The sequence below is a fragment of the Cyprinodon tularosa genome, unplaced genomic scaffold (assembly GCF_016077235.1).
Source record: "Cyprinodon tularosa strain WSP-4 unplaced genomic scaffold, ASM1607723v1 ctg164, whole genome shotgun sequence".
Lineage (NCBI taxonomy): Eukaryota > Metazoa > Chordata > Actinopteri > Cyprinodontiformes > Cyprinodontidae > Cyprinodon > Cyprinodon tularosa.
The window spans coordinates 1,080,215-1,152,303 of NW_024038475.1; the positions used below are offsets into that span (position 1 = coordinate 1,080,215).

At 40.2% G+C, this 72,089-nt stretch overlaps 3 protein-coding genes and 2 pseudogenes across 4 annotated transcripts in view; 4 read left to right on the forward strand and 1 right to left on the reverse strand.

The window, feature by feature from the left end:
* Positions 1 to 19,383: 19,383 nt before the first annotated feature.
* LOC119780676 lies at positions 19,384 to 34,518 on the forward strand (annotated as a pseudogene).
* Positions 34,519 to 35,316: 798 nt separating this feature from the next.
* Positions 35,317 to 50,489, forward strand: LOC119780648 (annotated as a pseudogene).
* A 2,760-nt stretch (positions 50,490 to 53,249) lies between these two features.
* LOC119780652 (mast cell protease 1A-like) lies at positions 53,250 to 56,030 on the forward strand. 2 transcript variants are annotated; one of them, XM_038280755.1, is made up of 5 exons: positions 53,250 to 53,378; positions 53,481 to 53,634; positions 55,035 to 55,164; positions 55,286 to 55,540; positions 55,620 to 56,030. In XM_038280755.1, the coding sequence occupies exons 1-5, from the start codon at positions 53,336 to 53,338 to the stop codon at positions 55,770 to 55,772; spliced, it is 735 nt and encodes a 244-aa protein (XP_038136683.1). In that variant the 5' UTR covers positions 53,250 to 53,335; the 3' UTR covers positions 55,773 to 56,030. The 2 variants fall into 2 exon arrangements, with proteins under 2 accessions (XP_038136683.1, XP_038136684.1); XM_038280756.1 differs by having other exon boundaries at positions 53,268 to 53,378; positions 53,484 to 53,634.
* A 3,264-nt stretch (positions 56,031 to 59,294) lies between these two features.
* Positions 59,295 to 69,432, forward strand: LOC119780666 (spindlin-1-like). Its single transcript, XM_038280785.1, has 5 exons — positions 59,295 to 59,447; positions 60,212 to 60,252; positions 63,272 to 63,519; positions 63,601 to 63,834; positions 67,725 to 69,432. The coding sequence occupies exons 2-5, from the start codon at positions 60,233 to 60,235 to the stop codon at positions 67,928 to 67,930; spliced, it is 708 nt and encodes a 235-aa protein (XP_038136713.1). The 5' UTR covers positions 59,295 to 59,447; positions 60,212 to 60,232; the 3' UTR covers positions 67,931 to 69,432.
* Positions 69,433 to 69,490: 58 nt separating this feature from the next.
* Positions 69,491 to 72,089, reverse strand: part of micos13 (mitochondrial contact site and cristae organizing system subunit 13) — a 2,850-nt gene continuing 251 nt past the window's right edge. Inside the window, exons 2-4 of the mRNA XM_038280786.1 lie at positions 71,638 to 71,794; positions 70,103 to 70,160; positions 69,491 to 69,944 (exon numbers count right to left, since the gene is read on the reverse strand). Of these exons, the coding sequence (XP_038136714.1) occupies positions 69,847 to 69,944; positions 70,103 to 70,160; positions 71,638 to 71,794 (313 nt within the window). The 3' untranslated portion in view covers positions 69,491 to 69,846. The remainder of the gene's footprint in view (positions 69,945 to 70,102; positions 70,161 to 71,637; positions 71,795 to 72,089) is intronic.

Below are 72,089 nucleotides of genomic sequence, written 5' to 3' on the forward strand. Positions count from 1 at the left end.
ACAGTTCAGAACAGGACCGTTCTGAGATCCAGGAATCCGTAGCCCAACCAGGGGTTTCGATCCATGCAGGAACAGAAAAATCCAGGGTTCCAGGAATCGACAGAGTGCCCAGGCAGGTTCAGGTCCAGCAACGAGCTCAGACAGACATGCTGAGATGGAAACAGGCAGGCCCAGTGGTTGAGAGGAACAGAGACAAGACATGGTACCAGGAGAAACTGAGGAACTTTAAACTGGCTCCATCCAGGAGCCAAGATCATGGGACTTAAAACTGACTCGCCCCAACAAATAGAACCGAATGGGCTCCGTGGAGAAGAGCCAGAACCCAAGCTTCCCCCGCATGCTGAGAAGAGCTGGGACACGCGGAGAAGAGCATGGACACGACCAGGAGACAGGAGACAAACACCAACACCATTTTTACACACTGGCCCCCGAGAGCAGGGACATGAAATATGGACATAGCTCAAACAGAAACTAACAAAAGAAAACAACAACAAACAGGAATAGCTAATGATCTGGCCCCTATAGCTGGACTGAATTGTATATAAAGCAGAACGAACAGGTGGATGAGATGAATGATAATTAGAGAGGGGGAAGGGTATGGCAGATGATTGAAGTGAGTAATTGGTTAGCGGGGCCGCGATTATGACACTATCTATATTTTAAATGGGGGAAGTGGGGTGGGAAGTGACATTGAGAGCAATTAAATTGTTTTGGTTTTTTTTTTGTTTTTTTTTTACCTTGGACATGAATGGGAAAAGTGCGATGGATGGTGACCTTTCCAGGGTGTTCCCCGCCTCTCGCACATTGATGGCTGGAGATAGGCACCAGCACACATCGCGACCCCACTTGGGATTAAGCGTGTAAGAAGATAGATGGATGGATGGATGGATGGATGGATGAGTGGAAATTTAGGATTATGTTATGCAGATCTTACTGCCTAATTATTTATGAAATCTAATACTTTTTCAGTAGCTAAAAAGTTGAAGTATCAACTTGACCTCTTTACTCAAGTAAAAGTGAAAAAGTATGTGCTCCAAAACTACTTAAAATTATAAAGTAACCTTTAAAAAAAATTGCCAGATGCCACTATATGAATTGAAAGCTAAACTTTTCGACTATTTCGAAAAATTCTTTGAGATAGGGCCAAGACTGAGGGAGGTCTTGTTGGTCTCTGTCTCCATCTCCCGATACCCTCCTGCCTGTGTCCGACCTTTCAGACATTTCATTATCTTTTTCTGAATCAGACATTGTAGCATGGCATAGACAATTTGCGTTTGAAGAACACCTGCTTGCTTCTGACGATTTCCTTTGGCGTCAGCACAAATTTGATGAATAGCTAACCAATGAGTGTTTGTGTTATATGACTCATCCAATTACACTAGTTTCACTAGATGTGGTTGGCGCCAATCATCTGCATTGGATGGCACACATGACGTGAAATAAATATTTATAAAGGCTGCTGCACCAAACCAATCATGACTATTCTTTATGTCAACCAAGTTCACATACGGTTAATTTTATAGTTGATTCAAAATAATTTCCAAAACTGAATGTAGTAATTATTACAATATGATCATTTGTGATCACAGTTCAGTTATTATCCATCTCAAACAACATCTTCCAAAGCAAACTTATGGCTAGCACTTGAATCCTATGTTGCTTGCTGATGCACCATTTAACATACTGTGAAAACGGAGCCGTTTTCCCCCTCTGTTATTAAAGTATAACCGCCGTCTATCACATACAGCGTCGCATCCTTCACTACATTTCCCAGCATGCACCACAGACCGGCCATCATGGCGGCGGCCGATCCAAACATTTCACCCGGTAATTTACACTAGTTCTGCAATTACAACGTCACCTTTCATTTAACATTTTACTTACTCACCAACATAGCGAACTCTGAAAGTATCCACTGCGTCAGCATCAGTATACATTCCGTAGTCGGCAATAAAACTTCCCAGTCAAGTTACACTTTCTCTTCCCTTAGTCCGTCAGAATACTGGTCCGTGTGGAAACACGTACCGCATCGGAGCCAGTCTCTTATTCATTGTCCCAGGGCATTGGAAAAGACTATTAGGGGGCAGGGGTGTTAAGTGGGATTTCAGTGTGTCTGATAATTGTTTGCATGATAATAAGTAGGTGAAATGGTAATGTTTGTATGGTTAAATTATTTCATAAATATGTATGTTTTTGTATGAATGATGATATTGTCTGTATTTATTTTTCTATAATGTTAACTGTGGTTTATTTGGGATTTGCCTTCCTGTTCAGTTGGGCTGTCCCAATTGGTTAATTATTGGTGGGTCTATTTAAGGGGCATACTCACAATGTCTTGAGAGGGCTGCTTAGAGGTCTGCTTAGAGGGCTGCTTGAGAGGTCTGCTTAGAGGGCTGCTTGGAGGGCTGGTTGGAGAAACTCCTTTGGAAGGTCTTCTTTAAAAAACTTTATTTAATGTCAGCTTGCTGTGAGGCTGTCAGTTTTTTGTATTGCCTGCAATGGCCGGTTTTGTTTTCTTTATTTGAAAGTATTTTGTTTGTTTTGTTTTTTTTGTCTTCACCATCGCCAGTAAATAAATTGCTACACGCTTTTTAACTGGAATTTTGTCGTCCGCTGGTTCTTACCATTTAATTTTTGCAAGTCATCTGCTTACTCCTCCTCTGACGTGAGACGAGAGCTGGCGAGCCGTTTTTCTCACATGTGGTGTCAGAAGTGGGATCGTGGCGCCGAAGAAGTCTACGAAAAGGAGAGGAGGAGGAAGGCTGCAGTCAAGGTCTGCGATGTCAGTGGTCAGGCGGACCAAAGCTGACTCAATGGAGCTTCCTTGTGATGAGGAGGACTTGGTGGAAGAAGAGGGAGTCCAGCGCTCAGCTGATGATGCTGAGGGTGGAGCCACAGGAGGAGCAGCTGAAGTGTCCGGGGAGCTTGACCTGCGTTCACTGTACAACCTGCTACAGACTGCTATCAAGACCCAAGAGCATGAGTCCTACAAGCATGAACAGAGGTGGCGTAGCGTTCAGGTCCAGTTGAACAATGTGTGGGATGAGTTGGACTCTGGGCGAGAGGGGCCTCAGCGACCTGTGTTTGAAGCCGCTGTACCAGCACTGCCAGTCAGGCCACCAGTGCCATCTCCAGAAGCCCAGCGGAGTCCGGCAGCCACACCACCAGTGTCACAGCATCCAACGGTGCCACCTGAAGTTCTGCTGAATCCGGTGGTGGCGTCGGCCGCACCATTTCCTGTGCCAGTTCCAGCAGCCTCACTGTATCCAGCAATCGACCCAGCAGCGCCGTCCCCAGTGGCCTGGACCAGAGCAGCAGTGCCAAAGCTGGAAGAGGGGGACGACATTGAACAGTACCTCACAACCTTTGAACGACTTGCTGTCGCCTATAGGTGGCCGAGAGCCAACTGGGCTGTGTACCTGGTGCCATATCTTACCGGCCGAGCCAGGGCAGCTTATGTGGCAATGGACAGTTTTGATGCCACGGACTATGATAAAGTGAAAGACGCTATTCTCACCAAGTTCGAGATAAATGAAGAAGTCTACAGGCAGCGTTTCCGTGATCCAGAGGTCAGGACAGGGGAGACTCCACGGGAGCTGTACAACCGCCTGATGGACCTCTACAGGAAGTGGATTAAGCCATCCGGGAAGTCGGTGGAGGAAGTAGGAGAAATTCTGGTCCTGGAACAGTACCTGCGTACCCTAGCTCCAGAGGTGCGTGTCTGGGTGAAGGAGCACCGCCCAGCTACAGGCCAGCAAGCTGCAGAGCTGGTGGAAGCCTTCCTTGCTGCTCGTCAGGGGCCAAAGATTTTCCGGGTTCAGACCTTCAGCCGACCAGCTATTGGAGGTAAGTCTGGGGGATTCGGTGGTGGAGTTGGTCCTAGGGGGTCCGTACAGAGTAGGATACCAGATAAACAGGCCTACCCTTTTCCTTCTACTTCACAGCCTAGACAGGCCCCAGCCACCTCACAGCCTAGACAGGCCCCAGCACCCACAGCTACACAGAACAGGACTTTTGTTATCTGTCATTACTGCAGCCAACCTGGTCACATGATTCGGGATTGCCCCGTTAGGAAAGCTAAAAACCTGTGTAGCCTGTCAGGGCCTGGAACTGGAGTTGTTGCCAGATTACAGACTACACCGGTCAAAGTAAATGGCAAAACTACAGTTGCTCTCTTAGACTCCGGTAGCATTCACACCTTAGTCCAGCCCCATCTGGTAAAGCAGCCAGTTGAGTTGGGGAAAGGTCAGCTCAGGGTTTGCTGTGTGAATGGAGATGAGCATGTTTACCCGGTAGCAGACATTTGTCTGGAGGTCAAAGGTCAGATATTTTCATTGGACGTGGGAGTGGTTAAAGGACTGAGCTATCCTGTAGTGTTGGGGCAGGATGTGTTAATTCTACCTGAGCTTATTCAGTCTTCTGAGCCAGTTAGCCTGGTTGTAACCCGCTCTCAGGCCAAGGCTCAGCAGAAAGAGTTTCTAGAAGAGGTTACTGCCCGAGCCCTGATAGAAACTATGCCTTTTAGCCACACTGACATAGACTTCCCTGAGCATGAGTAGTTACACAAAAGCCGCAGACAAAGAAGAAGGGAAAAGCTATTGGGATCAGTTCAGAAAATGGCAGAGCAGTTGCCAGTTCCAGAAGTTGATAAAGCCGACATGTGGGAGCCCCCAAGTAACATTAGGGATCTGCAGAAAGAAGATGAGTCATTAAAGGAGCTTTTCAGTAAAGCAACAGAAACTGAAGGGGAAAAGAATGGGATAGCCACTGCTTTGTATGGGGAGGATTATTTTATCCGGGATGGTTTGCTTTTTCATCAACTTGAGGGGGGCAGTATTGAGCAGGTGGTAGTGCCACAGTGTCTGAGGGGAAAAGTGTTGGCCCTAGGTCATGATGTTCCCTTAGCAGGACATTTGGGTAATGTCAAGACCTTTGAGAGGATAGCACGGCGATTCTACTGGCCAGGGTTATATTCTGATGTCCTGAAGTATTGCAAGTCATGTCCCATCTGTCAACTGACCAGTAGCCATAAAGTTAGGCCTTCTCCACTTAAGTCTCTCCCCATTATTGGTGTCCCATTCCATAGAATAGGGATGGATATCGTTGGTCCCCTGGAGAGAACAAGGTCAGGTCACCGGTTCATCCTTGTTGTATGTGATTATGCTACCCGCTACCCAGAAGCCTTCCCCTTGCGCAAAATCACAGCCGTTGCTGTTGCCCGTGCCGTACTCCAGCTGATCTCTAGGGTAGGCATACCTCAGGAGATAATTACAGATCAGGGCACTGCATTTCTGTCTAAGACACTCAAACAGGTCTATAGCTTACTGGGGATAAAGGGGATACGGACTACTCCCTACCAGCCCCAGACTGATGGGTTGGTTGAGAGATACAACCGCACACTGAAGAGCATGCTCAAAAAGTTTGTTGCTCTGAATGGCAAAGACTGGGACCAGTGGTTGCCGTACCTGCTTTTTGCCTACAGGGAGGTTCCCCAGGCCTCCACGGGGTTCTCGCCTTTTGAACTGTTGTACAGGCGCCATGTCCGGGGCCCTCTGGATTTATTGCGAGATGCCTGGGTGGCACCTCAACCGGAAGCAGCAGACAGCGTCCTCTCCTATGTCCTTAGGATGCGGGACAAGCTGGAGGAGATGACCTCCTTGGTGGAGGAGAATATGCAGCAGGCGCAGGAGACCCAAGCACGGTGGTATGACAAGTCTGCACGCCAGAGAACTTTTTCACCGGGGCAGCAGGTCCTGTTGCTGTTGCCGACAACGGAGAACAAGCTCCTTGCCCGTTGGCAAGGGCCGTACAGGATTACACGTCAGCTGGGCCCAGTGACTTACGAGTTGGAGATGCCGGGGAGGCGGAAGACTCGACAGGCCTACCATGTCAACCTTCTCAAAGAGTGGCACGGACGGGAGCCACCTGTCAGCCAACAGCTGATGGTACAAGCAGTGCAGGAGGATGAGGATCCACCAGAGCAGTTCTTTCCAGCTGCTGTTTCCCCCACTGAACCAGACCTTTCACACCTGACTGCTCAGCAGGCCAAGGAAGTGCAGGCTGTCATACCTGCAGGTCTGTTTTCCGAGCAGCCGGGGCATACTTCATTGGTGGACCATGACATCCCGCTGAAAGACTCCACTCCGGTGAGGCAGCGGATGTATCGTATCCCTGAGCGCTTGTTGCCGGCCCTCCAGCAGGAGCTGGAGGACATGAAGCAGCTTGGGGTCATCGAGCGTTCCAGCAGTGGTTGGAGTAGTCCCATTGTGCTCGTGCCGAAGAAGGATGGGAGCATCCGTTTTTGCATTGACTTCAGGCAAGTTAATGCTCAGTCTCACTTCGATGCATACCCAATGCCGAGGCTGGAGGACCTTATCGAGCGCCTTGGGAGGGCGCAGTTCATCACAACCCTTGATCTCTGTAAGGGGTACTGGCAGGTACCGTTGGCGGAGGGAGCCAGACCATACACGGCCTTCTGTACCCCTCAAGGTCTTTATCAATTTACTGTTATGCCTTTTGGCCTACAGGGAGCACCAGCCACTTTCCAACGGCTGATGGACCAAGTCTTGGAGGGCACTGGAGCCTATGCTGCAGCCTATTTGGACGATGTGGTGATTTACAGTGCCACCTGGCAAGACCATATTCAACACCTGGCCGAGATTCTGAAGCGCATTCACGCAGCTGGACTGACGATCCAGCCAAAGAAATGTGCCCTAGCCCAGACGGAGGTCCGGTATCTGGGACACATCATCGGCAGTGGGGTAATCAAACCTCAAAAGGACAAGTTGGAGGCTATCCGAGACTGCCCACAACCCCAGACCAAAAAGGAGATACGGTCTTTCTTGGGGCTGGCTGGGTGGTACCGGAGATTTGTCCCGAACTTTGCTACCCGGGCTGCACCTCTCTCTGACCTGACCCGGAAGTCGGGGTCAGTAAGGGTGAAGTGGGAGGAGGTGCATGAACAGGCTTTCCAAGACTTGAAGGCAGCATTACTCTGTGAGCCGGTGCTGCAGAGTCCAGACTTTGAGAAACCTTTTGTTGTGCAGACTGATGCCTCTGGAGTTGGGCTGGGGGCGGTCCTTCTCCAGGGGGAGGATGAACAGCAGAAGCCTGTGGCTTATATCAGCCGCAAACTATTTCCTCGGGAGACCAGGTATTCTGTGGTGGAGCTAGAGTGCCTAGCTGTGAAATGGGCTCTTGAGTCTTTCAGATATTACCTGTTAGGAAGAGACTTTCTGCTTGAGACTGACCATAGGGCACTCCAATGGTTGGGGAAAATGAAAGACTCCAATGCTCGCATTACAAGATGGTTTTTGTCTTTACAGCCATTTCGGTTTAAAATTCAGTACAGGGCGGGGAAGCTGAACCCTGTAGCGGATTTCCTGTCTCGCCACCCCTGTGTCAAGACTTCAGAAGGGGGAGGAAATGTGAAAACGGAGCCGTTTTCCCCCTCTGTTATTAAAGTATAACCGCCGTCTATCACATACAGCGTCGCATCCTTCACTACATTTCCCAGCATGCACCACAGACCGGCCATCATGGCGGCGGCCGATCCAAACATTTCACCCGGTAATTTACACTAGTTCTGCAATTACAACGTCACCTTTCATTTAACATTTTACTTACTCACCAACATAGCGAACTCTGAAAGTATCCACTGCGTCAGCATCAGTATACATTCCGTAGTCGGCAATAAAACTTCCCAGTCAAGTTACACTTTCTCTTCCCTTAGTCCGTCAGAATACTGGTCCGTGTGGAAACACGTACCGCATCGGAGCCAGTCTCTTATTCATTGTCCCAGGGCATTGGAAAAGACTATTAGGGGGCAGGGGTGTTAAGTGGGATTTCAGTGTGTCTGATAATTGTTTGCATGATAATAAGTAGGTGAAATGGTAATGTTTGTATGGTTAAATTATTTCATAAATATGTATGTTTTTGTATGAATGATGATATTGTCTGTATTTATTTTTCTATAATGTTAACTGTGGTTTATTTGGGATTTGCCTTCCTGTTCAGTTGGGCTGTCCCAATTGGTTAATTATTGGTGGGTCTATTTAAGGGGCATACTCACAATGTCTTGGGAGGGCTGCTTAGAGGGCTGCTTAGAGGGCTGCTTGAGAGGTCTGCTTAGAGGGCTGCTTGGAGGGCTGGTTGGAGAAACTCCTTTGGAAGGTCTTCTTTAAAAAACTTTATTTAATGTCAGCTTGCTGTGAGGCTGTCAGTTTTTTGTATTGCCTGCAATGGCCGGTTTTGTTTTCTTTATTTGAAAGTATTTTGTTTGTTTTGTTTTTTTTGTCTTCACCATCGCCAGTAAATAAATTGCTACACGCTTTTTAACTGGAATTTTGTCGTCCGCTGGTTCTTACCATTTAATTTTTGCAAGTCATCTGCTTACTCCTCCTCTGACGTGAGACGAGAGCTGGCGAACCGTTTTTCTCACACATACATATCAGGAGTCATTGACAAATTTTTTTTATTGCAAAACTATATGTACATATAATGGGGAAAATAAATTATAGACAAATAATAGCCAAGTGTGATGGATTAGACTGAATTAGGGAGGATGAAAAAATCTGCTGATGGAATTTATCAAAATTCTAAACTGTTTGTAATCTACAGTATGAACATAATACTATATTTGTAAGATTAATTTAACATTAAAAATACTTTTTGAACTTGATGAAAATCCTTAGAATCTGTTTTTGCAAGGTAACAAAATGGTGAACAGAAGAAGTGTTCCAATTATAAAGTTATATCTAGGTTGGTTTTGGATTAATGGTGAAGGATTTGCTAGATAATAATGTGTTTTCCAGACTTTTATTCTTCTTAAATAAATTATCCTTAAGAAGAGATTTCTCTTTTTTATGTTGTTGCCTTGTGCATATTCATTTTTTTGGAAAAGAAGTCTCCTAATTGCTCCCAACTGATTAATAATAGTTAGGCAAATGGAAATTAATTTGAAACAACAGTAATCTAAGGTGGATGAATGGATAGTTCTATCTGAGGATGAGGATCTTGACCACCAGGGGGGGTAAGGGGATTAGAGAATGGTAAGTGGCTGATGTTTTAAGGGTGGATTCCAGGTGGAGATCCTGAGAGAGTTGGAGCAGATGGCTGGAGCGACTGACTATTCACTTAGAATGATGGCCAGGCCGACCATGCAGGGGACTTCAGGAAGGAGCAGTTACCAGTTGTGGAAACTTGACCAGATGCACCTACATAGATGCCGCAGGTTTGGAACGGAGTAATCAGCCTGTCCAGCCTTTTCAGTAAACAGTCAGTCGCTGAACAAACACCCTGAACAAACAGGGTTTCTCCCTGATATATACTATTTTTGCATTATTTATGTAATTCAACAATTTATATGAAGATATAAGAAATGTTGATGGTTGTATTCTTTATTTAGACTCAGACAAAGCTTTTAATACTATTAAATAGCTGTCCCTTTTTAGGGATCTTGATACTGTAATTTCGTTCTGAGTTATACTGTCATTGACTAGGATTTTCATTTTCTTATTCTTATAAAAACTTTTCAATTCTTATGAATGGAAAGCAGACTTAACAATTCAGTTTTGAGAGAGATGAGCTCCCATGCTTTATCATCTCTACTATTTAACATTACATTAGAAGCACTAGCTATTAGAAACCCTAGCTATAGGATGTACTGGTCTTTAGGAAACTGCTGTAACCCCGTATTCTGGGATCATTTATGGCTGAAGGTCAGAAGATATGACAGAGTCGAATCATCAACATCCAGCCTAGAGTAAGGAGGTCCTGGTGCCAAGTGAACCAATGGACCACATAGCCAAGTGGCCTGGCTCGGATTGGAAAAAGTCGGATCTGTGTTGTTCAGACTGTCATGAAAAGATCAGATACAGGTCACATATGGGCCAAAAAATCGGATTTGGGTCACTTCAGGCCGCAGTGTTAATGTAGCCTTAGTCAGAATAACTGATTGTCATGATCTCAGCACTGATGCTGGTCTGATTCCTCACAAGACACACCTGTATGAGAGAATTATCGTGCCATAATGCAAGAGCACATAATTTCAATTTGAGAAAAGAATTTCATCTTCTTGCACTCAAAACTTATAATGCTCACACCCAAAACATGCGCTCTCTCTCAAATATTTTCTCTTCTCTCTCAAATCTTTGTTTCTTCTCTCAGATTTAATGCTTCTTGCACAGATATTTTCTCCTCTCGCTTGCCTCCTTCTCTTCGCGCACAAACCGCCCTCTGCTCGAGTCTCAGATACGCTCGCAAACCCGTAGACTCTGCTTGCGGATTTTTTTTGCTCTCTCTCAGACTGCAGTTGGATCGTCGCCTAGCAACCTTTCCAGCCAATAGAACGACAGCCTCAGAAAGGGTGCACTTGTTTAACCCTACTGAGTGTGCCTGTGCTACTACGCCACTTATAAGAGCGTCAGCTGAAACTGCTATTTACAGTAGTTTTGTGGCTCGATTCAGCAAAGTTCAGTACTTATGGATAACCCAAAATTGTGAAGTAAGTAATTTTAAACAATTAGTGGTTTGTTATGTACAAAAGCAAAGAACCGACATATTAAATTATTATCTTGAAATACTTTGTTAGTATAATGGCAAATCTTTACGTTTTAACCAGTCAGTGAGTTATGGATGTTTTAAAATGTTGTATGAGTGGACAATTGGTCTGAAAGAGTAGTCCAATCGCAGCTCAAGTAGGACATTAAAAGAAAAGGAGACTTATGTCTTCTTAAAGCCACCGCTGTTTTCACCTCAAAGGAGCTTTTCATTGGACTTACTATGCGGTTTGTTGGCTATATCAGCAGGTTAATAAATAATAAGTACTGTATTATGATATTAAAATAGGTATTTATTTATTAAAATTGTATTATCATGTTTAATCAGACCTCAAATTTTATATTTAGTTAAGAGTGAGATCGTTAATTTTCGGAGGCGCGGATGACTTGACCCTGGAAGAGAAATCTTTTTCTCCTGACTTCTATAAGAAAATCAAAGTCAGGATTTTCTCTGACTGACAGCCCTGTGGCTGCAAGGCTATCAGTCAGAGGTGGCAGTCTGCAGCACTGGGGCCTCCAGGCCACCGTCCTGTCTCCATTTCTCTTCACCTTCTACACCTTCACCTTGTGGGCTGTGTGTCTGAGGGGAATGAGCTGGAGTACCGGTCAGTCATCATTGACTTTGTGGACTGTTGTGAGAAAAAACACCTGTGTTTAAACACCAGTTAGACCAAGGCAATGGTGATCGACTTCAGGAGACGACCCCTGTGTGAACATTCAGGGGCAGGACATAGAAACTGTGGAGAGTTTCAAATACCTGAGAGTTCACATCAATAAGAAAGCTGACTGGACACATAACACCATAATAATAATTGGAAATAACTATCCAACATTTTAACTTTTTGTAAAAAATTTATTTTTCCCCTACATTTTGAAATCAATACTTGTTTCTACTTCTCCAAAATTATACTTCAGTATGAATCACCCTTGATTATTTCCTTTTTTTATTTTCCTGATTGTTGTTGTTTTGCAGCTTCTTATTTTAATAGCTTTTAAATTAAAAAGCCATTTTATTGTCGGTAAGGTTTATCACAGACACACTCAGTAGAGTTAGACAAGTGCACCCTTTCTGAGGCTGTCGTTCTATTGGCTGGAAAGGTTGCTAGGCGACGATCCGACTGCAATCTGAGAGAGAGACTACAGAGCCTATGGGTTTGCGAGCGTATCTGAGACTCAAGCAGAGCGCGGTTTGTGCGCGTAGAGAAGGAGGCAAGAGAGAGGAGAAAATATCTGTGCAAGAAGCATTAAATCTGAGAGAAGAAACAAAGATTTGAGAGAGAAGAGAAAATATTTGAGAGAGAGCGCATGTTTTGAGTGTGAGCATTATACTATTTGAGTGCAAGAAGATTAAATTCTTTTCTCAAATTGAAATTATGTGCTCTTGCATTATGGCAGGATAATTCTCCCATAATGGTACAACGACTTAAACATAAACTTTCACGGCTTTAATGGCTTAAACAGTTGAGCACAATCATAGCTATACGCAGACTACCAGTGACTGGTCACTATGTTTTCTGAAGCAAGGGAAATATCATGTATATGTAATGCTGCCTCTAAAAATAGTAATAATCATCATTACTTTTTTGTATATCTCAATAGATGTCCCAGAAGGCTTTATCCCTGACCACATCCAGACTGGTTCACTGGAGCTGAGAAGGAGCTGGGTGCATGAAGTTGTGTCCCAAGTTGTGGACAGATTTGTTGTGTTTCCAAACACTGATGACATTTTAACTGGAGCCAGAGATGCTGCTAGTGACCAGCCTCTAAAGGAACGGGAACTCCCATGCCGCATGCCAGGTTGCAAGGCGGTCTATAAGTACAGAACAGCAAGGGAGAACCATGAGCGAAAAACAACATGGCTTTGCTGCAGCTTCAGTGTCTGTGTCAGATACAACCAGGCCAGGTTCAAGGGACCACAAAAAAGAACATACCAAAGCAAGACTCTGCTTTGGCTTATTTTTGTCAAACATACAGGATGCAGTGAAGGAAGGAGATGGAAAGAGGCTGTTGAGGTTGTACACTGTAGCACTGTTGTTTTATAAGGCCTACGGACATACACAATACGCCTGCAGTACACTCTTACTGACCCTGCAGGTCAACGCCATGCTCTCCGCATAGCCTCACCTGGAACAGTTTTTGGAATGGGAAGGGAGGGGTGGGAAAGAACATTTCCCTTGACTTACACCTCGAACACCTCAATAACTTTTTAAAGTCCTTCTTGAGGCGCATGGGCCCCAACATGACTGAACAAGCCGCAGACAGGATCAGCAGGTCCATTGGGGTTCTGAATGACATGATGGACAACACCGACAAGGAGCTGGAGGTGTCAAAGTCCAGTGGCATCCACCATGCAGCTTGCTAGAATCAGGACATCCTGATCCTGGTTGAAGTTATCAGAGAAGCCAAACTGTTTAAAGACCAACCAGGCAGAGAGTTCACAGCCTTCCCAAAGTTTGACAGAGACATTCTCTCAAAACTTAAGTACAGTGAGTTGCGGGGTTGGATGAGGTCCAAATTGAAAGAGTGGAGGAACTTACCCATTTGAAAACTTTGTAAATAAAACTGTAAATATTTGCTTAATTGCACTTGCATGTTTACTAGCTGTCACTTTTGAAACTTAAATTAAAGTCAAACAAAGGTACCATGTGTCATTGTTTTATTATCACACAGTGACAAATGCCAAACTTTTTCACAATGATGCAAGTATCATTAATCAATCTTTTTTAACAAGTGAAAAGAAACAGTTTTGAGCAACAGTGACATTCAACTTTATAACCAATTGCATTGGTTCAAGAAATTGTACATGGCAAAGTAATTTCAATTCTTAACAAAATACAAAACACTAATGACCTGCACCTGAATGGTGGTGATAGTCTGAGTCTATGCTGCTATATTGGGTTCCCATCTCACTTAAGTCCTCATCTTCGTCATTGAAATAACCTGTGTAATCAATGTCTGGCTCCGTGAAGCTGTCCTCGTGGGAAGTAGGCTTTATGTCCAACTCAATATCACCAAAAACCTCACTTATTACTATTAGAATTTATCTTGCATGGCATGCTCTGAATACTGGAAGGTTGTTAATAATGTAAGCCAAGTCAAATATGTGTTTGCTGTGTTATACTACTGCCTCTATAAGTTCAGCGCTAAATCCTGTACAGGCTGACCTGCTAGTGAAGAGACGGGCTGTGTCTTTAACTAAAGAGCTCCCGTACTCCTCCAACAGATCCCTGACTAAGGTTCTACCATCATCTGTTACCGATCTACATTTCAAATCAATGCAAACATCTGGTTCTAACAACTCATATTTAGAAATAGGCTCTCCACAAACACCAGATGCACATGAACATACAGAGTGGCAATGGGTACAGCACAGATGTCCTTGCTCGACACTTGTGGTGTGCTCCTCAAAATGGCAGAATAAAGCTTTTCTAAAGCAGCTGTGTGTGCCTGTGGCAATCACTCCTTTAACTACTTTATCAACCTTGACAGACTGTTTGATAACATACAAAATTGCATGTGATTGCAACCCATTTCTGCCGGCCCGTCCAACCTGTTGAACAATATCCTCTATGTCGTCTGGTGATCCATACATGACAACATGAGAAACATTCGGGAAATTCAAGCCCATCCCGAGAGCTGTTGTTGCTACAACAACTCTGCAGCTCCCCTCTCCATTAAACGATGCCAGCTCTCGATCTTTATACTGTGTGAGTGTTTTACTGTGTAACATTCCTATCAGAAGGTGTTCAGCCTTACGATCCTTGTCCCTGTCAATCCAAGCGTCTTCACCAAGTTCTGCTTTAAGATAGCTGAACACCTTCCCTACTGATTTCAATGATTTGCAATAAATAATAATGGGGGACATAGACAGTGCCTTATTTTTGACCTCCTTCACTACCCAGTCCATGCATTCATTGGAAGGAACCTGTGTCAGTCCAAGCCTGATGTTTGTCCTGTTTTGGCTCACAATTACTTCAGTTGCATTTTCCAATCGCAGCAGCTTGGTCACACGGCATCTGTTCTTGGTATCAGCAGATGCTGTCAGCGCTAACACAAGTGTACCTGAAAGACAAAAAGGCAAACACACTAGGGATGCACGATATTGGGATTTTGGCCGATATCCGATATGCCGATATTTTAAAACTCATGTAGCCGATAACCTATATAGATACCGATGTTAAAGCTGGACAAAAATAAGTAGTCATTGAAAATAGCAGTTTTGTTATCCATTTCTGACACTTTGAAAAATAATATACTCAAATATATTTTCATATGCTGATATCAAATTGATTTTTAAAAACGCGGTATCGATCTATTTTACTTTCAAAATCTCGTGAAATTTCATCATTCTTTTACAAACTCTCGTGATATTTTGCAAATTCTTGTGAGATTTTGTTAGTAAAATAGATTGATACCGCGTCAATATATCAACATATAAAAATATGGCAAAATTTCGTGAATTTTCGGGGGAATTTCGTAGCATAACGATGACATATAGCAATATTTCATTAGTAAAAGAGATTGATATGGTGTTTTTAAATGGCAATATATCAGCATATGAAGATATTGTGATATTTTAATGTATCAATATTTTTTCTCTCGTCTTTAGAAGTTTTTAAGTCTGTAAAAAAGACGTTTTTGAGAAAGAAGAAGAAGTAGTATTTTTTTTTTTTTTTTAGACTTTAGAAACTCAGAAGCGGATCAAATATAGGGTTAAATATCGGTGGGGTGGCCGATGTCCGATATTCAGTTTTAAGGCCGATACAGGCCGATACCGATAGGGGGCCGATTATATCATGCATCCCTAAAACACACATAATAAGAAAAGGTATAAACACGATGGATGATTACAGAGCTTCACTGCTTTGGCCCCCAATAACCATTTTAAGTACCTAAACTTCTTTGGCAAGGGATCTGAGTTCTCCCAGTCTGGCAAAGCTCTCACTGAAAGCAGCCTCCCCTTTTACACCCTCTCCCCTGATCGACACAAAACAGAGAAACAGAGATCCAAGAATGAGTCTTACTGAGTAAAGGTTGATAACATGCATAGGAGCATTTACAGCCAGGGCAATGTTAACTTAGTTAACGCTAGCTAGCTCATCACTCTGTATAGGTTGTTTGGTGTTCACATACATTATAAATATAGACGTGTATATCCATCCATCCCTCCATCCATTTTCTTTACACGCTTGTCCCAAGTGGGGTCGCGAGGGGTGCTGGTGCCTATCTCCAGCAGTCTAGACGTGTATATAAGATACAAAAAACATTTTAATCTTCATCCTTTATGACTGAGCCAACGTTGCTTATGAACAAATTGCTAGTGCTTGTTGTTAGGTATTGTTGTTAGCTATCGTTTGTTTGACTTCAAGGACCTAATGACATTGTTTAACATACAATTAAGTTAGGTAACGTAACTAACGTTAACGTTTTTAAACTTACCATTTATATGTGACATGCACCTCATCAACGATAATCTCCTCCAAGTCTTCACCGTATACTTCGGAGGAAAGCATATCCCTCCATTTTTCATTGAGTAACCAAGACTCAGGGCTACCAAACACCAACTGTATTCGGCCATGGAGGATGTCTGTATCGTTGATTCCTCCGAGCTGCATGGCAGAGATTCCTAGCTTCCCAGCCTCTCTGATCTGATCTTCCATCAGGGCAACCAACGGAGATACTACCACTATTATGGGATTTTTCACCTTTCCCATTTTCTTCACGACAAGAGGAGCCAATTGATAGATCAAACTCTTGCCGAAACCAGTCGGGAGAGCAAAAACATCTTTTCCACTGAGAAAAGCCTCCAAAGCAGTGTTTTGCTCTTCTTTCAGTGAAGAAATACTCTATAATTTCCGATAAAACTTGCTCGATAGCCACGCTAATGCTAGTTTCATCGGCTGAAGCCGCCATGTTCTGTAGACTGAACTGTCGCGCTTCTCGTTGCGTCACACCTCAACCCGCCTCAAAGCCAACGCTGATTGGACGTTCGTTTGGTGAACTGCTCCAAATTTTCTTTGACGGAAATTAGCCAGACTGATCTGCGAGTGAAACCTTGAAAGCTCGCGAGATCAGGATGGTCTCACAAGCTATTGAATCCCCTGCTCAGTTTGAAACTCAGATGATCCTTCCAGAGGGAAAAGGTCCAAAACATCCAGTTTGCCGGATGACTTCCTGCCAAGAGGCAAAGACAAAAACAACAAAGTTAAGACTCAGGTTGACAAAAACTCAGTTTGACTCAGCAAAACTCAGCTTGGCTAGAGTACCCAAAACTGACAAACACACTGGCGTCAAGGTAGTGGCAGTCAGCAGCTTAAGAGTCCTCCGGTAATGAGGCAACCATCCGCAGGTGTGTGAGAAGGCCAACGAGAACCAGGCGCCACCTGGTGGTGGAGGGAAAACAAACAAAAACACAACTCACACAAATGGGGTTCCTAACACTTTAAACCAGTTCCAAAGCTGCTGGCAAAAATAATCCACATTGTTAAATTACACAGCATACAAAAATTATTGAGAGTTTACAAAATGTTTAATTGTATGATATAAGCATGGTATGATTTTTTTTGTCTCTTAGTTGCATATGGAGGTAATGTCCAGATAATGGGGCCCATTTCAAAAATATGAAGTTCAAAACCACTAGCCAATAGTTAATCTACAGCAAGAGCATACAAAAATACATATAATAGTTATCCCTTTATGGTAAAATACTGGCAGTGTTGTTTAGCCAAAATCTTACCTTATTAAATATGGCTGTAGTGGGCAACACTTTATCATATGATTTGGCTATCAACCACTTTAAGAGCTGAGAAAAGTAAACTGTTTGTGGAAAATGACAAAAAAAGATACTGATTTATTGTCAATGTTAATAATCCGAATCAGTAAAAACCTGATCTGTCTCTGTCTGACCTGATTGCTTGCATGTTCTAACTGACTGTGATCAGTTTGTCTACCTGGCTGTTGCCTAACCTGGAACTGTTTCTCAACCTCCTTCTGGATTTCCCTCTGGTGCTTCATTGGACTTCTGATCACGTGGCTCTGACCCTGGACCTCTTTCCTGACTACATATTCTGGTTTTTCCTCCTGCTCCTCCTGCCTGCTATTTTCCTAAAGGTTCTGACCCTCTGCCTGACCATGGATCATCATAATTCAGCAGGAGTTATTCTCTGGGACTTCCTGACCAGTGACAGCAACATCAGCGCTACTGTCAACCAGCATTGACCATTACATTTGTGATTGATGCACATTGTAAAGCTAACCTGGTCACTAATCTTCTGTCTCGGTTTCCAGAGGTTTCTGCCCTAGTTGCTGACACCACTTGCAGCAGATTATGATATCCAAAGAAAGATAGTTGTGACAATGTCCATCACAGTTTCCTCTAAATATACACAAGCAGTTTTTTGGTCCAGATGCAACATTAATAAAATAGAATTTATATATTACACAGCAGGTCTTAGTACAAGACAATCACAAATCAGACAACCCTTGATGTTTTACAAGTATCACTGGATGAAACAAGTATTAATTTTTGGCCTGCAAAGCTAAAATGTCGAAATGGGATTCGGCCATAAAGTGCATTCACACCAGAAGTTCACTGCTGTGCATTCAGATGCACCGTGTTTACACCACAGACCATGAATTACGAGGAGCCTGGGCTACATGAAGCTAAAAATCCACCAACTGAATGGTTAGTGCTTCTTTATTGCAAGTTTGTTGAGGTGCAATTATCATTTGTAAAAAGGAAAAAAGACAATTTGTGAGCTACTCACGCCGGTCCCATGGTAAAGGGGTATTGCAGATCATTACATTCAGTATAGATGGAATTAAAAACTATTTGATGGAGTTAAAAGCAAGTGTAAAAAACATTTTTTTTTTAGATTTCCCTATAGGTGTAGGAAATAAATACAAGACTGACATTTTTTTTGACACCAATACAGGAGTCCTTGCCCATTCTGTGTACTAACACCTGAGCAACCTGCAGTTGGAGGGATTTAAAACCTATAGAGGTCCATCCTCCTAAGTAGTTTCTAACTCAAAGGCAGATCAATTTCTCTGGCTTAGGCATGTTTTGCAGTTGCATTGACCCGGGTGACTGAGAATTTTCATATGCAAATGAAAGATATAGATTATCAAATTGCATAACTTTCCATTAAGAATTTAATGTGCCATCTGAAATATGTGAACAGGTGGCAACAGCTTTAACAAATCAATGGATTTGTTATTTTGATCTCACAGATTTTAATGAAATGTGTCAGTGTGGTAACTAATTCTAGGCCACATGATTATATTTCTAAGGCCTCCACCATTTTTAATGAGCAGTGAAGGCATAATACCATAAAACTGTCAGATCAGAACAATAATGTCACATACACCAGAGCAAATTAACATGTTATATCAAAGAAGCAGTGTATAAATAGATTACAAAATTATATTACAGAAATAACAACAGAGAGAACAGAAGCGTTTCTCGTATTTACTTAAATAGTATTTGCTTCAGAATTTTGAGATTCAAGATTATAAAAGATAATTTAAGTTCTTCCTGTTGCATATGAAAGGGATGTGGTTAAAAGTGAAGCAAATATTGATTTTCCTGGATAAGAACACTTGAAAGTAAAGTAAATAAAAGGCTCAGCTTAAAAACTTTTGCACAGCTAGAATCAGTCTGGCACCATTTGCTGACACCATGTTTGGCTTCAATAAATGTCCCCTTTTTGTTCTGATATTCTTCCCAAAAACAGGTAAGAACAATTCAGAAGTGTTTTATTGTTAAATTAAAAAGTCACTGATCTACTGCATTTTCTACTCACATTTTTAGTTTACAACTTCATAAATGGAGAAAAGGCCCCTGCAAACTCAATGCAGTATATGGTCTCAGGCCAAAGCGATGGGCATCATGTGTGCGGAGGCTTTTTGATCAGTGAGGAGTTTGTGGTAACTTCTGCAGTATACGGTACACCATAAGTCTTATGGTTTTATTTGTTGCAGATGAACTGCATCAATAATCTCCTTATTCTAATTAATTTCAGCAAACCTGATGTGGTTGTTTTGGGAAGTCATAATCTCCACAGTTCAAATATAGAGAAAACAAATATTGAATACACATGCAAACACCCGGATTACCAGGATGTAGAGTATTGTAATGACATCATGCTTCTCAAAGTAAGTATATTTTAACTTTATAAAATATTTTAAATTAAATATTTTATATTCATCACAGTTATCAGTCTTATCAGCATTTATCAGTTTTATTTTACACCATAATTGTTATTAACGTTATGTTAGATATTATGAGCAGTATTACTACTAATAGTATCTTTATTTTCATTATTTCTCATGATCCCATATTGACTCGCCTGTCAATCCACACAAAATGTCCCAGTGGCATCATCTGTATAAAGGTTACGTACAGAATTAGATGATAAAGAGGAAAATATTTAATGGTAATAACCTATAATCGGATATCAACAAAGGAAATTGTTCTACATGTAGAAAGTTTTTGTACAGTTTTTCTAAGCACATATTGACCCTAATGATATGAACAGAAGCCTAACATGAGCGGGGCATTCAGAATATGCCATACTTCTGGTAAAGTAATATGTTTTTCCTCAATTTTGGAAAGAAGCTTCTGATAAGTGTAAAAACTTCATAGATTTACCTTTTTTTTAATCATATAATCTTAGATAATATATATAAAAACGATATGCACCCCCTATTTACACCAATGCATGATTACAAACAGATTAAATATTGAAAGCTTTGACTAATTCATTTGCAGATTAGAGATCTGTAGAATGGTTTTAAAAAACAGATAGAAGAACATGGTAATATAACTTTTTGTTGTTGTCCTGTGACATATAATCAGACACTTGGCTGGTAAGATACTTTACACAAAACATAGTGAAGAGTGCAAACATTCAGCTAAAAAGCTAAGTCACATACAATTTTTAATTTTCCCCCCATTCTCTCTGCATTTTTAAGGAAAATCTTAGTTTTTAAATTATAAAGCACAGCTCCATTAAAGACTATAGTAAAAAAAATCCACTATTTACTTTTGCAAGCTTCTACTTATATTTGCAGCGACAACTTTTTTGAGAATGGATTTAATGCCTTAGAAAAAAAAGTTTTTGTTTTAGTAGAGTGACAATATATTATTCATTGTAATTGAACCTTAAAATGATAATAATTACCAAATATTATACAAATATAATGATAACCGAGCAAAGACCGCTTCATTTCTAAAAGTAGCAGCATCACATGATATTTTGCATACAAAGACTTGTGCATATTGATAGTTCTAAATGTTTTGTTATTTTTTATTTTAACATCCATGCTGACATTGAAGGTGATAGCTTAAGGGCAGCCTTTAATGCTATCTTAGACACTATTGGCTTTGTTCAAAATGTGAATAGTCCCACACATTCTCATCTTCATACTTTGGATCTTGTGCTGACATACGGCATAGAATGTGAAGAAATAACAGTATTTCCTCACAACCCTGTCCTCTCTGACCACTTTCTAATAACCTTCAGGATTACTTTAACAGAGTTCTCCTCCCCCAAAAGAAGGTTCAATTTTAGTAGATCTTTATCAGATAGTGCAGTTATAAATTTTAAAGAATCTGCTTCACTTTCTCTCTCCTCTGTGTCACTGAGCAGTGCTGCAGAGTGCAAAAGCTTAGCTTATTCCCCTTCACAGGTTGATGATTTTGTTGATGGGGTTGCTAGTTCTCTGCGTACTGCCTTAGACAACGCAGCTCCTTTGAAAATGAAAACCGTTAAAAATAGAAAGCTTGCTCCTTGGTTTAATGCAGAGCTGCATACTTTGAAGCAAAATGCTAGGAAACTGGAGAGAAAATATCGCTCCACAGGCCTGCGGGAGTCCTTCCAAGTCTGGAAAAATGGTTTACTGCTGTATAAGAGGACCCTTTGTAAAGCAAGAGCAGCATACTTCTCCTCATTAATAGAGGAGAATAAGAATAATCCTAGATTTCTTTTTAATACAGTTGCCAAACTCACCCAGAGCCATAGCTCTGTTGAACCGTCCATTCCACCTGCTCTTAGCAGCAATGCTTTTATGGGATTCTTTATAAATAAGATTGATCTTATTAAAAATAAGATCATAAGCACTCCTCTATCCGCGATTGTACCTGAGGTAGTCATGGAATCTGAACCGGGTTTAGACTGCTTTGATCCAGTTGAACTTTCTGAATTAGCAAAATTATTGTCTTCATCTAAGCCTTCAACTTGTATGTTAGATCCAGTTCCAACCAGGTTATTTAAGGAGGTATTCCCTTTGATCTCCTCCTCCATTTTAGATGTGATTAATCTATCTATGTTACAGGGATATGTACCTAAAGCTTTTAAGGTTGCTGTAATTAAACCTCTGCTTAAGAAACCGTCTCTTGACCCAGATGACTTGGTTAATTATAGACCTATATCCAATTTTCCTTTCTTATCCAAAATTCTTGAGAAAGTAGTTGCCAAATAAGTTTGCGATCACTTACACCATAATGAACTTTTTGAAGAGTTTCAGTCTGGCTTTAGAGCTCATCATAGCACTGAAACGGCTCTGGTGAAAGTCACTAATGATATTCTCATGGCCTCAGATAATGGACTTGTATCTGTGCTCGTCCTGTTAGATCTTAGTGCTGCATTTGATACAGTTGACCATAATATTCTTTTAGAAAGACTTGAATATTTTGTTGGAATTAAAGGAACAGCACTAGACTGGTTTAAATCTTATCTATCTGATCGAATTCAGTTTGTTCATGTTAATGACAGATCTTCCACATGCTCACAGGTTACCTGTGGAGTACCACAGGGATCAGTACTAGGACCAATTCTCTTTACTTTATACATGCTCCCAATTGGTAGAGTTATTAGACAGCATGGGATTAATTTCCACTGTTATGCTGATGATACCCAGCTATATCTGTCTATAAATCCAGATGAAACTAACCCATTACATAGATTACAGGCATGTCTTGAAGACATAAAAACCTGGATTACTCTTAACTTTCTGCTTCTGAATGCAGACAAAACAGAAGTTATAGTCTTTGGACCAGAGTCTCTGAAAAAGAAGCTGATTAGCCAGTCAATTCATTTGGATGGGATTAAACTGATTTCAGATAATAAAGTAAAAAATCTTGGTGTTATTTTTGATCAGGACCTGTCATTTAAATCCCATATCAACGAGGTTTCTAGAATATCCTTCTTTCATCTGAGGAACATTGCAAAAATTAGAAATCTCCTGTCCAGGGGTGATGCTGAGAAACTAGTCCATGCATTTGTTACTTCAAGGCTGGACTATTGTAATTCTTTACTATCAAGAAGTCCACAAACTGTAGTTAAAAGCCTTCAGCTGATCCAAAATGCTGCAGCCAGAGTTCTAATGAAAATTAAAAAGAGAGATCATATCTCGCCTATCCTGGCTTCTCTTCATTGGCTTCCTGTTAAATCAAGAATAGAATTTAAAATCCTCCTTCTCACATATAAAGCCTTAAATGGCCAAGCTCCATCTTATATCAGAGATCTGATTGTTCCTTATGTTCCTAACAGAGCACTTCGCTCTCAATCTGCAGGTTTACTGGTGGTTCCTAGAATTTCTAAAAGTAGAATGGGAGGCAGATCTTTTAGTCATCAGGCTCCTCTCCTGTGGAACCAACTACCAGTTTTAGTCCGTGAGGCAGACACCCTATCTACTTTTAAGGCTAGGCTTAAAACTTTCCTTTTTGATAAAGCTTATAGTTAGAGTGGCTCAGGTTATCCTGAGCTATCTCTATAGTTATGCTGCTATGGGCTTAGACTTTTGGAGGACATAGGGACCCCCATTTAATCATTCTGCTTCATTCTCTCTCTGTTCTCCTATTCTGCAGAATCTGTTAGTTCAATCTCTAACCTTCTGCTCTCTCTGCTTTTCCTCAGAGTAGCTTTGCCTCGTCTGTTCCTGTTTGGCTGTGACGTCATCCTGGAAAGAAACATCAGCTGTGCTGCTTCCATCAACACCCTTGTTTATAGGTGTTGGAGATCGGCCTGTTTTCCAGTGTGGTCCTGTTTCTCTGACCGTGACTGAGTGGATGTGCTCTCTTCGTCCTCTGGAATGGGAGCTGGCTCGGAGCTCGTCTGCCTGGCTGTGTGTTTCCTGGATGGGGCCGCCTTTTACAGCTGCTTTTTGTATCTCTGCTTCTGTCTCCTTGAACCCCAGTCGGCCTCGGCAGATGGCCGCTCACACTGAGCCTGGTTCTGCTGGAGGTTTCTTCCTGTTAAAAGGGAGTTTTTCCTCTCCACTGTCGCTACAAGCATGCTTAGTGTGAGGGATTGTATTTGAGTCAATGAGTCAATGCAATCAACTGGTTTTCCTTAGACAGAAAACTTTGACTGTATGATCTGGTTGAACTGTAAAGTGCCTTGAGATGATATGTGTTGTGAATTTGGCGCTATATAAATAAACTGAATTGAATTGAATTATAAAAAAGCTAAATCCTATAAATGTGTTGACATATTTTTATTCACTCATGGATGTGCAAACAGAACTTGGATATTTGTAAGTCTAAATGCTTTTTCCCTTTGTGTGTTTTCAGCTCTCAAGGAAAGCTTCTGTAAACAACAGAGTAAAGACCATTGGCATTCCAATGTATGATATTTCCTTATGTGACAATCAAATGTGTTCTGTTGCTGGATGGGGTAGAACTGAAACCAACAACCTCAGTAAGAGAGTGGTCAAAGTGTCCATCATCAATAAAGAAGTCTGCAATAAGGAGTGGCAGTATAGGCTTCCACCCAATGTGATCTGTGCTGGTGGATATAATACAAGCAAAGGACTCTATCAGGTATGTCTTATGTTTGGAGTATATTAATAGTCTAAACATTGCTGGATAAATTTAGAAAAACTGAAAGAATTCTCATTCTTACAGGGTGATTCTGGTGGCCCTCTGGTGTGCAACTGGATAGCTGTTGGGGTTGTGTCATTCAACCGAAAAAGTACATGTGACTACCTGTCATGGTCGTGGTTCTGCTGTTCTTTTCTTTGCTCCTTGTTTTCTAGATTTATTAGCCTAATTCCAGTTTTGTTGTATTTCTAGATTTATATTAGTTCTCAAGTTTTTCTGTTGTCCTCTTTTGCCCTCTTGTGTGTGTGTGTGTATGTTCCTTTCCCCTTGGCTCCCTCGTTGTCTCCTCTCACACCTGTTCCTTGTCTGCTCGTTAGCCCTCCCTTTGTCTCTGTCTCCTATATATGCTCTCCCTCTGCTCTCACTCTTTGTTGGTTCCTTGTCTTTGCTGTCCTCCCATGCTGCCGTTCACGTTCCTCGTCTCTCCCTGGCTCCTCGTGTTTGGTTTTCCCCAGATGTCTCCATAGTTCTGGTTTGCTTTTGATTATTAGTTGGATTTTTGCATTCCTGCCTTTGTTACTGTTTTTGCCCCATTAAACTACCCAGAAATCTCCTCAGCCTGTCTGCCTCTGCATTTGGGTCCTCTACCAAAACTAACCCTGACAATAGGAACCAACCACAATGGACCCAGCAGAGCCCAGTCTGGACACCCTGAGGGATTTTTTCCTGAAGCTGGGAAAGGCTCTGGACACTATTGCCAGTCTCAGCCCGCCTGAGGAGAGGGTGAGTGCAGCTGGCCAACTAAGGCAAATTCTCCTCACAAACTGCAAACTCATTTCTCCCCCAGTGCTGTCTGAACTGTTTGAAGAGTTGGAGTGGAACCACCAAGCAGCCAGCGCCCAACTCTTCAACAGACCTCCACCACCCAAACCATCACTTCACCTCCTTCCAACTCTGCTCTCAATCGCCTCCAGTCCGGTTCCTCCACCTTCACCAGCTGTTGGTCCCCCCATGCCGTCTGCCTCCTCCAGGCGTAAGCGCCGCCGGGGGAAGAAATCCATTCCCTCTCCGGCGGGTCATCCTGACGCCTCCACTCCCTCTCCGGCGGGTCATCCTGACGCCTCCACTCCCTCTCCGGCGGGTCATCCTGACGCCACCACTCCCTCTCCGGCGGGTCATCCTGGCGCCACCACTCCCTCTCCGGCGGGTCAGCCTGGCGCCACCACTCCCTCTCCGGCGGGTCAGCCTGGCGCCACCACTCCCTCTCCGGCGGGTCAGCCTGGCGCCACCACTCCCTCTCCGGCGGGTCAGCCTGGCGCCACCACTCCCTCTCCGGCGGGTCAGCCTGGCGCCACCACTCCCTCTCCGGCGGGTCAGCCTGGCGCCTCCACTCCCTCTCCGGCGGGTCAGCTTGGCGCCTCCACTCCCTCTCCGGCGGGTCAGCCTGGCGCCACCACTCCCTCTCCGGCGGGTCAGCCTGACGCCTGCTTCAATCCCACTATTCTTCAGGTCAGTTTCCCCTATGGCCTTGGCCGTCACCTCCATGATCAGCAGTTAGCTCCCCGAGTTAGAGATTTAAAGTCAGTCGCCATGATTACACCCACTGCAGTCAGAGCACCACATATTGAGGAGTCAGAGTTATGGGACTACTTTTATGGGCAAAGGGAGGATCTATTCCCTTTCCTTCCACCTCCATCAGTTCCCTGTCAGCCAGCACATCCCAAGCCCTTCAGCGGGCCAGTGTCCTTAGCTCCAGAGCTCTTTAGCGGGCCGGTTTACATAGCTCCAGAGCCCTTTAGCGGGCCGGTTTACCTAGCTCCAGAGCCCTTTAGCGGGCCGGTTTCCCTAGCTCCAGAGCCCTTTAGCGGGCCGGTTTCCCTAGCTCCAGAGCCCTTTAGCGGGCCGGTTTCCCTAGCTCCAGAGCCCATTGACGGGCCAGTTTCCCTAGCTCCAGAGCCCATTGACGGGCCAGTTTCCCTAGCTCCAGAGCCCATTGACGGGCCAGTTTCCCTAGCTCCAGAGCCCATTGACGGGCCAGTTTCCCTAGCTCCAGAGCCCATTGACGGGCCAGTTTCCCTAGCTCCAGAGCCCATTGACGGGCCAGTTTCCCTAGCTCCAGAGCCCATTGACGGGCCAGTTTCCCTAGCTCCAGAGCCCATTGACGGGCCAGTTTCTCTAGCTCCAGTGCCCAGTAGAGGGCCAGATTCCCTAGCTCCAGTGCCCAGTAGAGGGCCAGATTCCCTAGCTCCAGTGCCCATTAGTGGGGGGGTTTCCCCAGTACCAGAGACTCCTGAGCCCGTTATCAGGCCGTTTAGACTAGCGCCAGAGACTCCTGAGCCCATTAGTGGGCCGTTTAGCCTAGCACCAGAGACTCCTGAGCCCATTGGAGGGCCGTTTAGTCTAGCACCAGAGACTCCTGAGCCCATTGGAGGGCCGTTTAGCCTAGCGCCTGAGACCCCTGAGCCTGTTCAGAGTCATCCTGATTTCCCTGAGCAGACTACTAAAATGCTCTCTGAAATAAAGCTAAGCAGGTGCTCCAAGCCTCCACGGCCCCTCAGCGGGCGCTCCAAGCCTCCACGGCCCCTCAGCGGGCGCTCCAAGCCTCCACGGCCCCTCAGCGGGCGCTCCAAGCCTCCACGGCCCCTCAGCGGGCGCTCCAAGCCTCCACGGCCCCTCAGCGGGCGCTCCAAGCCTCCACGGCCCCTCAGCGGGCACTCCAGGCCCCCTCTGAGGCTGTTCCTGTGCCGCAGTCGGCGGCCCCCTCTGAGGCTGTTCCTGTGCCGCAGTCGGCGGCCCCCTCTGAGGCTGTTCCTGTGCCGCAGTCGGCGTCCCCCAAGGTTCCTGCGGCTGCGTCAGAGACGGCGTCACCGCCTGCGTCCTCCAGAGACCCTCCTTCGTCAGAGACGGCGTCGCCGCCGGCGACCTCCAGAGACCCTCCTTCGTCAGAGACGGCGTCGCCGCCGGCGACCTCCAGAGACCCTCCTTCGTCAGAGACGGCTTCGCCGCCGGCGACCTCCAGAGACCCTCCTTCGTCAGAGACGGCGTCGCCGCCGGCGTCTTAAAGAGACCCTCCTACAGAGACGGCGTCCCCGCTGGCCGCCTCCTGGAGCCCTCTGTCGCCGCCGGACCCCTCCTCCAGAGGCCCTCTGTCGCCGCCGGCCTCCTCCAGAGGCCCTCTGTCGCCGCCGGCCTCCTCCAGAGGCCATCTGTCGCTGCCGGCCCCCTCCTGGGGCCCTCCTCCTTCAGAGACGGCGTCGCCGCCGGCCTCCTCCAGAGGCCCTCTTTCGCCGCCGGCCTCCTCCAGAGAGCCTCCTTCATCAGAGACGGCGTCGCCGTCGCCGTCCTCCTCCAGAGAGCCTCCTTCATCAGAGACAGCGTCGCCGTCGCTGTCCTCCTGAGCTTGTGCCTCGCCTCCGGCCTCACGGCCGCCCTCCAGAGACTCTTCCTGGCTTCCGGCCTCACGGCCGCCCTCCAGAGACTCTTCCTGGCTTCCGGCCTCACGGCCGCCCTCCAGAGACTCTTCCTGGCCTCCGGCCTCACGGCCGCCCTCCAGAGACTCTTCCTGGCCTCCGGCCTCACGGCCGCCCTCCAGTGACTCTTCCTGGCCTCCGGCCACACGGCCGCCCTCCAGAGACTTTGTTTGCCCTCGCCCACCTTGGGTGGGTTGTTTTGGTTTTGTTTGGACTCTGCATTTGGTTTTGTATTTCGTGCCCTCCTTCCTGGTTCCCCCTCCGCCCACCCATGGGGGGTTATTTTTTGTTTCTGGACATTTTGGGCATCTGGGATCCGCCCTTAAGTGGGGGGCACTGTCATGGTCGTGGTTCTGCTGTTCTTTTCTTTGCTCCTTGTTTTCTAGATTTATTAGCCTAATTCCAGTTTTGTTGTATTTCTAGATTTATATTAGTTCTCAAGTTTTTCTGTTGTCCTCTTTTGCCCTCTTGTGTGTGTGTGTGTGTGTGTGTGTGTGTGTGTGTGTGTGTGTGTGTGTATGTTCCTTTCCCCTTGGCTCCCTCGTTGTCTCCTCTCACACCTGTTCCTTGTCTGCTCGTTAGCCCTCCCTTTGTCTCTGTCTCCTATATATGCTCTCCCTCTGCTCTCACTCTTTGTTGGTTCCTTGTCTTTGCTGTCCTCCCATGCTGCCGTTCACGTTCCTCGTCTCTCCCTGGCTCCTCGTGTTTGGTTTTCCCCAGATGTCTCCATAGTTCTGGTTTGCTTTTGATTATTAATTGGATTTTTGCATTCCTGCCTTTGTTACTGTTTTTGCCCCATTAAACTACCCAGAAATCTCCTCAGCCTGTCTGCCTCTGCATTTGGGTCCTCTACCAAAACTAACCCTGACACTACCTAAATGTGCCCAATGGCTATACCGACATTTCTAAATATTGTGACTGGCTCAGTGATGCTGTAGGAAAAAAAAAATGTGTTTTCATGCGGACTTTTAGAATAGATCAGTTATCCAGCTCAACCCCATAGTGTGTAAGTAGAGAGATTGTGCTTCTAATTTAGGTCACTCTTGCTTTTTCTAGGCTTCATCTAAATTGCACAATAAAACAAAAAGCTGCAGAAATACCGTCAGTGGTTTTTCTCTTTCTTTTTCTCTAATAAGAAGAAGAACCATAAAGGACAAAAAAAATTTTGGGAATACAGAGTTGTACACTTTAAACCAGGTCCACAGCTTCTGGCTGATATAATCCATATTGTTAAATTTAACATCTTACACAAATGATCGAGAGTTTACAAAATGTTTGATTGTATGATATGTGCATGTTATGATGCTTTTGTCTCTTAATTGCATAAAGGTAATGTCGAGATTATGGGGCCTATCTCAAAAGTATGAAGTTAAAAACCACTAGACAACAGTTCATCTACAGCAAGAGCATACAAAAAAAAAAACAATAGAATATTGATCCTGTAGAGAATTAGTGCGCACCTATGATTAAAGTTATATAATTAAAGTTATATGCATGTCATCTTTTACATTGAATAAAGGGCTTGGTTTGAAAGTCTAAACATTTTGTGCCTTGACATAGAAAGGACTGAGCTGAGAGCAGTACAGCTGTACAAATAAGGCTGATTAGATAGTGCACCTCTGCAGGAGTAGACTGTTAATGAGTAATCCTAAGGTGTAGCTTTTGCAAGGGTAAGTTTCTAAGATAAGATGGAATTTTGGGCACAGCAGATGGTTGGGATCACTACTGTGCCGAGTACAGCAACAGAAGGGCAGATGGCCAAGGTTATTTAGGCCTCAGAAGCAGCAGAAAAGTCAAGATAAGGCCGGTTGGAGGAGCATCGGCGCAGATGTACCCAGCCTAGTTAAACAAAATGTGTTTGGAAAGTGGAGCTATAGGTTTCAAAACACTCACACCCTGAGCAGTACAAATGTAATGATTTACTGAAACTTTGAGCACCCTAGTTCGATGTGAAATGTTGCAAGCATAGATCACGGAATAGTTTTATGTGAAATGTTACAATCATAATTACTGGATGAAAACATTGTTTTAAAATAATAAAAACTAAACTGAAAACTGTGTTTTGAAATAATAATAGCTGGAAAATAATGGTTGATGATTAAATAGCAACATATGATATTATGACTTATAAGAAAAGTAATCATGACATGTAATGAAGTGTTTATTGATTAAATATATAAAAAATGTGTTTTGAAAAGGACTTTCCACCGGTAAAATAAAATTAATTAGACTTAACCGAAGAAATGCATGTGAAATGATGAAAAAGAAAGGAGGAGCTTGGGGGAGGAGCCCCATAGCTCGAAATGTATAAAAGGGAAGCTGTTTCATTGTGTTGTCAGTTGTTTTCCGGAGAACAGCTCAGTGTGGATGCTGTGTTTTGCAATAAAACACTCTGGACTTGGAAATCCGTGACCTCTGCCTGATTTTTACAATTTTTGGTTGAAGACTTTTTCTGCCTTTTGAGAACTTTGAATTTTTATAAAAACTTAGTTTCAATTTTTGAGTAGTTAAGAAAGAAAAACCACAACAATCCCTTTATGGTAAAATTTTGGTAGCTTTGTCAGCCAAAATTTGACCTTATTAAATATGGCTGTAGTGGACAGGACATTATCGTATGATATATGGCTATCCGCCACTTTAACAGCTGAGAACAGTAAACTGTTTGTGGAAAATGACAAATAAAGAGATACTGATTAACTATCAATGTTAATAACCTGGATCAGTAAAAACCTGATCTGTCCCTGTCTGACCTGATTGCTTGCATGTTCTGCCTGACACTGATCTGTTTGTCTGCCTGGCTGTCTCCTAACCTGGAACTGTTTCTTAACCTTGTCCTGGATTTCCCTCTGGTGCTTCATTTGACTTCTGATCACCTGGCTCTGACCCTGGTCTTCGCCCCTAACTATAGATTCTGATTTTTCCTCCAGTTCTTCCTGCCTGCTATTCTTTTAAAGGTTCTGACTAGGGCTGGATATTTTCACCAAAGTCCTGAATCGATTCAATTTTGATTCATACAGTTCTAAATCGATTAATTTCGATTTGATCTCTTTTTACAATAATGAAAGTGGTTCAACTGTGTTTCAAATTACTCATGTATTTTATTTTTCCTGTCATATTAAACACAAAGTGCAAACTTGTAAATCGGACAGTTTAAAGTTGAGATGTGAACAAAACTGTCTCAAAAGTGCAAACTTGTTTGTGAAAAGGGAAAAAGTGAAGCCTCACTCGAGCAAGCAGACATGCATGAGCTGCATTATCTTCACTGCACAAACCATATGTGCAGCGTTGTCTGAAACAACAAGAGGGTGTTTGCTGCTAAACCCCAATTTGTTAACGTCTTCAGTTAACCTATTTGCTATATTTGCAGCTGTCTGGCTTAAAGTCATCTTGAAAGCATCTTTCCTGCTCATTTAAATGTGAACGTCACGCGCGACACTAAAAAATGAATCGATCTCATTTGCTAGACATCGATTTTGTTAAAATGTATAGTAATCGATTTAAAATCGATTAAATCCATTTTTTTACCCAGCCCCTAATCAAGTGAAGAAAACAACATTTTTTTTTTTTATCATTTCCCTATAGGTGTAGGAAATAAATACAAGACTGACATTTTTTTTGACACCAATACAGGAGTCCTTGCCCATTCTGTGTGCAAACACCTGAGCAACCTGTTGTTGGAAGGATTTAAAACCTAAAGAGGTCCACCCTCCTAAGTAGTTTCTAACTCAAAGGCAGATCAATTTCTCTGATTAAAGCCTGTTTTGTAGTTGCCATGACCCGGATGACTGAGAATTTTCAAATGCAAATGAAAGATATAGGTTATCAAATCGCATAAGTTTCAATTAAGAATTTAATGTGCAGTCTGAAAATATGTGAACATGTGGCAACAACTTTAACAAATCAATGGATAAACTGATTATGCTTCCTGCCTTTGAAGTATTTTTTTGTGTCATTTGTAACTGTAAGCCCTGGATCTCATCTGTGAGGCTTATTTGGATCTCAGAGATTTTCAAGAGCAAAGGAACACGTTATATCGAAAAAGCAGTGTATAAATAGATTACAAAATGGTATTGCAGAAATAATAACAGAGAGAACAGAAGCGTTTCTCATATTTACTTACATAGTATTAGCTTCAGAATTTTGAGATTCAAGATTATAAAAGATAATTTAAGTTCTTCCTGTTGCATATGAAAGGGATGTGGTTAAAAGTGAAGCAAATATTGATTTTCCTGGATAAGAACACTTGAAAGTAAAGTATATAAAAGGCTCAGCTTAAAAACTTTTGCACAGCTAGAATCAGTCTGGCACCATTTGCTGACACCATGTTTGGCTTCAATACATTTCCCCTTTTTGTTCTGATATTCTTCCCGAAAACAGGTAAGAACAATTCAGAAATTTTTATTCTTAAATAAAAAAGTCACTGACCTACTGTATTTTCTACTCACATTTTTAGTTTACAACATCATAAATGGAGAAAAGGCCCCTGCAAACTCAATGCGGTATATGGTCTCTGTCCAAAGCGATGGGCGTCATGTGTGCGGAGGCTTTTTGATCAGTGAGGATTTTGTGGTCACTGCAGCATACTGCAATATACCGTAAGTCTATGGTTTAATTCTGTTTATTAGTTGCAGTTACTGTATCAATAACCTCCTTATCCTAATTAATTTCAGCAAACTTGATGTGGTTGTTTTGGGAAGTCATGATCTCAAGAGTTCAAATGCAGAGAAAATAAATGTTGAATACACATACAAACACCCAGATTACCGGGATGTAGAGTATGGCGATGACATTGTGCTTCTCAAAGTAAGTATATTTTAACTTTATAAAATATTTTATATTAAATATTTTAGTTACTAACAGTTATTAATCTTATCAGCATTTATCAGTGTTATTTTACACCATAGTTGTTATTACCAGTATGTTAGATTAGCAGTAGCACTACTAATAGTATCATTATTTTTATTATTTCTAATGATCCCATATTGACTCGCCTGATGTCCCAGTGGCATCATCTGTATAAAGGTTAAGTACAGAATTAGATGATAAAGAGGAAAGTATTTAATGGTAATAACCTATAATGGAATCTCAACAAAGGAAATTGTTCTATATGTGCAATGTTTTTGTTAAGTTTTTCCAAGACCTTATTAACCCTAAATGATATGAACAGAGGGCTAACATGAGGGGGGCAGAATATGCCATTTCCACTTTTTTTAGCATGGAGATGAATTCTTTTCTCAATTTTGGAAAGAAGCTTCTGACAAATGTAAATATCGTGTCGTAAATTTACCTTTTTAGCTTTGACAAATTCATTTTCAGATTAGAGATCTGTGAAACAGATTTAAAAAATAGATAGAACAACATGGCAATATAATTTTTTGTTGTTGTCCTGTTACGTATAAGCAGACACTTGGCTGGTATTGAATATCTGACAGGCTGGTAAGAGGCTTTATACAAAACATAGCGAAGAGTACAAACATTTAGCTAAAAACCTAAGTCACATACAATTTTTGATTCATTTTATCTCCCCCTCTCCCTCTGCATGTTTAAGAAAAATCTTCATTTTTATTTTATAAAGCAAAGCTCCATTATAGTCTATAGTGAAAAGAATCCACTTTTTACTTTGGAAGCTTCTACTTATATTTGCAGTGACAGCTTTTTTTGAGAATGGATTTAATGCTTTAGGGAAAAAAAGGGTTTTGTAGTAGAGTGACAATAAAGTATAGTATTCATTGTAATTGAACCTTAAAATGATAATATTTACCATCACAAATATTATAATGATAACCAAGCCAAGACCGCTTCATTTCTAAAAGTAGCACCATCTCATTATATATTACATACAAAGACTTGTGCATATTGATAGTTCTAAATGTTTTATTTTTTATTATAAAAAAGCTAAATCCTATAAATGTGTTGACATATTTTTATTCAGTCATGGATGTGCAAACAGAACTTGGATATTTGTAAGTCTAAATGCTTTTTTCCCTTTGTGTGTTTTCAGCTTTCAAGGAAAGCTTCTGTAAACAACAGAGTAAAGACCATTGGCATTCCAATGTATGATATTTCCTTATGTGACAATCAAATGTGTTCTGTTGCTGGATGGGGTAAAACTGAAACCAACAACCCCAGTAACGATCTGAGAGTGGTCAAAGTGCCATCATCAATAAAGAAGTCTGCAATGGGACGTGGCAGTATACGCTTCCACCCAATGTGATCTGTGCTGGTGGATATAATACAAACAAAGGATTCTGTCAGGTATGTCTTTTATGTTTGGAGTATATTGATAGTCTAAACATTGTTAGATACATTTAGAATAACTGAAAAAATTCTCATTCTTACAGGGTGATTCTGGTGGCCCTCTGGTGTGCAACGGGATAGCTGTTGGTGTTGTCTCATTCAACCGAAACAATAAGTGTCACTACCCAGATTTCCCCAATGTCTATACTGACATTTCTAAATATCGTGACTGGCTCAAACGTACTGTAGAAAACAAAATGCCTCATGCTGTAGAACAAAAAATAATGTGTCTTCATGGGGACCTTTAAAGATAGATAAGTTATCCAGCTCAACCTCATGGTGTGTGGGAGGAAACAATACAGCTTCTAATTTAGGTCACTCAGGTTGTTTTTTAGGCTTCATCTGAATTGCGTAATAAAACAAAAAGCTGCAGAAATACCGTCAGTGCTTTTTCTCTTTTTTCTGTTAAGAAGAACCATAAAGGATAAAAATTATTTTGGGAATACAGAGTTGTACACTTTAAACCAGGTCCACAGCGTCTGGCTGATATAATCCACATTTTTAAATTAAACATCTTGCATGAATGATTGAGAGTTTACTAAATGTTTAATTGTATGATATGTGCATAGTATGATGTTTCTGTCTCTTAGTTGCATATAGAGGTAACATCCAGATAATGGGGCCTATCTCAAAAATATGAAGTTAAAAACCACTAGACAATAGTTCATCTACAGGAAAAATTATACAAAAAACAATAGAATATTGATCCGTTTATGGTAAAATATTTGCTGCTTTGTTTAGCCAAAATCTTACTTTATTAAATATGGCTGTAGGGGGCAAGACATTATCGTATAATATTTGGCACATTAACAGCTGAGAACAGTAAAGTGTTTGTGGAAAATGACAAAAAATAATACAGATTTGTCAATATTAATAATCTAAATCAGTAAAAAGCACAGAAGAACTATCTGAAATTGACATGATGCTAGACCAGACTCTTAAGCAAGCGACAACTGTGGACACAGAGGCAGATTTAACAGTTTATTTCCTGGTTAAACGGAGAAGAGCTCAGTCAACTTAGACCGAAGCAGGGAGAGAGAGAGGCTGAGTTTGGATCCTTTTCCAGAGGAGGGTCTTGTGTTGGATTGAGGGTAGACAGGCAGGCTGATTGTACCTACTGTATAGGGAGTCACCGGATAGGAGACAGTTCCAGAGCAGCGAGGAGATGGAGGAAATGCCCCTGATCCTGGTGAGCATCCGATCTGGTTCTGTGGAGGACGAGAGAAAGGAGAGGTTAGAGGAGACTCTGGGAGCTTAGTTCCTTAACAGAGCTTGACCTGTTTTACCACTGAGAGAGCGGAACCAACTGGCAGCTTGCTCCAGGGAACTGTTCCAATATAAAGGGCCCCACTGATTCTCATCAAGGAGTAAACAGTTCTAAACAGTTTGCAAGAGTGGCAGATTTTGTACGGTCACAACAATAAAGGACTTGGAAGCCGTGGAAAAGTTTACCAGGCTCATACTGTGACTGCAGGTGTATAACTGGGGCAATATGATTAAAGTTTGTAGAGAAACAACCAAGGAAATAAACTTTGGAAACTGGATAGAAGTTAATATGCCAACAGGCATTAAGGAAAACTGCTCATAAAGGGTAGCTGGGTTTAGCATGACAGCTAATTGCTCGGCTAGAGAGCGGCAATTTCACTTCAAACTCCATTATGAAATAAATATCGAAATAAAAACAAAATCAAAGTTTTTTTCAATGTTTCTGTTTCTGAATCCAAAATCTGTTTTGGATTAGTGACTTTGTTATACTATAACCAGTGGCATTGCTTTTTTCATTACATGAAGAGGAGGACCATGGGAGTGAATGGAGCTAGGTCCATATGTTTCTTGAGCTAATATTTTTGCATTTCTTATATCCAATAACATGCTTTACACATTACATATTAAGGGTAGTATTTGTCCTTTTTTTTTACCATGTAAACATTGTTCTGTATAACAAATATATATTTTCAGGCCTGCTCAGTTGTATTGGCTTTGAAAGGTAAAACAGTGACTATATGGAAAAGAAAGGGCCAATATTTCCTGTGGAAGAGAAATTATCCCAATTGCATCTTTTTGTGATGAACCAACAACTTTCAGGAAATCTATCACTGTATCTTCCAGTGTTAAACCAAATTAATATGGATTTTCATATTGGACATATGGCTTCATAGACTACCTAAAAAACAAGGGAAGTAAGATTTTAAAATAGCCAGGCTGAACTATATAAAAAAAAAATTACAGATTATGTTTAGGTCTGGTAACTCAGCTAAGTTGGAAGGGTCTCATATCCACTGTATGATATGGATGTCAATCCATTCAATTTAGTTTTCAATTCAGTTTATTTATATAGCTCCAAGTCACAACACAGCATCTCAAGGCACTTTTAAGACTAAATTCAAAGAGATCATACAATCAGGTTACTGAGACTCGGTTGGCAACAGCTTTAACAAATCAATAGATAAACTGATTATGCTTCCTGTAACTGAAAGCCCTGAATCTAATCTGTGAGGCTTATTTTGATCCCAGAGATTTCAATGAAACGTGTCAGTGTGGTAACTAATTCTAGGCCACATGATCTTAATTTTGCATTTATTGATTATATTTTCTATGGCCTCCACCATTTTTTATGAGTGGTGAAGGCATAATACCAAAAAGGAAAAATAAAAGAAAATTTTAAACTGTCAGATCAGCACAATAATGTCACATAAACCAGATCAAAGGAACATGTTATATCGAAGAAGCAGTGTATCAATAGATTACAAAATGATATTGCAGAAATAACAACAGAGAGAACAGAAGCGTTTCTCATATTTACTTACATAGTATTTGCTTCAGGATTTTGAGAATTATAGATTACAAAAGATACTTCAAGTTCTTCCTGTTGCATTTGAAGGGGATGTGGTTAAAAATGAAGCAAATACTGATTTTCCTAGATAAGAAGACTTGCAGGGAAAGTATATAAAAGGGTCAGCTTAATAATTTCTGCACAGCTAGAATCAGTCTGGCACCATTTGCTGACACCATGTTTGGCATCAATACATTTCACCTTTTTGTTGTTCTGATATTCTTCCCGAAAACAGGTAAGAACAATTCAGAAATGTATTTTCCTTAAATAAACAAGTCACTGACCTACTGTATTTTTTGCTGTTGGTGTTGTGTCATTCATCCAAAACAATAACTGTGACTACATAAATGTGCCCAATGTCTATTCAGACATTTCTAAATATTGTAGCTGTCTCAAACATCCTGTAGAGACAAAAACGTGTTAATCTGCACACTTTTAGAATGGATCAATTATCCAGCTAAACCTCATGGTGTGTGAGAGGAGAGATTCGGAATTGCGCAATAAAACAAAAAGCTGCAAAAAATACCGTCAGTGCTTTCTCTCTCTCTTTTTTCTGTTAAGAAGAAGAACCATAAAGAACCACAAAGGACAAAAATTATTTTGAGCTTCTGGCTGAAATAATCCACATTGTTAAATTAAACATCTTACATAAATGATCGAGAGTTTACAAAAATTTTTAATTGTATGATACGTGCATGGTATGATGTTTCTGTCTCTTAGTTGCATTTAGAGGTACAGTAACATCCAGATAATGGGGCCTATCTCAAAAGTATGAAGTTAAAAACCACTAGACAATAGTTCATCTACAGGAAAAATTATACATAAAAACAATAGAATATTAATCCCTTTATGGTAAAATATTAACAGCTTTGTTTAGCCAAAATCTTACATTTTAAATATGGCTGTAGTGGGCAAGACATTATCGTATAATATTTGACTATCGCCACTCTAACAGCTGAGAACAGTAAACTGTTTGCGGAAATTAACCAAAAAAATATAGTGAACCTTATATGAACCTTTCAAACACCATTTCTTGCAGGACATTTTGTCATTGACTCTATTTAAAAAAAACTCCCTTTTAATAGGAACAAATCTGTTAACAAGGTGAGTCTAACCAGCAAATTAATTAAATTGTGCTGACTGGACTATTCAGTGGCTTCCCAGAACAAATACAGTACATGTTATGGAGATGATTTGGTGACTCCACAATGCTCATCTCTGCCTCCAGTATTATCATTTCCAATATTTTCACCTACATTATAAATATTATGATTGTTATTTTTTATTTTTATTTTTTTATCTAGATTTTCTTATCTTGGAAACCAAAATAAACATAAAATATGTACGAAGTTAGAAATACAAATTTTATATCAATGTTATGTAAAAATCTAGCAATATTTCTCTAATTTTGATATTCTAAATGCACGTAACACCAGGTCAGACAGATTTGTAAGTCCTGATATAGATATAGTCAAGCACTTTAATGTGTATTCTGTAGAAGTTCAAGAACCATTCTTAAGCATTTTCTGAGTTGTAAACCTTTATTTAAGGCATAAAAAAATTTGGCGATTAAAAAAGCTTAATACACCTGCCACAGTGGCTCCTGGCCAAAAAAGTCAACTTCAGGCCCAGCAGTCGAATAAAAATGTAACCATCCTATTGTTGTTCTTTTAATTCCTACTGAATATTTGAGCCTTTCTAAAAGAATATAGTGATTGACTGATCAATTGAAGCACTGAAATCTAACATCATAAGTACAGATACAAGTGAGGCTAAGAACATCATTAGTAACTTTTACCCTACATTCAATATTATGCTAAGTGCTAAAATCGTACTGAGACTCATTTAAAAGTGTGTCTAAGTAGTCACACCCCTGTTTAGCAACTTTTTCAAAAGAATTTCAGATAAGAAACGTAACATAAGGCTTTTAAGGTTGCTGTAATTAAACCTTTACTTAAGAAACCGTATCTTGACCCAGGTGACTCTGTCAATTAGGGACCTATATCCAGTCTTCCTTTCTTATCTAAAATTCTTGAGAAAATAGTTGCCAATCAAGTGTGCGATCACTTACACCATAATGAACTTTTTTTAAGAGTTTCAGTCTGGCCTTAGAGCTCATCATAGCACTGAAACAGCTCTGGTAAAATTCGCTAATGATATTCTCATGGCCTGAGATAATGGAGTATCTGTACTTGTCCTGTTAAATCGCAGTGCTGCATTTGACACAGTTGATCATAATATTCTTTTAGAAAGAACAGCACTAGACTGGTCAAATTCATGTTCATGTTAATGATAAATCTTCCTCATGCTCCAGGGTTACCTGTGGAGTACCACAGGGATCAGTGCTACAGTAGGACCAATTCTCTTTACTATATATATGCTCCCAATTGCTAGAATTATTAGACAGCATGGGGTTAATTTTCACTGTTATGCAGATGATACCCAGCTATATCTGTCTATAAATCCTGATGAAGCTAATCCCTTACATAGATTACAGGCATGCCTTGAAAACATAAAAACCTGGACTCCTAACTTCCTGCTCCTGAATGCAGACACAACACAAGTTAAAGTCTATGGACCAGAGTCTTAAAAAAAGAAGCTGATTAGTCAGTCACTTAATTTGAATGGGATTAAATTGAGCTCAGACAATAAAGTAAAAGAATAAAGTAAGGTGTCATTTTTTTATCAGGACCTGCCATTTAAATCCCTTATCAAAGATGTCTCTAGATTTTTCAGTCCTTTATCTGCAGAATATTACCAAAATTAGAAATATCCTTTCCAGTGATGATGCTGAGAAACTATTCCATGCATTTGTTACTTCAAGGCTGGACTATTGTAATTCTTTACTGTCAGGAAGTCCACAAGCTGTAGTTAAAAGCCTTCAGCTGCAGCCAGAGTTGTGATGAAAATTAAAAAGAGAGATCATATCTCTCCTATCCTAGCTTTTCTTCATTGGTTCAAAATCTATTGACATGTCTCATGATTATTTAATAGATATACATTATGAAGTGTTTACACCAGGGGTCTTCAATGTTTTCCAGGCCAAGGACCCCCGAACTGATGGCGAGATGGAATGGGAGACCCCTAATTATATATATTGTTTGAAATTTTGTCATATTAAACTGGCCCTATAGTCACTCTATTACAATGAAATTATAATGAAAGTAATTTCGGCATGGGATTATTAAAGTATTTCTGATTCTGATTCCTTGAGGATGGGACAGGTGTTATGAATAAAATGGTACCCAGCTTGAAAAAGCTCCTGTGTGTCGCTGAATGTGTGCATTGATGACTGAACGACATATTCTGCCTCCATTTATTTGTTTACTACAGTGTGTTGAATTCATTTTAATGTGGATTTAAAGAAATTTCAATTAGTGGCAAAATATATAATATGAAAAAAAAAGTCTAAACAAACAAAACTTTTGCGACTGCTATGCGGTACCTCTTTGGACCCCCTAGGGGTCATGGACCCCCTGTTGAAGACCTCTGGTTTACACCTTGAAGCTTTTTCTCTCCGGCTCTTTACCAGAAAAGAATTCAGTCAGTACAAACTCTTTAAATAACATTTCATAATGTATATGTACGTATTAAATAGCCATGAGACATGACAACAGATTTTGATAGAAATGTACTCTTAGGCCCCGTCCACACAAAGTCAAAACGAACACGAAACGCTAATATTTTCCAGAATGTTTGTCGTAAACACGGAGACGTAAAATAAATGTGATCGTCCACACTAATGCATGAAAACGCTGCAAAATGTATGCCAGGCCTGTAAGTGGCGCTGTGGTGCCAAAGCAAAAATAGGCAATGAAATGTGGGGCATGCGCACTAATATTTATACATGGTTGCCCTGCGGGTCCATTTTCGTGGTTCAGTCAAATTCAGGTGCTGAACTATGTCGTCGATATTGCTCTGTTCTTCCTGGAGATATTCCAGAAGAAGAACATTCTGTTGTAAGCCCGACAGCAGGGTGAGTAGCATGAGCAGCAACCATTCAACACAGTACGGCGCCATTGTTGTTGTGATACTGTGTCGCGCATGCGTGTTTAGAGGCGACGCTATGACGCATGCGTGTAAGAAAAAAAATGCGGTTAGAGCTTAAAGATGGAAACGCGAAAACGGCGTTTCAAAATCTTCCCACTCTGAAGGCTTAATAAAAAAAAGATTGTTTACAGACCCCCGAAACGCCGGCTTCGTATGGATGAGAGGCTGGTTTGGTGAAAAATTTGTGCGTTTAGGCCAGGGTTTGGCTTCGTGTGGACCTTAATCAGATTGGAGAAGTTACTTAGGGTTACATAAGGCAGCTGCTTACAAACCTGGCTCACTTCTTGGGAAGTGGCCATGATTAACAGTTAAAGAAGCATTTTATACATCTCGAGCATGTCAAATCATCACATCATTACATCATATACTTAAATCATACAGATGAGGGGACATCCATGGCTCCAACCTTATCAAAAAATTACATGTTGTTCTTAGCTGAAGGACACCATTCTCTTTCCATTCCCAATTCTTTGCCATGTACAGAATGAAGAAGATTTTAACTGAATATAGCCAGACCGAGGACCTGGCCTAATTAGATAAACTACTGGGGAAACATTGGTTCTGACACGCAACAGGCAGGTAATATTAGGGTGTAATAAACTCACACATAATCAATAATAATTATCCTAGCACCGGTTAAATCCCCCCCTCCGGGGGTCCTGTGGGGGGAGTATGGAGTACCAGGCCCTTTAATAAGGGCTGTTAGGTCTCTGTACGACTGGTGTCAGAGCCTGGTCCGCATTGCTGGCAGTAAGTCAGACTTGTTTCCGGTGAGGTTTAGACTCCGCTAAGGGTGCCCTTTGTCATCAATTCTGCTCATAACTTTTATGGACAGAATTTCTAGTCGCAGCCAAGGTGTTGAGGGGATCTGTTTTGGTAGCCATAGGATTGCATCTCTGTTATTCGCAGATGATGTGGTTCTATTGGCTTCGTCAGGGCGTGATCTACAGCTCTCACTGGAGCGGTTCGCAACCGATTGTGAAGCGGCCAGGATGAGAATCAGTGCCTCCAAATCCGAGTCCATGGTCTTGAGCCAGAAATAGGGTAGAGTGCCTTCTGCGGGTTGAGGAGGATGTACTGCCCCAAGTAGAGGAGTTTAAGTATCTTGGGGTCTTTTTCACGAATGAGAGGAAGATGGATCGGGAGATCGATAGGCAGTTCGGTGCACAGCGTCTGCTGTGAACGAGGGTGCTGTACCGGTCTGTTGCGCTGAAGAGAGAGCTGAGCCAAAAAGTAAAAGCTCTCGACTTACCGGTCGATCTACCTTCCTACCCTCATCTATGGTAATGAGTTTTGGGTAATGACCGAAAGAACGAGATCCCGGATACAAGCGGCTGAAATGAGATATCTCTGTATAGTGTCTGGGCTCTCCCCTAGAGATGGGGTGAAGAGCTCAGTCATCTGGGGAGGACTCAGATGAGTTGGCTCGGGCATCTGATTAGGATGCCTCCTGGACGTCTCCCTGGTGAGGTGTTCCAGGCACGTACCACCAGGAAGAGGCCCAGGACATGCTGGAGAGACTATGTTTCTCGGCTGGCCTGGGAGCGCCTTGGGATTCCCCCAGAGGAGCTGGCCCATGTGGCTGGGGAGAGGGACATCTGGGACTCCCTACTGAAGCTGCTACCCCCGCGACCCGACCCCGGATAAGTGGAAGAAGATGGATGGATGGATGGATGGATGGATGGATGGATGGATGGATGGATGGATGGATGGATGGATGGATGGATGGATGGATGGTGTGGAAGATATACTGACTGTCTTAAACAATTATAGTTAACGCCTCTAAGGGGAGCCTGATACCTATGCTAAGGCAGGATTTTGGGGGACACAGGCAGTTGATAGAGCAATCAAGCTATGGCTAGAGGCATGTTCGGTTGTTGAGCGAATGTAAGAAAATAAAAGGCACAAAGCCAAAGAAACAACCTAGTGTGATGATTGCTACAGCCACCGTAGGATATCACAGATGGCTAGATATTAAATCCAGAATAGAATTTAAAATCCTCCTTCTCACATATAAAGCCTGAATTGGCCAAGCTCGATCTTACATCATATGATTGTTCCTTATGTTCCTAACAGAGCACTTTGCTCTTAATCTGCAGGTTTACTAGTGGTTCCTAGAATTTCTAAAAGTAGAATGGGAAGCATATCTTTTAGTTATCATGCTCCTCTCCTGTGGAACCAACTACCAGTTTTAATCCATGAGGCAGACACTCTGTGTACTTTTAAGGGTAGGCTTAAAACAGACAGAGAAGCAAGCCAAGCCAGCACAAGGATCAGTGACGCCTTACCACCGGCAAAAAAATAGAATGAAAGCGAAAAGTGCTAAGTAGTGAAGTAGTAGAAAGTGTGTCTGAAAGTGCTGCTATACCATTAGAGTAACTTCAGAACTAATAGAAAAGGTTATTTGGCAGCAACAGAGAGAGCCTGAGGAAGTCACAGGATATAGGTCTACTATTACAACAACAACAGGAACTGACGCCATACACCTTACCACCCGCACGGCACAGCAACCCATACCCAGCGTATACCATCACAGGCAGGCTAGTGCACATTAGCAAAAGAACTCTGATTACTTAAATCTCCCTTTATGACTGTAAGATATCCAACCCCCTTAGCTTTTCACATAAATGTACATTCCATACTGAATGAAACTGGTTTAACGCTATTAGGAAAATATCAAAGAGAGAAAAGGTCTAGGTTCTTATGGAGTAAGAGTCCTTGTTTTTTAGAACTGTTTACTTTTTGTTTCATTTGATGTCTCTCTCCAGTCTCTTAGTCCCTCTTCTTCGGAGAAACTGCATAATTATTGCAAAAAAGCCTTTGGTGCTTTTCATCCAAAAAAAAAAAGGTTCTGGACCAAGATTAATTTACTTATTTGATTGTTTAATTTACTTATAGGTCTTCCAGAGGATGTAACAGAAACATTATCAATGGCATTTGAAGGACCCAAAAACGTGACTATATTGAACTGAGATCACATAATTTTTAATTGTAATGAAGCTCGTATTTTAGGTTAGGGGCTGCACTGTTTTTATGGTATTGAGGTTGCCCACATTTGCAGGTTGTACAGTCTCAGCAACTGAGTGGTAACAGGATTCTCTCCTCTGTTCTCCTCTGAGGTCTCATCAGGTGTGTGACCTCTCGCACCCTTGAAAGGACTTTTCTTTCATTTTATATATTTCAACTCAAAGCACTTTAGTTTATTGTTTGCTGATGATTTTGCCCTTTTCTCATAAGCATTGATGGTAAGCTTAATTGCTTATTGAATTACCCATTGTAATCTAATTAGATAGTTAAATTTTTCGTGGAAGAGATTATAAAGATTTACTAATTGTTCAAGAATATGGTTCTGTTTGCAATGAGCAGAATCCCCCAAAAAAGCAATAAAATTATTGCTGTTTTTTTTTTTTTTTATTGAAAACAAGATCGGAAAGGTAAAAAAAAAATTATGTAAAAGATTGTGAGAATCGTTCATATTCATAGATTGAACACACCTTGACCCAGACTGTCGTGGGCTCAAAGATGATGAGAAAAGTTGAAAGTATGTCAGCTTAAGGGATGTGGCTTTAAAAACAAAGATTGTTAAAGATAATGACTGCCTGCTAAAATGTATAAAAGACCCAGATTTACACTCTTGTGGACAAAAATTAAATTTGTTGGCATCATGCACAGTCTAAGCACATTTCTGCTTTTCTACATTCTGGCATGTCTCAAAATTGGTAAAATATCATCAGATTTTTACTCTAACTGTCTCACAGAGCATATATTTAACCTTTTGTTCTGTTTTCAGTCCATGGAGCTGACATCATACATGGAGAAAAAGTGAGAAGCGACTCTATGTTGTACATGGTCTCTGTGCAAAACAAATGGGTCATGTGTGTGGAGGGTTTCTGGTCAGCGAGGACATTGTAATCACTGCTGCACACTGCAGTGCTGAGTGAGTCCAGGGTGCTCTTCTGTGTCTGTTCTTTACTCTTAACAGTAAAAAGGCTCTCTTTTAAGGATTTCACAATTCAAATTTTCAGAGAAATCGATCATGTTATTCTGGGAACCCACAATCTAAGGAAGTGGAATATTAGTCCATTGTACATTGAATACATGTGCAAATACCCAACTTATAAATCTGTCGGATTTGGTGATGACCTTATGATCCTTAGAGTAAGTAACACAAGTTATATGTAAAGGGATATTTTGTAAATATCTAGTAAGTTGGTGTCATTTTTTTTGTATCTTCAGTTGTCTGGAAAAGCTCCTTAACAAATTGGTGAAAACACTCCCGATTCCAAAAGATGAAATAAAGCTGAAGGAGGGTGAGATCTGCTCTGTAGCAGGATGGGGTAAAACTGAGAGTAAGGATTTTATAGTAGATGATATGGGAGTGGTGAATGTTTCACTCCTAAATCCACAACTCTGTCAAAAGATTTGGGGGCCTGGTCTTCCTCCCAAAGTGATCTGCGCTGGTGGATATAATACAAACAAAGGATTTTGTCAAGTAAGTTATATTTTTTTGTATATCATCATGTGATCATTGTAATTATAAAACTTAGTGAGATTTCTGTCTTTTAAAGGGTGATTCTGGTGGTCCTTTGGTATGCAAAGGAATGGCTGTTGGTGTTGTGTCCTTCAACAGACACCGTAACTGCAAATACCCTGATGTGCCTAATGTCTATACAGACATATCTAAATATCTTCAATGGATCAACAAGATTATCGAAACAAAGAAGTGAGTGCTGTAACCTTGTTGCATGAGTTCTCGTAAATGAGGAACATACCGGTACTCATCTTTTTTTTCAGTGTCTGTCTCAAATTGTGAAATAAAGGGTTAAAATACTAAAAGCTCATTTATCAGTAAAAACACATGCATACAGAAAAGTCCCCAATCAAATAAAAGGTGTATCAGACCAAACACATCGGTTATGAGTTCAAAAATATAAATAAACGTTTAAGCATCACTCTGTATATTTCTTTTTTTTTTTTAACCTGGCATCATTTTACTGTCACATTTATCTCCAATTACCTGCAGAACCAATTTATACTTCCTTGCCATCTTTTGCACAAAAAAAATCACAGCTGATGCCATATATTTTGATATCTATGTCGATGTATATCTATAGACATATAAAAGAGGGCAGATGGACCTAGTATTCATGTAAGATAGACAGTGGGATGTTTTAAAACGTTTAATGACAAAAATAAACAAACAGAACAGAACGTGGGCTTCTGTGGATGTGCGGACATGCAGGGGCTGCAAGGGGAGGTGGGGCACCACCCATAACTGGCACTCTGTTTGTGGAAAAAACACAGGTAAATGACTACGATAATCTTACTAAAGATGATTATCAGTATGAGTCACTTACCTGGATTAACAGTTCAGTCCCTTCTCACGGGTAAGGCAGGATGCAGTGCTGAGCTGTCCAGACTGTCCCCAATCCTCTAACCTCAGTGAGCAATTCCAAATAAGAGCGAACAGATCCAGATCAGGGAAACAGTTCAGAACAGGACAATTCAGAGATCCAGGAATCCATAGCCCAACCAGGGGTTCCGATCCATGCAGGAACAGACAGATCCAGGGCTCCAGGAATCCACAGAGGGCCCAGGCAGGTTCAGATCGAGCGCAGACAGACAAGCTGAGATGGAAACAGGCAGGCCCAGTGGTTGAGAGGAACAGAGACAAGACATGGTACCGGGAGAAACTGAGGAACTTTAAACTGGCTCCATGCAGGAGCCAAGATCACGGGACTTAAAACTGACTCCCCCCCCACACATAGAGCTGAACGGGCTCCGTAGAGAAGAGCCAGAACCCAAACTCCCTCCTTATGTGGAGAAGAGCCTGGACACGACCAGGAGACAAAGACAAACACCAACACCATTTTTACACACTGACCCCTGAGAGCAGCGACATGAACCATGGACATAGCTCAAACAGAAACTAACAAAAAAAAACAAACAGAAATAGCTAATGATCTGAATCGTATATAAAGCAGAACGAGCAGGTGGATAAGATGAATGATAATTAGAGAGTGGAGATGGTATGACAGGTGATAGCTGTTCATGTTCTTTTTTTAAGTTTTTGATATCTGAGTCCTGTGTGAACTGTTGTGTCAAATGTAGACGTACATATAGCTCAAAGTTCAATCAAATATGTCTTGGGTTTTAACATTCAAAAATACCTGGTACAAGTAGAATTCAGGACCACATTTAGGAGCAGTGTTTCCAGAGACTCTGACAAGGTCATTTAATCCCCAAAATATCAGATTTGGGCAGTGATGTCAAAAGTAAACACTTTTTTTACTTAAGTAGAATTATAGATGCTGCAGTTTATAAACACTCTGGTAAAAGTTGAAGTATCAACTTGACCTCTTTACTAAAGTAAAAGTGAAAAAGTATGTGCTTTAAAAAATACTTAACTATTTCAAAAAATTCTTTGAGATAGGGCCCAGGATGAGGGAGGTCTTGTTGGTCTCCGTCTCCATCTCCCGATACGCTCCTGCCTCTCTCTGACCTTTCAGACATTTCAACATCTTTTTCTGAATCAGACATTGTAGCATGACATAGACAATTTAGGATTGAAGACACATGCTTGCTTCTGATGATTTCCTTTGGCGTCAGCACAAATTTGACGAATAGCTAACCAATGAGTGTTTGTGTTAAATGACTGAACCAATTACACTAGTTTTCACTAGATGTGGATGGTACCAATGATCTGCATTGGATGGCGCACATGACATGAAATAAAATATTTATAGAGGCTACTGCACCAAACCAATCATGACTATTCTTTATGTCTACCAAGTGCACAAATCATTTTCGCATACATATTATTTTATAGTTGATTCAAAATTAATTTCCAAAACTGAATATAGTAATTATTACCATATGATCATTTGTGATCATAGCTCAGTTATTATCCATCTCAAACAAAATATTCCAATGCAAACTTATGGCTAGCACTTGAATCCTATGTTGCTTGCTTATGCACCCTTTAACACACATATCAGGGATCAGTGACAAATTATTTTTATTGGAAAACTATATGCACATATGATGGGAAAAGAAATTATAGCCACATAATAGCCAAGTGTGATAGATTAGACATAATTAAGGAGGGGAAAAAAATCTGCTGATGGAATTTATCAAAATTCTAAACTGTTCTTAATCTACAATATGAGCATTATACTATATTTGAAAAAAATACATTCGTAAGATTTATTTAACATTAAAAATACCTTTTGAACTTGATGAAAATCATTAGAATCTGTTTTTGCAAGGTAGCAAAATGGTGAACAGATGAAGTGTTCCATTTATAAAGTTGTATCTAAGTTGGTTCTGGAGTAATTTGAAACAACAGTAAACTGAGGTGGATAAATTGATAGTTCTTTCTGAGGATGAGGATCTTGACCACCAGGGAGGGGTAAGAGAATTAGAGAATGGTAAGGGGCTGATGTTTCAGGGTGGATTCCAGGTGGATATCCTGAGAGGTGGAGAAGATGGCTGGAGCGACTGACTGTTCACTTAGAAGGATGGCCAGGCCGACCATGCAGAGGACTTAAGGAAGGAGCAGTTACCAGAGGTGGAAACTTGACCAGATGCACCTACATAGATGCCGCAGGTGGGGAATGGAGTAATCAGCCTGTCCAGTCTCCTCGTCTGCAGGAGGAGCTTCTCTCTTTCAGCGATTGAGTTTACATGAACTTGGGGCTTCGTCTGAATTCGCACGTTTCATGGTGGAAGTTTAGAATTGTGAGATTTGCAGAGAAAGGAGGTGTCGATGGGGTTTGAATTTCTCTTTTGCACTCTATGACCCCTTTAAGAAACTGCTGTAACCCTCCATTCTGGAATAATCTATGGCTGAAGGTCAGAAGATATGAGAGAGTCGAATTGTCAATATCCAGCCTAGGGTAAATATGTCCTGGTGCCAAGTGAATCAATGGACATCCTTATGTTCAAACATGGTGTACATGATATATCCATTATTTCTACAGAAGTCTAGCATTGAAAAACCACTCCGGTTCAGAGCTGGGCGTCAAATCCTATCTTTTTAGAGTATTTCTTTAGAACATCTTATCTGAAAGACAGTCGATCTGAGTAGGCACTGATTACATACCATTTGGGACGGGCTTACTGGGTAATGAATTCCTGAGTGAACTTGAAGAAAAAAGGTCCTGTTAACAAAGCGCAGCAGATCATGGCGAACTGAGGCTAAATGACGTTATGCACGATTTGGAAGTTCTGTTAAGTGTCACTGTTGATTCCCACATGGACCTCCCCCAGTAAAATGATGTAAAACTCAGAGAGGGCCGCTATCCAGACAGACCTCAAGCCCTGGGCTCACTCCAAGGTGAAGTCTCAGCTGCACTGTATTGGAAAATTTTATGTGCCTCCACTTTCTTGTCATAAAGTTTGATACAAGAACTTTCCAGATAGTAAATGAGACGCAAGGAAACCCCGGTCTTCAGTGTATATATTCCATGGTACTTTTCCACTGGTACCAAATATTCTGACCGACTCCAGGGGGTGTAAAACACAAACACCAAGCTTACAACACCACACTAAAGGTGGAAGTAGGAAAAAAAGCCTTTCCCTCCCTTTATAAAGCCTCTTTATCAATCTTCTGATTGTAGTGAGTTTAATGGGTTGAATAAAAAAATGTTTTTAAAAATGTATATTTGCGTACCCTCATCTGCAGGAGGAGTCTCTCTCTTTCTCTTTCTTGTAGTCACATTTTCTTTAAGTCATGATCTTGGCACTGATGACTCCACCCAGTTTCTCATCACCGTTCATCTGTTCCACCTGCTCCAGTCTTTATTTAACCCTATCTGCTCCCAGTCGGCAGTGCCAGATTATTGTTGAGAGTCTTCTAGGGAGTATTGGGGTTTTCTGATTGCCTCTGGACCTCTGAGCCTCCCTGTTCTTGTTCTGATCTGTTTGCCTGATCTGTCTTCGGACTCCTGCTGGATTATGACTGTTGACCAAACTTGGAATTGCTTCCTAACACCGACCTGGATTTCCTTCAGGTACTTCTTCGGGTCTCTGATTTTCTTTGATCTGATCTCCTGCCTGTTCTTCGGTCTTTGGGGCTTCAGCCTCTGGGGCTCTCTGGGCAGCATTTGCTGCGTCTTGCTGACAGTCAGTCAGTTGGAATTGACCTCTACCTCTTGGTTCTGTCAGGACTTCTGTCTGTCTGTATGTGTTTTCTGTGTTTGTCTCCCTTCCTCCACCAGGAGGCGCCTGGTTCTGGTCCGCCTCCTCACACACCTGCTGATGGTTACTTTGTTAACGGAGTGTTCTTAAGCTGCTGACTGCCACTATCTCGACGCCAGTGTGTTTGCCAGTTTTGGGTAGTCTAGCCAAGCTGAGTTTTGCTGAGTCAAACTGAGTTCTTGTCAACCTGAGTTTTAACATTGTTTGTCTTTTGCCTCTTGGCAGGAAGTCATCCTGCTAACTGGATTTTTCGGACCTTCTCTCCCTGGAAGGATCAACTGAGCTACAGATTGAGCTGGGGTTCAAACAGGAGGTTTGGATCCACTTTCCCCAAGAGATCGTTTGAGCTTCGCACTGAGAAAGGGATTAATCTCCACTATGATCCGTTCAAGTACCACAGGAAATCTGAGTGGCAGTCAGTTTTCTCCATTCACCTAATAACAACTGCATTCTGGGTAATCCCTGTTCCGCCCTCCACCGAATCAGACAAACACTGGAACTACAGCATACAGACTGGAGTCAAGGATTCAACAACTTCTCTGGAAACGTGAGTCAGCAACCAAATTCTCTTCTCCAAGTTCACGAGTCAAATTTCCCTCTGAGCCTGAACTAACCGCTGTGTCTTCCCCTCACTTTTCAGTTCCGGTTGAGCAGTGTTCAGAGCAACACTTCTCTCTGAATTATCTCTTCAAATAAAACCTGTTAAACCTTTTCCCTGGTCTCCCTGTTTGGTCTTCTGCATTTGGGTCTGAACCTTAGTAAAACCATGACAGGTTCAGACTGAACTTTAAAACCAGGTTAGTGACTGACTCTATTCATAATCTTCCTCTGTTAGATTTACGTGCTCACTAACCTGTGTTTCCTCCTCCAGAGTTTCTTACCTCAGACAGCAGCTGTTCTCAGAGACCAGCTTATTTTTAATAAAAGATTTTTGAGTAATCTGACTGTCTGTCTTGCCTGAATACTGGGTCCTTCGGTTCTGATTATGACAGAAACAACCTTGGCCGTTTCTCCATTGCTGTGTCCAAACAGCCACCTTAATCCTTAGAACTCTCAATCACTATATAGAGTGTGGACTATATAATGGTTTACTTACCATTCAGACAGATGATATCTCCGCCTCCATTGCACTGTCCCTGTGGCTTCTTTGTTATTAGTCGCTGCTGTCGGGCAGCGACAGTCTATGGTGACAAAGCATTCTGGTATATATTTGCTACACTAGTGACCATGGATGATCACTACTTTTCAAGGTGCATTGTTGAAATTTCGAGTCCACTTCGTTTTCATCCACTAGACGTTCAGTCACTCATCTAAAATGGCCTAACCACTAGAGCCCTATATAGTGATTAGTGTGAGAAGTACACACGGCTATGCTGAGAGAGGGTTGTGGAAGCATATACACAAAATGTTGCCTCTGATTATGATTTTTTGTTTTATACGGCAAAATGTTCACTCGATTTGTGTTTCTGTGTTAATTATTCCCCCAATAAATAAAAAACGTAATAATTTATTATCAAATAGACACTATTAATAACAGGAGGTAAAATGCAGCTTCAGAAGAGCCGAGCGTGTGGTGACATCATGAGTAGGCTTCTGTTCCAATAGACCCATATTTATGCTGCGTGCTCCTGTTTTCCCCAAGTCCATGCTTTGCTGTGTTCTTGTGAAGAACGTATTTGGCAAGGACATGAGTCCATACTTGTGTTCTTAGGAATTTAGAAACAGGCTCTGTTTAGATTTGATAAACATGGTGCACCACTGGTGAAATTAATGTTAATGCTCACTGAGTCTGACTAAACAATCCATGATATGTTTTACTGTCTGCTTATTTCCTCTTTTTCCATTAGTTTTGAAGGGTTAGGCTACTACGGTTGGACTGGCCAGCATCATTCGATTCAAGCTACCATATTATCAGGCATATGGTAACAGCCATTTTGTGAGTCTTCTTACCCTTTTGTTCTAGCTGGCCTGACCTTAAACTGAACTAACCTATTCTATACGATATCACTACATGTTAATGCTTTTCGTATTCATTGTTCATTTTCTCTGTAGAACCAAATGAAGCTTCACTGTTTAAGTGCATTTAATAGCTCTGTGTCAGTGTTATTCACATTCATCTGCTGCTATTTTAAAGGACACCATGAAATCTTCCAGCCTTAAAACTTGAACATTCCTCAGACTCTTGACAGATTTTTAACCCCCCTCCCCTTTTTATTTGCTTATAATTACTTGTGCTTATTTTCAGTAGTGTTTAATGTTGCACAGTTATTAGATACCAACTCTGATTGGCGATTAATAACTCTGCTGATAGCCATAGTCTAAATTATTAAATTGGTGAAGGCAACTTTACATAAAAGACTAAGAACACTGGCGAGAAAGCAAATTAAAGTTATACTCATTGAAATAATAATCATTATTTGTTTTTACCCTAGATTTGAAAGACCTTTTAACTATAACTGCCAATTCTAGTTATTTAAAACATTCATAATCTTCTGGTAAAACTGTACCAAAGCTTCTTCATCAGCATAAGCTATCATATCATTTATATATTGCTAAAAGTAAACTTTATAAAACTGAGGGTTTTTCTTGCTACACATTCTGTGTTTTAAGTTTCTTCTATTAAATAGTAAAAAGTACTACATATATGGAAGCGTTTTGCAACGTTGCTGTGGTACTTTTTTAATGTTTAAAGTTAAAATACAAAAGAAAAGTTGCATTAAGCCACATTCTTTCTTCACAAAATTGCTTTAGACTAAGCTGTGATGTAACAACATTAAAGAAGGAAGTGTTTCAGCTGTTTAAACAGAATTCTTTTTAAAAGATTAAAGGGTAGATAAAACATTAAGCGAAACCTGTAGTGCATTTCTTCCTCTATTATTAGTTTTCTGTATCACTGATATCTTACTAAAGATTTCAAACCCAATTTAGAAACCTGCTTGAGGATATCGTAAGATGTATTTTGTCATACTGACAGCCCAACAGCTTGTTGGCAAACAAGCTGAAGCAATAAAGAGACCAAAATAAGGAAGTTGTTTCCTTTTTGTATCCATTCCTTAGATGTTATGAAGCAAAAAGGACAGTTTGGGCTTCTCAGGAGACCATGGCCATCAGCTTCATACTTATACTGCTCTCCCTGTTCCAAGGTAAGCTACAATATGCTGGGACTAGTAAAGTCAAAGAAAAGAGAATAAAATGAGAAAAATATTGATTTAATGCAGAACTAAGGCTTTTTTTTTATATTTCAGTAGCTGAAGGCTCTAAGATTGTTGGAGGAAGAGATGCTGTACCCCACTCCCGACCGTACATAGCCTCACTTCAAATTGGAGGTCGACATATATGTGGTGGAGTCCTCATAAGAGAGGACTTTGTGCTCACAGCAGCACATTGTGACTTATCAATGTAAGTTTTGCTCAGAAGGTATAAGAAACTCTAAGTTCAAATTAAAGCAACTCTTGTTCTGAGGCTAAAATAAGTCTTTCTTTGATTAGAAAGAATATGTGGAAGGAAAGTAAAGGTGTTGATCTTTTTTTTTAAGTACGGTATATTCTAACTGCCTTTTGCCCAGTTGATATAATTTTAGCAAAATGAAAAATTTAAAGAAATGCATACGTCTGATTATGATTTATAAGGATTTGTCAAATATTAACTTTGATAAAACATAAAAAAGCAAATATCTATCTATCTTTTTTTTTTCTTTTTCTTTTTTTTTTTTTTTTTTTTACAAAGAAATAACATTTTGTGTATGCTTCCACAACTTTTCACAGAGATTTGCATTCCTTCAAAACAGAAGTGGTCGACTGCCTCATTTTATTGCTCTCAGATGTCATTTTATATGCCTTCTGTTGGACAGAGATCAAGAAAGTGTCAATGCTATTTTGATTCCTAACTAAACCAGTGAGGGTCATTGTCCATTTGGAAAAGCCATTTGTCTCCATGCTTTAACCCCCTGACTTAGTTTGAGATGTACATAACGGAATCCTGCTCCCAAAAGCATTTTTCTGTTTTATGCAGCCTTTGGAGTGTTGATGTTATTCTCAAACATCCCAGACTTCTGGGAGAGGTCACAACTCTCTTGTGATATCTTGGCCGTTTTTTTTGTTTTTTTTCAAACAAAAATTAGATTTAATGATTTAAAGATATTTAAAACTTTACAACTCTGTAACACCTGTAACACCATTATTTTAACATTTAAATAATTACTTGAAGGCATAGTAATTCATAAACATAACTTTTAAGAAAATAATAAAAAAAAATTATTCTAGCTTTTGGCCAAACCACATCATTTTGGTAATCCAAGCTGGCTTTAAAGCAGGAGACATAAGTCTTCTTTAATGTCAGACAGTGAAGGAAAAAGGTTTATCTGTCTGTCTGTCTTTCTATCTTGTACATAAAGGAGGCTAATTTGTCCTGTTTTATGACAAATGCTCAGAGCAATAAATTTTTTTATTATCTACAGGTGGATAATCCAGGTCCAGAAAGTAAAAAAATCTGCCTAGTTTTCCGTCATCTGATCACTTAACCAGTCTTGTGGGGCTGGAAATGCAAATGATTGGAACTAATCTCTGTACAGGCTTTAAGCTATCTGAAGCTGGGTTGTTCAGCTCTATTTTAATTCCCAAACACAAATGATGATTTTACTCAAATGCTTACCGACTAAGCCCTTCATAGTAGCATTAGAAAAACTACGCAAGTTTTAATAGTCTCAGTTTATTTCCAGATTTTATTTTTGTCATATAGAAAGAAATTGTTCTGCTTAATTACACTAATAAATGTAACATGTATAATTCTATGATTTCTAGACCATACACGGTTGTGCTTGGAGCAGATAAACTGGAGGGAAATGAGCCAGCAAAGCAGCACATTGATGTTCTCAGTACCTTTCCCCATCCAGACTACACTGATCTTGCAAATGATATTATGCTGCTAAAGGTTGGGTGAAATATATCAGGTTTTAAAATCAGTAAACCCTTCTTGCTTAGATTTTTTTGATAGATTTTTAAATTAGTTCAACACTAATATTTCTTGTTTTTTATTGTAAATGTATTCTCAGCTTAGCAGACCAGCAATTCTAACCAAAGAAGTGCAGCTGATCTCTATGAAGTCCAACCGCCCCAAAGTGGGAAGTAAATGCCTCACAGCAGGCTGGGGAGACATAGGGGACAACAACACATTGGCAAACAGGCTTCAGGAAGTCAATGTCACCATTATGCCAACACGTACTTGTCAAAGACGATGGAGAGAAGTTCCCATAACCAGATCAATGGTTTGTGCTATGGGGGCAGAAAGACTACAGGGCTTCTGCTCGGTAAGGCTGGTTAAAAATGCAAAGAAAAATTTACTAACGTTCATTAGACCTCATTATTTCTTGCATTTTTCTGCTGCAGGGGGATTCAGGAGGTCCACTGATCTGTAATGGAACTTCAGTAGGTGTCGTTTCCTTTTCTGGACGTAGATGTGGAAACCCAATGACTCCTGATGTCTACACACGAGTTGCTTCCTTCAGGGAATGGATTGAAAAAATTTTAAAGGAAAATTAGTCAACATTCTTTCATCTGATACACTGTCATCCTCCAGAGAAAGACATTCAACAAGAGCTTTTCTAAACCTAAAAAAAATGACTTTGAGATTTTGTGATCATTGATAACTTCTAAAGTTGGCAAGACCTAAATGTTTTGCCAACTTTAGAAGCCACTTCAAATGTCTGTTAAAGTTAATTAAATCAAGCAAAATATGAACAAATCAAACTGTCATAAAAAATGCAATCTGATATGAAAATAAAGTTCAATGATGCATAAGATTTTGATTTATTTCAATAAATGCTTGATATAGTAAAAGCAAATGTATTACCATACGTATTTTTTTTTAATTAAAGGTTAAGTTGTATATAAATGTATTGGAGCACCCTATAAAGGTGTTATAGGAAAGAAAGAAAGAAAGAAAGAAAGAAAGAAAGAAAGAAAGAAAGAAAGAAAGAAAGAAAGAAAGAAAGAAAGAAAGAAAGAAAGAAAGAAAGAAAGAAAGAAAGAAAGAAAGAAAGAAAGAAAGAAAGAAAGAAAGAAAGAAAGAAAGAAAGAAAGAAAGAAAGAAAGAAAGAAAGAAAGAAAGAAAGAAAGAAAGAAAGAAAGAAAGAAAGAAAGAAAGAAAGAAAGAAAGAAAGAAAGAAAGAAAGAAAGAAAGAAACATGTTTAGATTTAAAGGAATATTTAAGTGAAGGGACTCTGACTGGTCAAAATCTAGGCCTTTGTTACATACAGAATACCAGGGCCGTGCAGAGACCACTAAAGGGGCAGGTGCTCAAAAAAAAAAAGGGCACATCTTATCGCATTTTAGGACAGAATATTAACAAAGTCACATAGCTTTCAGAGTTTAATGAACAATGATAAATTACAAAATTGTGAGACATACAATCAAAGCTAAGGGAAATCTCTACATAGAACATAGAACTATGCATATGTAAAATATTTGATTAGTAATTTCTTTCTGCAGGTCTATTTTGTTATAGGAAAGTATTACAATATTCAAACCTGCAATTTAGCCAAAGATGTAAATCAGAGCTGGACCACCAGACATATTTTGTCTTTACAGAATTAAACTGTTAAAAATGCATACAAGGGCACAATGCAACCTTTTAGTGTACTGTAATCTATAAAAAAAGAATGTCTGCCTGGTTTGCTGTACTGACAGTGGAGATGGAGAAGGTCCATTCAGAAAAGCAGAGCTGCTGCATCAAACTTTAACGTGGAACTGCAGAAAAAAAGAACAAAACAAACATTTTATTAATGCATGTCACCATGAGAAAAGCCTACTCTGTTTGTGTCTTAGTGTATTTTGTAAGTACCTATATACATTTTCTTCAATCTTTCCTCTTCGTTTTTTTTTTGTCAGTTTCTCTTTTCTTTTTTTCCTCATTGTCTCATCTTTTCTGTGTTGAGTGAAGGTCAATGTCTTATTTATTTCAGTCTCTTGCCTTTCTTTTCCCCCCAAACTAAATCCAAGATTATGATCCAAAAACTTATTTTCCATCATGGTGATTTAACTGTTTAAAAACAAATTTCCAACTTTTAAGGATTTTTGCTATTTTTGTTCTCTTTTGTTCACAGCAGCAGTTTTCTGTTAGCCATGTCTTTAAAAATGTTAATAACCTCACTGTGAATGATTGGCACATCCTTCTCGATTGCCAACAAAAGAGGGTCTGACAACCGATCCTCCTTGCATAAGCTGCGCAGTTTTGTTTTCACCAGCTTCATTATATCTATCATATATCTATCATGGTAGTTCTGGATGAGTTCTCCTTTAAGATACATTTACCTAACGCTAGAATAAATGAAATGTACATCATGCAGCAAAGGAAATGTGATGTGCCCCTATTGCATAAGTAATACTGAAGAATGTCCTACTATCATTAACGACACAGGGAAGCGTTTTAGTTATCTTGCTTTGCTAGCAAAGTCATTAGCTAGCAGCTAGCTCATAGCACAAGAACAACAGCCTAATGTCTGTATGATAAAAATACTGAATCGATAGATAAGAACAGCTTTTCCACACCTGGCTGTCTCCCGCTCAGTAGTTCTTCAGAGAAAGGCGCGCCGCGTCCTATACTTTCCTCCGTTTAAACCGCTACTCTTTGCTAAAGTAGAGAAATTATACAACGTTCAAAGTTTTCCGTTGTCTGACAAGTAGCAAGCCTACTCCAGTATTTTCACCAAAAATTATGGTTTTTAATTCACAAAAAAACTGTTCTGTAATCATTACAGAACAGTTTTTTGTGAATTAAAAAACATAATTTTCAATGTAAAAGACTAAAAGCACAGAGTAAACAGTGTTTTAAATCAAACAATACTGCATCATCCATGGGGCTCATTTGGTTTCACTTACATCTCTATTCAGGTTGACATTGGAGAGGCGGTGCAGACTGAAGACATAGCCATCCGTCCGATCATGGCTGATCTTGCTTAGGGCCAAATGAGCAGCGGCCACAGTGTAATGTGGAATATTCGCTACCTTTAGCTCCGCAGTTAGCCGCCTTATCTGACTGTGCGAGAGGCAAGTGCGTCGTCACCGGCAAAAGGTCAAAGGTAACAATGTGACCGGAGGGCTTATTGTATTGTTTTTCTTGCCAAAAAAAAAAGATAATAATAATAATTTCAGTACATGTGTCAAAAAAAAAAAAAAAAAAAAAAAAAAAAAAAAAAAAAAAAAAAGGGACCAAAAGGGCACATTGGGATCATGGAGCAAAAGGGGCAGGTGCTCAAGCCCCCTTAGCCCCCCCCCTCTGCACGTGCCTGCAGAATACAATTATTTTTAAACTATTTTAGTCTGATCCTTTTATGAAATTATTCAAAACACATATTTATTTTTAAATAAAGAAAAGTGAAATGAAAGGTACAAAATTAGAACCTGGATTAGACTGTAAGTCCCCGTAAGAGGATTCCTCGATTCTAATTAAACCAGGTGAAAATCAGAATTTGATCAACTTCAACTATATGCTGCCCTCTGCTGGAAATGGCGCTCTATATGATTAAATCGGATCTAAGTTAGTTAAAATTCTAATAAAATAATAACTTTACTGGTCATCTAAAACTGTTTTTGTCAAATATGTTCTATCAATCTATAATAACAACTTCAAACAAAAATATGTTTATTTAATTGTATAAGCATTTCCTCAGTCCTTTGGTTCAATATTATTTTAGTTTGTTTTTTTTATTTCCGTGTGTTAAATATATATATATAAAAAAGTTGAGATATCTTTGTATAATTTTTAATCCATACAAGTTAAATAAAACAAAAAGTAAAAAAACAACAAGAAAAATAGAATATATATATATATATATATATATATATATATATATATATATATATATATATATATATATATATATATATATATATATATATATATATATATATATATATATATATATATATATATATATATATATATATATAAAATCGCCTATGTTTTTGTGTAAAAGTGTCAGTAAAGCGTCTGCATCTAAAAACGTCAATACCCATAATTCCTTGCGCTATTTCTTACGTCCATGTCTGGCGTCATGGTAACTTTGTGCTACAGTCTCCTCCCCCTTCGACCAACCAGCCAGAGCTAAGTCAAAAATCTCCTTTAGGTTTCGCGAGATTTAGACGGGCGGGTTGACTTGTGGCAACATTTAACTGCCGTACAAACCGAACGGTACTGTCATGAAATCTGCTTGAAGGTAATTAAACTGTGTAACACACTTAGAATACCGCTGTTATAAACACTCATTTGTTACGACAGCTTGTTAGCTTGTCAGTGAGACCCGGTAAGCAGATAGTCATGGCTGACTGAATGCCTTCGCTTACCTTCACTAACATCTGCATTGATACCGACCATCCAGACAGACAGTCGCGCTTAGCTCAGGAGGAATGTCAGCTACCCCAAGTCTCTTTACAAGTGGGATTTTTCAGAATTCCTTGTCCCATAGTTACATGTTTTTGATATTTTACCGTAAACATTTTTTCACCCCAAGGCATGTCATCTAGCAGTACTGACGCACGACCTCATCTTTAGCAGTGACCTCCATAGCTATGTCAGGAAGTTGCTCCATGAAACAGTCGTTGGCTGCTGGGGTTATAAGCCTGCTAAATATACTGCAACACGTCAAGTTTTTTTCTTCTCTTTTTTGTATTATAATTTAAAATGTATTCTTTGCATGGTTTGTCTGGAATAGAATAGAATAGAAAATCCCTTTATTTGGCCCACAATGGAGAAATTCTGCTGTTTACAGCAGCAAATGGATTATAGAAAAAAAATGGACACACAAATATGGACATTGGAAAAGAGTAAAAGAATAACATATTAGTCAAGAGTTAAAAAATGAAATACTTTACTGTGAAGTGTTTTTAACAATAAAAACGGTGTACCTTACCTGACTGTTAAATACTGCTACTGTTCTTGTAAAATAAAACTAAACTGTCTTCTCTTTTCTTCTCCAAATAGTAACCTTTGACTTCTCAAGGCATGTCCAAGAAAAGGGGCAGGTACGTAAAAGTAAAGCGTATATATATATATATATATATATATATATATATATATATATATATATATATATATATATATATATATATATATATAGATATATATAGATATATATAGATATAGATATATCTACATAGATGAATATGAATATAGATTATATATAAACACATTGTTATATATCTTAAAAAGACACTGAAGGAAAATTAGAAGTAATATTAGTAAAATAGAAGTAAAAAGTTATATTGATATATAAATACCGTATTTTCACGACCATAAGGCGCACCGTACTAAAAGGCGCACTCTCAGTTATGTGTCCCATTTCTGTATTTAACACACACATAAGGCGCACCGGACTATAGGGCGCGTTTTTTATATACAGGTACATGTCCTCTACTACCTTTAAATACCTCTACTGTGTATTTAAAAATACAGCGGGGGCAAAACTGAGTATGACTGTGCTTTATTCATGTATTTATTACAAAGTATTAATCAAACCTAGGAGCTGGCCGTGAGACAGACACATCGCAGATGACAGAGTGCTGTAATCACTCCTAAATGAACTTAAAATCTTGAAACCTGCCGACGGAATATGTTCGCTTTTATTACCGGTATCCTCGCTCCCACGCCGCTCGCAGCCTTACTTTGAACGGCCGCTTCACACCGATGTCGAGCAATTGAAGTTCCTTTGTCAGACCCCCCGGGATAACGGCGAGCACAGCGTTCATTTGATACACCTTTTTTTCACGTCGGCTGTGAGTTGGGCACGCAGCGATGGTGATGCGTGGAAAAAACCACCTGGTCTCCTCACATACACCTGCCTCAGCCACGCTTTCATCATCTCCTCATCCATCCAGCCTTTTTCATTTGCGTTAATATCATATGTCATCAGAGCGCTGTGTCTGTCTCGCTGTCAGCTCCCAGATCAGCTTCTCTGATTGGTTGATGCGGAGCGTCCAGCAGCAAAACTTCAATTTTTCCATCTCGAGCAGCAGCAGCGAGTTGGCGGTGCGTCAGATGCTTAAACGCTCCCGACGCACTGCGCCTGCTGCTCAAAACGCGCTGCGGGACCTTTTGCTGTGCCTATACGCGCGTCAACCATTGACTTTGCATCTAAACTCGCTGCTTCTGCTGCACCTGCTGGGTCCGGTTCACACCGATGTCGAGCGGTTGAACAGCGAGCACAGCGGTAATTTGTTTCCCCATGTTTTTCACATCAGCTGTGAGATGGGCACGCATGGAGTTACATATTAACAGCGATGGTGATGAGTGGGAAAAAAACACCTGGTCTCCTTACATTCAGCCACTCTTTCATCATCTCCTCAATGAGGTGGTCTCAAAAGTCGCAGTTACAACACACATAGGGCGCACCGCACCAAAGGGCGCACCGCACATTTTTAGGGGAAAAAAAGACGTTTAAGTGCGCCTTATAGTCGTGAAAATACGGTATGCAGAAAGGACTATCTTTAATTATGTTATTAGAATATTACCTTAAGAATATTTTTGAATCAATAAGTGACAAGGTATCTAAAACTAAACTGCTTACCAAAGAATGTATGAATCTGAGTGGGATTAAATGAATGGGACTAATGTGTAGGAAGGCACATTTGTGCTTCACTTTGTGAAGTTTTAAAATACAAGCCAAAAATCAGCTTTTTTTTTTCTACTTTGGCTTTACCAGATTTGAAGATATTAGGTCAGGGCCTTTTGCAGATATCAAAGTCTACTGAGGTTCTAGGCCCTAGAACCTGCAGTCTCTTCGCCTAGAATCTAGGCGAAGAGACTGCAGGTCTTTATGCTCAAATCTGATTCATTGCAAGAATTTGTATGGATGTTCCTATTACAGTTAAAATGTGGCCAGTATCTGACCTTATTGTGAATTGTTTGCGGCTCTAAACTTACCTGCATGCCCATTAAAACAAAGAAGAGTCATCACATCAGTAAATGTTGAGACTATGCTATGTTTTAAGTGCACAAAGAAGCCGTTTTTCATAACAGGTGTTGTGTATGAAAAGCAGGAATAAAAGGAGGGTAAAACTTTTTACTGTGTGTGTACTTTAGATTTTACTGCCATTTTAGGGATTTTAACAGAGGCTGAGCGTATTCAGAATGTTATGTCAGGAAAAACTTGACTATATATGCTTTCCCCTCTTTAGAGGCTGGAAACTTAATGCCAAATGTATTATAATTAATAATTATAATTCAATGTTATTGTCATTACACTGTCACAAGTACAGAGCAACGAAATGAATTCTCTGCATTTAAACCATCCTTGCTCAGGGAGCCAGAGTGGCAGTGGGGGATTGAACTCACAATCTCAGGATTCAAAGCACTATGCCCTAACCACTAGGCCGCCACTCCCCCCCATGATATCAGAATGCAGCAATGAAAACACAGGCAGAGCATCAAATGCTCACTAACCAATAGAGCTCACTATAAAATGTTAACCTTTTATTAACAAGCTCTAATGTGTTCAAAGGGGAACACCAGTTTTTTCACATTGGCCCCTTGATTTTACGTTATTACATCATGTTCTACTCACCCATATTAGCTTTGTGTCATTTGGAGCTGTGCTGAAGATATTCGGTTTTGTAATCCAAGTAACGTCTTCCTTTGGGCAGCGAGTTCAAGGCACAAATTAAACTGTTCATAATTTGTTCTATATGGTATGTCAGCATTTATAATATGCAAGCAAAGATATTTAATATTTATATTTTTTTAAAACAAAGCGGAGTGTGTATGATGTCATCCGTGCGCTGGACTGGAGTTGTGACAGGCAGCCCGGGCCACAGGCAGCTACTCTACCCCTTCTATTCATTCGGCTAGCTAATCTGAATCGTTCAATTCCATTTCAAGAGTGAGATCATCTGTGGTAGCATCACTAGACATCTTCCAGGGATGTGAGTAAAACTAGCTGCTGTTCAGCGGACAGGATGAATGAATAGTAGCCGTCCAATTTTTACCCGATTGTCGTGAATGCTTGTCTGCATGTCAAAGACTTAACTCTCCATGTTTTTTTCTCAGAAAGCGGAGCAGCGGGGAACTGAGTGATGGTGTAACCCCGGACCCGAACTGCATCCTGGGATTACGCATTCAGCATTACTGGCGAGAGAAAGGGAACCAAAGCAAATGGAAGGGAACGGTGCTGGACAGACTCAGCGTGAATCCCTCCCTCTTCATGGTGAAGTATGACGGCTTTGACTGCGTCTATGGCATTGAGCTGTTCAAGGATGAGAGAGTGTCCAACCTGCAAGTCCTGTCGGAGAATATTGGTGAGTCCACGCCTGCACAATCAAAAGGTCTACTGTGGACGTAATTCATTTGGTGCAACCCATCTATACGTCTCTCTACAGTAAACAACAAAGTGAAGATCCCAGCAGGGGTGGAGGAACTTGTCGGCAAAGCAGTTGAGCATTTGTTTGAAAAGGAAGATGGAGAGAAGAATGAGTGGAGAGGGATGGTCCTATCCCGAGCTCCAGTCATGACAAACTGGTATTATATTACTTATGAAAAGGACCCAGTTCTATATATGTACCAGCTGTGGGATGACTACGCAGATGGAGACCTCAGGATTCTGCCTGAAGCAGGTACTCCCAAGTTGTTTGAAATAAAAGCTGATTTATGTTCAGATGTAATGTTATTTCGTCACTTTCTCTGTGCTTCTAAAATGAAAAGAGCAACAAGCTCAGCAGATGTTACCAATACTTAAGTTGGTCTAATTTTTTATAATCAGAAATTGGCATACATATTTGTCACAGCACAGAAGTATATATTTCTTATATTTGAAGTTTGAGTAATGAAAACAAAAAGACTGATTGAATATCTGGTGATTTCTGCTAAATGAGCATGCAGCTTCAGTTTGCATGCTTTGATAATGGATTATCCATTTGCATTGAGACTGAGGCCCATTGAATGGCCCTGTCAAATGTGGGGTCCTGACTGGGTAACAGGGGAATTTGCGACATTTGCTTTATCTATCTGAATCGGCTTACCCACCATTTAACCATATTAGACAGCAAATATTTAGAAAGATGAGGGCGTGACACAAGAGTCTTGATACTGCAGGAAATCCTTCAGGGCATTAACAGGGTTAGTTGAATTTGACTGTGCTTCTGCTTCATTTGCAACCAGCGTTCAGATTGTATTGGGGATTTAGTCTGTCTGTGCAGGTCCAAACAAGGGAAGTATTCATCTCGATAGATGGACTTTGAAAAACATGACTTTTTTGCATTAATCTAGCTAAAACTATGGTCTCCAAATGTTACCTTTATTTGCACATTTCAATTACTAGCTTGGTATGTTTACTTCTCTTCTCACCAACTACTACAGTATTTTCAGCTCGGGCTAAAAAATAGGAAAACTGGAAAATCCAGTATTCACATTAAAGCTTGCAGTGAGTCTATGTAATTGTAATTAACCTAGTTTTTCATCACAATGCTCTTTATTTTTCAAAGCACAATGTCCCACCACCCTCCTGTTCCTTAGCATAAAAAAAAAAAAAAACATAATTTCTAAGTTTAGTTCTAATTAGCAACCCTGAGTTATTTACAGTCATATGAAAACGTTTGGGCATCCCTATTCATTTTATGTTTTATTATTTTAATTTCTAAATAGCCGGGTGTTTGCAACGGCCCTTTTAGTTTGATATATCTAATAACTGATGGACACAGTAATATTTCAGTATTGAATTGAGGTTTATTGGACTAACAGAAAATGTGCAGCACGCATCAAAAAAAATAAAAATAAATTGACAGGTGCAAAAAATATGGGCACCTCGGCAAAAAAGAGACATTAATATTTAGTAGATATAACAGCCTCTAGTCGCTTCCTGTAGCTTTTAATGAGTTCCTGGATCCTGGATGAAGGGATTTTTGACCATTCTTTTTTGCAAAACAATTCCCGTTCAGGTATGCTTGATGGTTGCCAAGCATGGACAGCCTGCTTCATATCATCCCATAGATGTTCAGTTATATTCAGGTCTAGGGATTGGGATTGCCATTCCAGAAGATTGTAATTGTTCCTCTGCATGAAGGCCTGAGTAGATTTGGAGCAGTGTTTTGGATCATTGTCTTGCTGAAATATCCATCCCTGGCATAACTTCAACTTTGTAACCGATTCTTGAACATTATTCTCAAGAATCTACTGATATTGAGTGGGATCCATGCGACCCTCAACTTTAACAAGATTCACATTGCCAGCATTAGCAACGCAGCCGCAAAGCATGGTGGAACCTCCACCAAATTTTACAGTGCGTAGCAAGTGCTTTTCTTGGAAGGCTGTGTTTTTTTGCCACCATAGATAACGCCTTTTTTATGACCAAACAACTCAATCTTTGTTTCATCAGTCCACAGGACCTTATTCCAAAATTAAGCTGGCTTGTCCAAATGTGCTTTTGCATACCTCAAGCGATTCGGTTAGTGGTGAGCTTGCAGAAAAGGCTTCTGTCGTTTCACTCTCCCATACAGCTTCTCCTGGTGCAAGGTGTGCTGAATTGTTGAACGATGCACAGTGACACCATCTGCAGGAAGATGATGCTGCAGGTCTTTGGAGGTGGTCTGTGGGTTGCCCTTGACCACTCTCACCATTCTTCTTTTCTGCCTGATATTTTTCTTGGCCTGCCACTTCTGGGCTTAACCAGAACTGTTCCTGTGGTCTACCGTTTCTTTACTATGTTCCTCACGGTGGAAACTGACAATTTAAATCTCCGAGACAACTCTTTGGATCCTTCCCCTCAACGACTATGTTGAACAATCTTTGTTTTCAGATCATTTGAGAGTTGTTTTGAGGTGCCCATGATGAATCTTCAGAGGAGAATCTAACAGGAGAACAACTTGCAACTGGCCAACTTAAATAAATTTTCTCATGATTGGATACACCTGGCTATTAAGTTCAAATCTTAACCCTTTATAGGACAAGTTACTGTTTTACCCCTTACAAATGGAGTCTTCCCCATCCCTCGGTGAGATCTAGAAGCAAAAGATCTATATCCAGTTATTCAGCAAAGATGCTGCTACATCGCTGTACATCTTTTGGTATTTGACCAATTAGATGAGCCCTTGAAAGATAAAAAACTGTCAATTAAGTTGGGAAAAAAAAGTTAACAAGTTAAGAAAAAAAGGTAAAAAACTAGTTGAAAAGTCAAAAAATTAATAGTTATAGACCAGAAAATGTAAGTACCAGTATCAGCATTAATGCCTCTAAGGTTTTGTAACAAAAAACATGTGTTTCTTTCACTCTCAATGTTTTTCATACATTTCTTATAGAAACACTTTTGTTATTTTTCTTAATATATTCGGGCAAGTTTGCTGTTATTACATTGACATTATTTTATGCCATCAGAATATCCATATTTTTGGAATGTTGCAAAGGTAATATGAGCTTGTCCTGGATTCCAACACTATTGGCTTCAAATTTGAATTTTCAAAGTATTTCACTGAGTGTCCTATAAAGGGTAAATGAAGTTACCAAACCAATTTTGTGTTTCAGTAAGTCAGTGAAAGGTAGTTAAGGGTATTCAAATCAATGAAATGATTAGGGTACCCACATTTTTGCACCTGACAAGTTTTGTTTTAATGCATACTGCACATTTTCTGTCAGTCCAATAAACCTCAATTCAATACTGCAATATTAGTGTATCCATCAGTTATTAGATACATCAAACTGCTGTTTCAAACACCCACATATTTAGAAATAAAAATAATTAAGACTTATAGGGGTGCCCAAGCCTTTTTCATATGACTGTACACAAACAAAAACAGATCTGTTTAAGAGAAAACTGAAACGAATAGGATCGACATCGTTAGCCCTCCAAGGAGCTGATTTTACCACAGACAAATTCTCTGTTGTTTAATGATGTGCTCTCGTTAAAACTTGTTTCATCCAAAAGGTTATCTCTAGTTATACTCCACAGCAAGGGGTTTAAGCTGTCACATGAGAACAGATCATGCTGAAAGTAAAAAAAGATAATCAAAAACTGACTTTAAAAGTATTTTGATCCTCACAAAGCAGAATTAAAAAGGATCCTTACAGCACTGACCAAGCAAAGCTCAGATTTAAAAAAACTTTGTAAGGCAGTGGCTGTGTCCGAACGTCCGCCCTGACCCCTACATGGAGCACTATATAGTGGTTACGCATTTTACATGAGTGACAAATTGTCTAGTGGATGAAAAAGTAGTCGGTCAGTGAGTCATTTACAACTTCATCCATGTTAAATCCAGTAGACATGAACTGAAAAGGTCCAAGTCTTGTTATTTGAAATGTCATGTTTGTACTTGAAATTCCTTGTATTGACACAGCAGGTAAAAACTTTATCTACTGGTACAAGATGTTCATATTCCCTTTGACCTGATAAGACAAAATGCTACCTTTGGACAGTATGTTGAAAAACCATCCTAAGATGCCACAATATTTTAAAGGGAAGTTTGTGATCTTATCTGCGAATTTACTGCGCCTGTTGTAATATTTCACTCTCTTTCAGAAAACAAGCACCTGTTGCCCGCCGACAGAAAGCCGGGAGAAGAGACCGAGAGTCTGGTGGGGAAACAAGTGGAGTATGTTACCGATAAGGGCGTGAAGAGAACTGGCCTGGTCATCTACCAGGTCCCAGCTAAGCCCTCAGTGTACTATATCAAATATGATGATGACTTTCATATTCATGTCTATGATCTGGTCAAAACCCCCTAAACACAGCGGACACTTAAATCTCTGTCTTAAGGCCCTTCTCCATCGGTTTGTGTTCTGTTCATTGTTAAATTATTTTTCAAAGCCATGCTAGGTTAAGTAGTTGACATGCTTTATTTGTTCAAAAAGTGGTGCAATATTCGTAGCAGAACAGTAGCACTGCTATGCTTTGTATTCTTTTAAAGGTTGGGCAATCTTTTGTATAGATTTCAGTTTAAGATTTGTCCTGTTATTACATTTACTTTGTTGCCATTGATAAGTGGCTCTGACTTTGAAAGTTGAACAGGGTGTCTTATTGTTTCACTTTTCCCCAGAGGTCGATCTTAAATTTGTCACACAAAAAGTGTCTGAAATCCAAGCTTTCATTTCCTGTTGATACCCAAAGGCATCAGCGGAAAGAAACCTTGCAGTCACCTTTATCTGACCCCTATATTGCTAAATGCCAATGCTCTCTCGCACCTTTGCACTCTTAATCTAGTATTGCAGCATTTATGGTTGTGCTGTATTAATCGGCTGCATATTACTTTATGTGTCAAGCCTGGCTTTTCTTGTTAAACTTGTGCTACAAAGTTTTAAATGTGCTTTTAAAAATCGTTTATATTGCACTTTTGCGGTTGCAAGGAAAATGCTAAAATCTTCAAATTAAACGCACAGTAATGCATAAAGTGCCTTCTGCTAGTCACAATTTGGCAATATTGTACCTACCATTCCTCTTAAAGTGCTACATGAAACCACTTTATTATGTTACAGAACAGTTTAAGAGGAGTAATCCATCAGTTTGCAAAGATGAATCTTAGCTATTTGTTATAAAGTTTCTATTCAAATGTAACCTGCTTTATTGTTGCCATTGTGATCTCTATGTTGATGTGTGCAGCACTTTATTGTATAGTTTACGAGGTTTAAGTATGGTATAACTTCCATTAAAGGTTCTACAGAAACATTACGCATGAAGGAAAGAAGAAAAAGATAATGCTGCAGAATTTTCAGATGACAGTATTTAATCAGTAAAATTTATGTATAATTGTCTATAATATATATATATTTTGGTTTAGATGCTTGGCTCACTTTCTGGCTTTGGTGTAAGATTATGAGCAAAAAAATAAATCTGCATCTGACTTCAGTTTTTAAAGGGCCTTATAGTCTTAAAACACATGCTTGCTAAAAAGTTTTTTTTTTCCCAATCTTTAAATTCTCATTACTAAGCCTTATGTATCCTTGAGCTAACTTTTCTTTCGGTTCAAAACTCTGGTTGCATCCGCTGAATGGTCCCTGGATGTTTGAAATTTTTAAAGTTGGGACTGACCATATATGCTAGGATCAGTTCAGTTGCATTGAATTCAAATACATAACACTATGCATTACTGTTGGCTGTGCTTAAGTGTTTGTTGTGCAAACCAAACTCATGAGTAACTCTGCTTTAATTTTTCCCTGGTTCTAAAGTTGTAGCAGAATCTAAATGACAAGTTTTTGTCATCATTCTGTTGTAATAAAAGTTTTGCACATCTGTTTTGTGGTGTTCTTTTCTCACAGTTGCAAAAAAAAAAAAAAATGCTCAAACAGAAGCAGTTTTAAGATTTGGTGTTATTGCAAGCAAATGGGGAAATTGGATATATACACATCAGATATTCTTTGATACAATATGTGGAACAGATTGAGAACAGGGGCATACAACTGTACTAAACACTGAAGACAGTTTAAGCTGTATAGACCAACATTTATATTCAAAAATATTATGTTTCCCTGCTTTATTTACAACTTCAATGAAATTCCACTTTTAAGTTAAATTCAGAAATTCTTCACCCAGCATTTGTTTTTCATATCTTCTCTTAAGGGAAGGGGATGATGACTTTGGAGTACTGTTATTTATCAAGTGCAAAAGTCAAACGCTAATAATGTGAAGTAATCCAAGGAGGTCCTGTTCACTTGATAAGATCTTTTACATATTGAAGTCCCTGACTTGTATACTCGGACGCTTTTGTCGGGGCCTCTGAGAGGCTAGATATTGTCCACCGCACTCCTGCAACAGAGAGGAAACAAGTACAAGGTTTTAACCACTCAGTTTTATCGCAACCTCATCTGTTAAGGCATCACTGAATGCTTTATAATGAGCAAACTAGATCATTAACAGGCACAATCATAAGCTCCAACTCGTGACAGCTGACGTCCTGTTCTTACCAGCATTCCACGAGTTGACCGGGGAGAACTCCATCTTAGGCATGGTTGGAAGCTGAGCCTGAAGGCGGACAAAATGAAAATTGACGTTAGATTGAAGATTTCATGCAACACTGAACAGTGGGTGAAGGTGTATCAATTGATTTATGCCAATTACAGTTTGCAGAAATATATTTTAAAAGGTGTCACCGTAATAAATAGGTCAAGGTATCCTGAGATCTAAACAGTTCCTTTTAAAATACAAAATAAAGAACTTTCAGGAATGACTTGGTATGGAAGGTCAGGTGCATGGAAACTTAAAGAGCATAGGTCACCACTATTATCAAAATAACAGTCAAATTACTGTTAGCAAACTGAGCAGCAAGGCTTTGAAGTTGACCTCCACAGACTGGTTACCAGTTTGTTGCACTAAAGGCATAGTTACTTTAAACTGCTACTAAATTTGTCCTTTCTCCACCATGCTAAATCTGACCTCTGTACCTTTAAAAACATAGAAATTATTTCAGTACATGCATTAATGTTTTTTTATGCAAGTTGCATTTCATTATTTCACATTTAATATGCATCTACTATTATTATAATCAGCTGTATTTCTGTCTATTTGTTGAACCTTATTACCAAAGCAAATTCATTGTATGGGTAAAACATTATTTGGCTAAAAAACATTTTCTCATACAGATTCTAAAATGATCTAGTGTTTTTCCTGTTACTCCCTATTTGCCACTAAGACAAAGTTGGCAAAGAAATCTTTAATATGCAATTAGCCTCTTCTGAATGCTTAAAATGGCCAGCTGATTTTAAATGAAACAGCTACCAGTTTTATGGAGTATTTCATAGTATAATATCTGTAAAAAATATTAAGGTTTCTACTTCCCGGATTTCGCCTATCGCCGGTTCTTTTTGGAACGCAACCCCCACGATAAACAAGGGTTCACTGTATATATATATATTATTTATTTTATTTTTTTACTTAAAGTAAAGTATTTTTTTACTTAAATTAATTATTCAGTAATAATGGGTTTAACTTAAAACAGAAAATTAACAAATACCTCTATTGTTCATTGTTACATAATTCTATATTGCTACATTTTCAAAATTAAGTATAGTAGTGGTATTTTTCCAAGTGTTTACTTGGCAGGATATTATTCGTTCTTGTCATTCAGCTCATCAGATTAACACCGGAAGTTAAAAAAGCTTAAACAGAATAATCTACTCTTATATAATATGCATTTGGGTGATTAACGTGCCAACCTAAATATGCCTAATGTAGTTTTAAAACAGTGTTATCTTTGATTGTTGGTTGTTGTGCTCTTGTAGGTTTAAGAATCATTATTTACTACTGAGCAGCAGAAACAACACTGTAGCACACATGCAGAGCAATTATTTAAATGACCTACAGCCATAGAAATAGAATGATGTTAAGAGGATTTTCAAGTTTCACTTTGTTAGACCTGTCTGCCAACCCTGACACCACTACCTATGCCAAGTCTCTAAACAAAACCATAAGGTATTGTGGGGGGAAATGTTAACTTCAGTACCTCCAGACCAAAATACTTGATCCATTCTTGTAAGGCCGGAGGGACAACAGCTTTGGCCTTCTCCAGGGCTTCTGAGCCTTGTTCACTGCTTCCCAGCAGACCAGAGTCACAGGCAACATAAACCGCTCCCCCTGCAATGGTCACCTTGGTGGCAAGCCTGTTAATAGGGGAATGGAGGCAGCCATACTGTGAGGGAACATGTGCAGACTTGTAATAATGAAATATTTTACTCAAAGAACACAAAATATTGCTGCTACTATAATGCTGTGATTAAGATTATCCCTTTGGTAGTAGACTAACAGCAGCAATAAACCATAATAACAGCTTTGCCTATTTCTGTCATTTAATCAAAGTTCCCTAAATACACAGATAGTCACAACACCATTCTAACAATAAAATACTGAGCTGTTAAACACAGTACATTTGGAAAGAGATAACTGGAAACTGTTAGC

Coding starts and splice junctions, on each gene's coding strand:
- LOC119780652 (XM_038280755.1), top strand. CDS start 53,336: ATGGCCATCAGCTTCATACTTATACTGCTCTCCCTGTTCCAAG. Junction 53,379..53,480: donor ACTGCTCTCCCTGTTCCAAG/GTAAGCTACAAT, acceptor TTTATATTTCAG/TAGCTGAAGGCTCTAAGATT. Junction 55,541..55,619: donor GACTACAGGGCTTCTGCTCG/GTAAGGCTGGTT, acceptor TTTCTGCTGCAG/GGGGATTCAGGAGGTCCACT.
- LOC119780666 (XM_038280785.1), top strand. CDS start 60,233: ATGTCCAAGAAAAGGGGCAG. Junction 60,253..63,271: donor ATGTCCAAGAAAAGGGGCAG/GTACGTAAAAGT, acceptor TTTTTTTCTCAG/AAAGCGGAGCAGCGGGGAAC. Junction 63,520..63,600: donor AGTCCTGTCGGAGAATATTG/GTGAGTCCACGC, acceptor GTCTCTCTACAG/TAAACAACAAAGTGAAGATC.